Here is a 72,089-nt window from a genome sequence, read left to right as displayed (position 1 = left end):
TCTACACAAGTGTGAAGTCTTTCCAATTATTAAAGAAGCACAGACATTAATACTCCGTGACCACCCTTTTAAAGTAGTGAATACTCAATTTACTTTCTTTTTCGTGAAAATTTTGCTAATCTCCTAAACTCTACAAAACAGAGTTTGTCACAATAGTCACCCTTATCTATTTCTCTGGTAGGTATTGTTTATGTTATTTAAATGTATATCCTTTCTAATTTATTATGCTTATTTCAATCTAGTCCAATGATTTTTTTTTCTAAAAATTTTTGACTCCTGAGATTCTATTATTTTGTCCTATTTATTGAAGAGTAAACGTTCTAGACTTAATAAAACTTACCCCCAAAATTCTAAAAAAAAAGAAGGTGGTATGGCTTTACCTAACTTCTGTTTATTTTATTGGGCAGCTAATGTTCGCTGTCGTACTTTCTGGTCCTTTTTTCATAGCCAGTCTGATTCTTCAAAATGTGTGGCAATGGATTTGATCTCCACTGAGGATCTCTCTGTTTCTGGACTGCTTGGATCTGCAATCCCTAGTCGTTTGCCTTGAGTAATTGTTAATCCTCTTATTAGACATACTCTGAGAATATGGGCTCTAAGAATACTCTTAGAAAATGTAATGGTCTTCATGCTTTCTCCCTTTCTAGTCCTATCTTGCTTAATCATCTTTTCTTTCCTTCTATGCAAGATTTAACATTTCATAATTTGTGTGATTTTGGCATTAGGCATTTTAAAGATCTTTTCATTTATAATTGTTTCGAAACTTTCCAACAACTTTCTACAATGTTCAATCCACCTAATGTCCACTTATTTTGATACCTTCAAATTTGACATTTCCGTAATCCTTTGTTATCCAATTTTCCTGAGATGCCTGAGAAAAACGTTGTGGACATTGCACTTTCTATTAACCCACTGGGTAAAGGCTTAATCATTTTATTCGTGATAATTTAGTGTCCCTGCGGTGTGCCCCTTTTGGTAAATTTAGAATGGATTGGGAGCATGACTTAAATGTTTTTTTTAATCTGATGCAGTTTGGGACTCAATTCTCAAGTCAATTAATTCAATTTCTCTTTGTGCTCTCCAGTGTCTTTTACAGTTTAAGATTGTACATAGGGCTCACTTGTCAAATCTAAATTGTTCCGATTTTACCATAACATTAGTCCTGTTTGTGATAAGTGTACAGGTGGCGAGCCGTCTTTATCCGTATGTACTGGACCTGTTCTAGTCCGGAGAATTTTTCGAGAGAGTGTTTCTTAATCTTATCCCATATTCTTAATTGCCGTTTAGAACCTAATCCTCTGAGTAGACGAAGGGTCTCGGCCCTAAACGTCGACAGTGCGTCTCCTTATAGATGCTGCCTGGCCTGTTGTGTTCCACCAGCATTTTGTGTGTGTTGTTATGTATCCAAGCTCTCAATTCATCACCTTTGTTCCTGATACTTCTTGTATTAAAGTACACGCACTTTAGCCCTGCTACCTTACTCAGTTTACACCCTTTATTCTGCTTCTCTTTACTCAAAGCCTCTTTATGTATTAGATCTGGCTTTATTCCATGTACTATATTTACAGTTCTCGCATGACCTTTATCCGCCTCCACCTCGCTATCTGCTCTAACACCTTTATTCCGCTCCTCCTACAAATCTAGTTTAAACACCCTTATCTGCACTAACAAACCTTCCCGCAGGGGAACTAGTCCCCTTCCAGCTCAGGTGCAACCCGTACCGTCGGAATAGGTCCCAAATTCCCTGAAAGAAGGCCCGTTATCCAGAAACATGAAGCTCTCCATACTGCAGCAACTCCTTAGCCAGGTACTTAGCTGCACTATCTTCCTATTTCTAGTCTTACTAGCACGTGGCACAGGTAGCAATCCTGAGATTCCAACCCTGCCTGTCCTGTCCCTCAGCTTTGCACCTAACCCCCTAAACTCTTTTTGGAGGAGCTCCTCCTTCTTCCTGTCCACGTCATTGGTCGCTACATGGACCGCGACATCTAGTTGCTCACCCTCCCTCTTGAGAATACTGAGAACTTGATCCGAGATATCGCAGATCATCCCACCAGGGAGGCAACAGTCCATCCGAGATTTTTGATCTGTCCCACAGAGCATCATATCTCCCCCTCACTCAATTATTGAATTTGCTATCATTACTGCTTTCAGCATTTCCCTCCTTCCCTTCTGAGAGGGTCAAATCTCGTTGCCAGAGACGTGACCACTGTAACTTGCCCCTGGTAGGTTCAACACAACAACATTATCCTAAACGGTATACTTATTGTTGATGGGACTGGCCACAGGGGTGCTCTGCTCTTCCTGTCTATTCCTCTTCCCTTTCCTGACATTCACCTCGCTAGCTCACTCCTGACTCTTAGGGGTAACTATCTCCCTGAAACTCCTGTCTATTACTGCCTCTGTCTCACGAATGATCCGAAGTTGACCCAGCTCCCTGCACACCGTCCAATCACACTCTCACACGGTCAGACGCAGAATTTGTCTCTTTCTCCACGGACTCATCACACACTCCCGGATTCATTTCTCCACTGTGCAATAACAGATTTCAGTGGGCGGACAATGGTTAAATCTCTCTGGGCACTGTCCCATTACATAATCCAGGGGTCAGACACAGTGTGAAGATCCCTCCACTCCGCACCTCATACTCTCCCTGGGTCAGAGAACCGAATTTAAATCCCTCCACATAGTCCAATCACACACAGGCTTGGTCAGACACAATGTGAATCTCTCTCTCCACGGCCCCATCACACCATCCAGCGGTCTGACACGGAAAGAAACTCCCTCAGCAAACACTACAAATGTCAGTGGGAGAGCGATTGACCCTCTGCAACTTCTGAACACACCACAGAGCAAAGCGTCAGACACAGCGGGAAGCTGCTTTCACACGATCCAGAAACATACTCGCGAGACTAACACAGTGCGAATCTCCCTCCTTTTGTCCCAGCATATACTTCCTGGCGGGTCACAGAGTGAAGTTCTCTCTGCATCGTCCCATCACACCCCGCAGTGTTCACACACAAAGTGAAGTTCCGCCCATAACGTCCGATGGCACATTCATATGGTCAGACTCCGCCCACAACATCCAATCACACAGTCTGGTGTCACATAGATTGAAGGTCCCTCTGCACTGTTCCACACAATCCAGCTGTCAGATACAGAGTGAATCCATCTAAACTACTTCCTATCACACTCTCCTGGATTCAGTGATAGAGTGAAACCTCCACCACGCAGCCCCATCACACACTCCCGATGTCAAGCACAGAGTGACGCTTCCTCTCTCCATGCCTGCCCTGTGATGAGGAGCGGCTGAAAGAGGGAGATGATGCCTCACTTCTTCTGCTGGTCAACAATTCACAGATTTGAGCCTTGGTTTCGCTGACAGATCTGTACTTCGTTCCCATCGCAGTGAACTGGTGACGGAAAATCATTGTGCATTCGTTTAAGATCGGAAAGGTTAGAGTTGAGCGAGGAAAGCTTGGACTGAATGGTTGAGTTTAACTCATGGTAGTTTCGGTCGGGGGTGACATTAGACTGACGAATCTGTGATACTGAGAGAGATGGTGAAGGAAGTTAACACGTGAGTCAGCGTCACGCTACCGAACGGATCACAGAGAGTGTTGTGTCAGTGTCACGGTGAAGTGTGTCACAGTGACGAATGTGCTGGTGGCACAGTGAGAGGCGTTGGCGCCACCTTGAGGGGCGTGTCTGTGTCACGCTGAGGGTTTATCAATGTCCCAGTGAATGTTTTTGTTGTTACCATGGGGGTTTGCGTCAGTGTCATGCGGGGCATGTCCGAGTTGCTGTGAGGGACCTTTCGGTGTCACTGTGATAGGTGTTTCTGTGCCCCGGCGAGAGGTGTACCCGGTCACAATCAAGTGTATCTCGATGTCAGGGCGGAGAAAATTTCAGGGTGAGGGGCCGTGTGGTGTCACCGTGGGTGCAGTATCTGTGTCATGGTGTTCTAGCGTATGACTGTGTCACGGTGAGAGCCATGTCATGGCCACGGTGTGTGTGAGTGTCTTGCCGAGCTGTGTGACGGTGTCACGGAGAGTACTATGTCGGTGTCATTGTGAACTTAGGTGTCGAATATCACGTTAAGAGTATTGCCTGTGTCAGGCTGAGGTGTGGGTATTTGCCTCAGTGAGCAATTACATAATCGATATTTTGCAGGAAAGGGATACTGTCTCGGTATGCAGTGTTACAGTGACTTCTGAATCACTTCTGAATGCTGTGCAGAGCGGATCACGTTGAGGAGGGTGAAGGTGTCACGGTGTACGGTCCCTCAGTGTCACGGTAAGGAGCGTGTCGGTGTCACTGTGAGGTGTGTTTCGGAGTTGCCTTGAGAGGTTTATCAGTGACACGGTCAAGGGCAATGGCGATGTTACAGTGAGGGGTGCGGTATGGTCATTGTTACTGCCATGTGTGTGTGTCTCGGCGAAGGCCGTGTCAGTGTTGCAGTCAGGAGTGTATCTGTGTCTCGTTGAAGGTCGTGACTGTGCTACAGTAACAGCATTGTTGATGTTATGGCGAATGGCGTGTCGGTGTCAGGACGAGTCTTGATTGTGTTACGGTACAGGCCGTATTTTTATCACGGTAGGGGTGTGTCCGTGTTATGGTGAGGGGTGATAATTAGTGTTACGTCAAACAACGCGTCGGTGTCATTGTGTTGTTTTACAGTAACAATTTATTCCACTCTCTTTATTTACGGTCTGACTCCACCCGGAGCCCGTTCCATTCACCATGGATCGAGAGACCGGCCACTATCACGAGGAAGACGCCTATAACTAGGCAGAGTAGGCAGATCTGACGGACCGGTTCAGTTCCGATCTTCACTTTCGACTGTTGTTCATGTGCAACTGTGGAGAGACCAGAAGACCATGAGACCATAAGAAGTAGGTCATTCGGTTATTCAATTCTGCCCCGTCATTGAATCATGGGCTGAACCAATTATTCCGTCATCCCCACTCCAGCTGCAACTGCAAATACCCTTCGATATCCCGACTAATCAAGAAACTATCGATCTCTGCCTTAAATGCACCAAATGATTTGGCCTCCACAGCCGCTTGTAGCAACAAATTCCACAGCTTTACCAGTCTCTGACTAACTCGTAATTTAGCTGCATCTCTGTTCTAAAGGGACCATCTTCAATCCTGAAGTCGTGACCTCTTGTCCTAGTCTTCCCTATCATGGGAAATAACACCATATTTAATATATTCAGACCTTATAACATTCGGAAAGTTTCTAAAAGTTCCTGCCCCTCATTCTCCTGAACTCCAGGGAATACAGCCCAAAAGCTCCAGATTTTACATACAGTAACCCTCTCATTTCTGGAACCATTCTGGTGAATCTTCCCTGAAACCTCTCCAATGTCAGCATTTACATAAGGAGCCCCAGACGGCAGAGAATACTCCAAGTGTGGTCTCCGAGTGCCTCAACATCACATCCCTGTTCTTATATTCTGTACCTCTAGAAATCAATGGCAACATTGCACTCGCCTTCTCCACCCCCGACTCAAACTGGAGACTGACCTTCAGCACTTCTGCATTTTGAATGTTCTGTCTATCTAAACAATAGTCCGTTCGTTTATTTCTCCCACTAATGTGTATACACGTACATTTTTCCAACGTTGTATCTCGTTTATGGTAAGATACCCTGGGGTCTTTTATAGAAACATGGATAGATACGCTGCACACAGAAATAGGGTGTTTTCAGAGACACCAGGGCGGGTACATGGAACTTAGCAAAATAGAGGGCTAACGGGAAGTCTAGTAATTTCTATGGTAGGGGCATGTTCGGCACAATTTGTTGGCAGAAGGGACTGTGTTGTGCTGCAGGTTTTCCATGTTGGCAGACGGTGTCCTGTGGTGTTCCACAGGGTCTTGATGTGACCGATTACTTTTCTATTATGTCAAAGACTTGGATGAATGAATTAATACGCTGGTTGCAGTTTGCAGACGACATGAAGATTGCTGGAAGCTTTGAGCCATGAAGGAGTCTGTAGGAGGACGGGAGTTACAGGTAGACAGGGCGGTGAAGAAGGCGTTTGGCACGTTAGCCTTCATCAGTCAGGACACTGAGTACGGGAGTCGGGAGGTCACATCCCAGTTGTACAAGACGCCGGCGAGGAGGCACTCGGATTTCGGTGCTCAGTCTTGGTTCGCCCTGCTGTGGGAAAGATGCCACTCAGCTGGAAAGAGTGCAGAGGGAGATTAACCATGATGTTGCCCGAGCTCGAAGGATTGAGTTACGAAGTGGTGTCAGGCATTTCAGGACTTGATTCCTTGGATCTTAAGAGTGACCTCACAGAGGGGCTTTGACCTTGGAGTGTACGGGTGACCTCACAGCTGTGTACAAAGCCAAGAGGGTCACATCCAGTACAATCACGGACGAGAGTGTACACGGCGAAGGTGAGAAAGAGAAGAAATTTAATTAGGTACCCTGGTGACGACTTTTTGTATCCAAATGATGGTCGGTATGTGGAATGAGATGCCAGAAAAGTGGCTGAAGGAGAGAAATTTGAAATACTTTAAAATACACACACTTCATCATATCCACAGTGGCGTCATAATTGTGAACTCTGACCTGTTTGGGCATTGGTTAGCAGCTCACGCGGTCTCGCGGCAATGGGAGGATCCTGATCCTTATCGATGACGGGCCCGTCGTTCGGAACGTTCACATCTTCGTAGATGGAGCTCAAACCACCTGGGACGCAGAGCGAGGGAGAATGAAAGAGAAGGTAATAGAAAGAGGAGTGAGGACAGAGAAAGAGAGCAGAGACAGCGAAGAGAGAGCAGGGAGAGTGCGGGTTAAGTATAGGAGGGAAACGATGAGAGCCAGAGAGAAAGAAGGTGCGGGATCGGGGGAAGACAGGGTTGAGAGAGGATGAGAGAGGGATGGAAAAGAGAAGACTGTGGTAAGCGATAGAGGCAATGAGCGGTAATGTAGGAGAGAGAGAATTAGAATAAGAATGGCTGGGGAGACGGAGAGAGTGGCAGAGAAAGAGAGAGTGGAGATAGAGGGTAAGAGTGAGGGTGGAGGGAGACTGACGTGAGAGAGCAAAGAGAGTGGAGGGAGATAGGAGAGTGATGGCAGGAGAAATGTGGGAGACCGAGAGGGTAAGGGACAGTGGATGAGAGAGCGGAGGTAGAGGGTATAAGTGAGTCGAGATACGAGAGAAAGCGAGGAGGGCGGAAGGAGATAGGAGAGTGAGGGTAAGAGAGAAAAGTGGGAGACCGAGAGGGTAAGAAACAGAGGAAGAGAGAGAGATTGGGAGAGAGGGGAAGGTATATGGGAAAGACTGAGCGAGAGGGGAAGGTATAGGGGAAAGACTGAGCGAGAGGGGTAAAAGGGGAAGGGACCGAATGAGAAAAGAGGTTCCGGAGTGGGAGATAATTGGAAAATGGGGCGAGGGGCGAGAACAGGGAGATAAGGGGGAGGGAGATAGCTGGAGGTGAGAGAATGAATAAATAATGAGGGAATGAGTGAGAAGGAGAGAGCGAGAGTGAAGAAGGGAGAAAGGGGTAGTGAGTCGGAGGGGCGAGTTTGGAAAGTGAAGTAAGTGAAAGAAGGGCAGTATGGTTGATATTGGGGAAAGTAGGATAGGTTGGGGAGGAGGGGAGAATGCAAGGGGGTAGAGAGACGGATGGAGAGAGATAGAGGGATATTGATAGACAAGCGAGTTTAGGGCGAGTGGGCAGAAAGGGGGAAGGGAGGGAAGCGGAGTGGGAAAAGGTGGTGAAAAAGTGGAGAGCAGAAAGTGGTGTGGGAGAAGGGTGGTGGAGGGCAGAGGAGAGGAGGGAAGGGAGGGAATGCAGGGAGAGGAGGAGAGTGAGGTTGCGACAGAAAGAAGAGAACAGAGAGAAAGGTGGTTCTAAAGTTGAGATATTCTTTCTACTGTTCGACAGTGTTTCTCATTTTCGCCTCTTCCAATACCCTCCGTTTTCATCAATCCTCCTATGGTGTTCCCGTCTTACCGACCATCACACGGAGGTCCCTCCTCTCCGACCCCTCCCAGGGCGTACCATCCGCTCCGTGCCTTACACAATGCTCCTTTGATCCTTTCTCCTTAGGCACCACACCCACAACAATCCCTACTCACCGAATTCCATGGCACACCCGCCACTGCACGCCTCCCAGACCACCCCCTGCTCAGCGACCCTCCCACAGAGGTCCCTCCTCTCCGAGCCCTCCCACGGCGTTCCGTCCGCTCCGTCCTCCCCACCGTGCTCCCTCTTCAATGTCCTTTTCCCCACAGCGAACACCCCTCACCGAATTACAAGCCACACCCACCACTCTACGCATCTCAGAGTATCCTCCCCTCAGCGCCCCCTCCCACAGCACTGCCTCCTCACCCCATCCCACAGGGCACTGTCCACACATCCCCTCACGAAGGCACCATCCATACGAAACACCTCCCCTCTCCCCCGGTCCCAAGATGCTGAATCCTCACTGTACGTCCCAGGGCCCACCCTCCCACAGAGCTCCCTCATCATGGCAGGAACCATGGGTTCTCTCTGACCTATTCTACAGCAGCGAATCATTGGGGTCAATTGCACGTTTGCCCTGACATTTCTCGATAGGAATGGACACGTCACCGAAACAGGTACAATCAATGAAAGATGAAACTGACCTCCATCTCTCCGGACAGGGCCGTGACATTCAGTTCCGCGTACGATACAACTGGTTCAGCTGGGAACACAACACTGAGGGTGAGAATCAGGGTGAGGCTACCTCGTTATCTTCACATCATACACTCCCGGGGTCAGACACAGAGTGAAGGTCCCTCCACACCGTCCCATCACACACACCCAGGTCAGACGCAGAGTGAAACTCTTTCCAACAAGTCCTATCGCACATTTCCTGGACAGAAATACAGTGAAGGTCTCTCCATACCGTCCCTGCACAGATCTCTGTGTCAGTCACTGAGTGCAGCTCATTTCAATGCGACTCGTCAAATGCTCCTGGGGTCAGACACCGAGTAAAGAGCCCTCAGCACCGATCGAGCAGCCCGCCTCCCAGCGGTCAAGCACAGAAGCAGCTCCGTCAACACTGTCCTATCTCACACTCCCGGGGTAAAAGAGAGCGGTAACCTTTCTCCCTCTCTCTGCACCTCTCACCTCTCGAAGGAGCTTGTGGGTCCGATCCTCTGAGCCGCATGTTCGCGTAGTTCTCGCTCTCGTCCATCCTGTATAGCCTTTGAGTTTCTGAAAGGGATGCGACCGTGGGGAGAGGAAACCCGGAGTGGCAGACCGTCGCCCACGAACACCTAACGGACCGCCGATAAAGGGAGGGACCGACAGATGGGTGAGGAAGTGCGGGGAGGAGAGAGATTGAGTTTTGCGAGAGGGTGGTTGAGAGAGATGAGAGTGGCGGGGCGGGGTGGTGAGAAATAGTGGGAGGACAGAGACTTCGAGACTAACTAGCCAGAGGTCACACTCCCAACATACTCTAGGCTTCCTAGACTTCCTCGTCTATCTTCCCTTCCTTATCGCTCGGGATTCTCTCTCTCTCTCTCTCTCTCTCTCTCTCTCTCTCTCTCTCTCTCTCTCTCTCTCTCTCTCTCTCTCTCTCTCTCTCTCTCTCTCTCTCTCTCTCTCTCTCTCTCTCTCTCTCTCTCTCTCACCCCACCTCTACATTTCTCTCTCTCTCTCCTTCCCCGTCACTCTCCCATTGCCACTCTCTCACCTTCCAGATCTCCCACCACTCTTTCTTCCCTCCGACTTTTCGAGGGTGGGGAAGTGTTTAGGTGTTTTTTGGCTCGCAATATCAGGCCGTCCCTCACATTCTCACATCCCCATTTCCCGCCCTCCCCCTCGTTCTCTCCGTCTCCTTTCTCAATTTTTCTGCCCTTCCCTCCACACCCTCTTTCGCTTCCTCTTCTCATTCCCACACCGTTCATCTTTCCCTCTCCCCTATTTGTCCTAACATGCCCTCTCCCCTCCCCCTCTCCCTCTGTCTGCCTCACCCCAACCCTCACAACTCATCCGCTCTTTCTCTCCCTCTCACACTACTCCTCCCTTCCGCACCAGCTCCCTCCCTCTGGCCGTTCCAGGTCTGAATTGTGTCTGCCTCAGAGACTGCGCGGCTGAGTCTGTGTGTCTGAGAACCGTTGTGGTACAGATGGAAGAGGAAGGATCGAGAGGAGAGGGGTGGGCGTGGACGAGTTGGTGACATTGCACATACGACAGGAAACACATGATAGGCCTATCTGAACAGAACAGTGGACAGCTTCGGAACCTCCTTTAGAACAGATCTTCCTGTTCGGGATGTACATGTCCTATTCATTCCGAAATTCTTACTGAAATTCCAGCCATTGCTGTTCTGCCGTCATCACTGCCAGTGTCCTTTTCCATTCAATTCTGACCAATATTATCATCATACCTCTGTATTATTTTTCTTTTCCTCCACTGTAATACTGATACATCTGATTTAAGTTTCTTCCTCTAAACTGAAGGATGAAACTTTTCATAATGTGATCACTTATCCGCGAGGGTTCTTCTGTCTCAACTCTCCGATCAGATATGGTTGACTGACTAACATCCAATGCAGAATAGTTGATCCCTAGTTGGGACTGCAGAAAAAAAAAAATCAAATTGTAGGCATTCTAGAAATGTCTCCCCTGGAATCCAACAGCAACCTGATTTTCACAATCTACCTGCATATTGTAGTTCTCCATGACAATTGCAAATTTGCCCTTTTGGCATGTATTTTCCATGCCCTGTTGTACTTTGTAGGCCAGACCTTTACCACTGTTTGTGTGTCTGTGTCAAATTCTGATCAGATGTTTTTGCCCGACCATTACAGTATCCCTACACTCAATGACGCAACACCTAACGACCCCAGGTCACTGCTGAAAGGACTCGGCCCGAAACGTCGTCTGTATTCTTTCCCATAGATGTTCCCTGGCCTGCCGAGTTCTTCCAGCATTTTGTCTCTGTTGCTTGGACGGCCTCTCTTTCTTATAATTTAATTTCGCTTTTTCCAACAGAGCCCAGACACGCTCTCTGCATTCCTGGCTGTGCCTTCGACAGAATATGTATCTTTGAGCATTAAGTTTCCAGCTAAAATATTTCAGCCGTTATTGATGCTTGCAACATCATACATGCCAACCTGCAAGATCAGCATTGTGTTTTGGTTACCGAGCACATTCAAAATCCACACATTCAGTCCTGTGTTCATTATTTTCATATTTTTTTTATTTTATCCTTTTCGATTTTCTCCACCGTTTCGAACTGCAGCTCAGCTGACTGACTTTAATTTCGCCCAGACATCCTTTGCCGCTATTTGTAAACAAGTTACTTTATCGTCAGCACTATTATCGGCTTTCCCGACGATCCTTCCACATTGAAATGTGTGACGCTCAGGACACGAGTTGCACTGAACGCAACCATTTGATTCCGAACGTTGTCGTAGGGCTTCCAAACATCTGCCTCCACAAATTCTCCATGAACTGTTCTGGCAATCTGGCTCCCACCCCTCCGCAATAACCTCGAGCCGATAACAAGGGTTTTAGATCGGGTGCTGTTTGTTAGGTGTGTTCAAGAAGGTTTCGTGACACAATATGTAGATAACCCTACAAGAGGAGAGTCTGTACTTGATTCAGTATTGGGAAATGAACCTGGTCAGGTGTCAGATCTCTCAGTGGGAGAGCATTTTCGAGATAGTGATGACAAATCTATCACCTTTACAATCGTTATGGAGAGAGATAGCAACAGACAAGTCGGGAAAACGTTTAACTGGATAAAGTTGAATGATGAGGCTATCGGGCAGGAAATTGGAAGCTTGAAGTGGAAACAGTCTCCTCAGGGAAAAGTATGGAAGAAATGTGGCAAATGTACAAGAGATATTCGTTTGTAGTTTTGCATAGGTGCGTACCAATGAGACAGGCAAATAAGACAGTGAAGTTAGGGTAGGGTACAGGAACTGTGCTGTACGAAGGCAGTAATAACTCTAGTCAAGAAGAAAAGAAAATCTTACAAAAGGTTCAAAGAGCTAACTAATGTTGCAAATCTAGATGATTACAAGTCTAACAGGAAGGAGGTTAAAAAAGGAAATTATGAGAGCTAGAAAGGGGCCATGATAATTCTTTTGGCGGGCAGGATTAAGGAAAACACCAAGGCATTCTACAAGTATATGAAGAGCAAGTTGATAAGACGTGAAAGAATAGCATCAATCAAGTACGACAGTGGGAACGTGTGCTGGAACCGGAGGAAATAGCAGATGTACTTTCTGAATACTTTGCTTCAGTATTCACTATGGAAAAGGATCCTGGTGATTGTAGTGATGAGTTGCATCAGAACTAAAACCTTGAACATGCAAATATTAAGAAAGAGGATGTGCTGGTGCTTTTGAAAATCATCAGTTTAGAAAAGTCTCCGGGACAGAATGGGAAGTACACCAGGCTACTGTGGAAGGCGAGGGTGGGGATTGCTGAGTCTCTGGCGATGATCTTTGAATCATCAGTTCGGACGTGAGAGCTTCCAGAGGATTAGAGAGTTGTGGCTGTTTTTACTTTATTCAGGAAAGGGAGTTGAGATTGCCCAGGAAATTATAAACCAGTAAGCCTTACCTCGTGATTGGTAAGCTGTTGGAGAAGAAGCTGAGAGACAGAAGTTATGAACATTTGGAGAGGTATAATATGATTAGGAATGGTCAGCATGGCCTTGTCAAGGGCGTGTCCTGCCTTACGAGCCTGACTGAATTTCATGAGGATGTGACTAAACACTTTGATAAAGGAAGAGTAGCAGATGTAGTCTATATGGATTTTAGCAAGGCATTTGATAAGATGCCCCATACAAAGCTCATTGAGAAAGGAAGGAGGGATGTGATTGAAGGGAACATTGCTTTGTGGATCCAGAACTGTCTTGCCTACAGAAGGGAAAGACTGGTTGCAGGTGGGTCATATTCTGCATAGAGGATGTTGACTAGTGGTGTACCTCAGGGATCAGTTCTGGGACACTTACTCTTCGTGATTTTTATAAATGACCTGGATGAGGAAGTGTAGGGATGGGTTAGTAAGTTTGCTGATGACACAACTGATGGTGGTGTTGTGGATAATGTAGAGGACTGTCAGAGTTTTCAGCGGGGTATTGAGCTAATGCAAAACTGGGCTGAGAAGTGGCAAATGGAGTCCAGCCCAGATGAGTGTGAAGTGCTATATTTTGGTAGATCAGAAATGATGGCGGAATATGATATTAATCTATAGTATTGTAGTTTATAGTATTATAGATGGTAATAATCTCTATTAATCTAGTATTAATCAGTGTGGACAATCAGATGAATCATGGGGTCCGAGTCAATAGGACGCTCAAAACAGCTGCGCAGTTCGTCTCAGTGGTTAAGAAGACGAATGGTGTATTGGCCTTCATCAATCATGGAATTAAATTTAGGAGCTAAGAGGTAATGGTACAGTTATACAGGACCCAGGTCGGAATCAACTTGGAGTACTGTGCTCAGTTGTGGTCGCCTCATTACAGGATAAACGTGGAAGCCATGAAAGGGTACAATAAAGGTTTACAAAGATGTTGTCTGGATTGGGGAGTATGTCCCATGAGAATAGTTTGAGTGAACTTGGCCTTTTCTCCTTGGATCGACGGAGGACAGAGGTGACCTGACAGATGTGTATAAGATAATGAGAGACATTGATCGTGTGGATAATCAGAGTTTTTTTTTTTCTTTTTCGCCAAGGCTGAAATGGTTGCCACAAGAGGACACAAGAGGTTTAAGCTGCTGCGGAGAAGTTACAAAGGCGAAGTCAGGAATAAGTGTTTTACTCAGAGTGGTGCATGCGTGGAATGGGCTGCCGGCAGCGGTGGTGGAAGCTGATACGAGAGAGTTTTTTTAAGAGATTTTTGGATAGGTTCGTGGAGCTTAGTAAAATAGCTCGCAATGCGTAAACCTAGTCATTCGTAAGGTAGGGACATGTCCGGCACAACTTGGTGGGCCGAAGTGCCTGTTTTCTGCTGTAGGTTTTCTATGTTTCTATATTTCTAAGTCAGATCGTGTTTGGCTTGGATACCGATGGCATGGGTATGACGAATGACGAGGCAGTGGGAGGAGTTAGGTTAAAGGTCAAGATGTCCAGAGCAGTGATCTCAGTTTTGAATTCCGTGCCACGTGCTAGTCAGGCAAGAACCTATCCCTGTCATTAATACTCACAAGGAACAAGATTTTACTTGCTCTGCACTGGGCCTTGGACCATCAAGTCAATAGCAATACTTACGTCAGGCTGTGCTTTATTGAAAAACAGCTCAGCGTTCAACACAGTCATTTCCTCAGTTCTAATCAGCAAGCTCCAAATACTGGGCCGTTGCATCTCCCTCTGCAAAATAATGCTTGACTTCCTCATCGGGAAGCCACAGTCCGTGGAGATCGGCCTTAACATTTCCGATCTGCTGGTAGTGTTGAGTTAGCAGAGAAGCTGCCCATCTTATTCAGATTAGAAAACTGTTCAAAGTATTGGCAGATGGAATGCAGTGACTGGAAATGTATGTTCATACAATTTGCCGGAGAAAAAATAAAAGTGTAGTCTATTTTCTTAAACAAAATCAACAATCTGCGGCGCAATGGTATTTGGAGTCCTGGTGCATTAGTCCTTCCCATGTAATTTACAGGTGTCGGCAGTGGTGAGGAAAACAAATGCAATGTTCGCGTTCATTTCCAGATGTCCAGCATACAAGAGTAAAGATTTATGTTTTAGGCTTTGCAAGGCACTGGAGAGGTCTCATTTGTAGTATTACGAGCCGTGTTGGTTCCCTTAGATAAAAATGTAATCGCTGACATTGGAAATCATGCGACCAGAAGACATATACAAGGAATTTGACCACTCAGCCCATCGAAACTGCTTTGCTATTCCATGGCTGATCCCGCATCGCACTCAACTCCATACACCTGCTTTGTGTAAGGAAACTGTCAAACAGTTCCCATAGATATAATGACTGGCTTGGCTTCCACCATGGTTTGTGGCAGAACATTCCGCTTACTCGCTTCTGTCCAGCTGCAAGCATTGCTCATTGCTTCTGGTCTGAAAGGACACCTCGCAATTTTGGGCGTAAGCCTTCCAGTTCTGGATATCCCCAACAGAGGAAACATCATCTCCACATAAACCCAATCTAGTGTTTTCAACTTTCGGTAGTTTGAACTAGATTATCCCGTGTTATTCTGAATTCCAGTGAGTACAGGCCCAAAGTTGCCGAACGCTCCTTATATGTTAACCTCTTCATTTCTAGAATTTTCCTCGTAATCCTCGTCTGGACTCTCTGCAAAGACGACACATCCTTTCTGAGATATGGAGCCCAAATCTTTGGCCAATACTCCAAGTGCGGTCTTGTTGTTGCTTAAAAGATCTCCCCGTCATCTCTTTTCTTACACATTCGTTTGCCCTTGAAATAAATGCCAACATTGCATTAGCTTTCTTAACCCAGACTCAACCAGTCCCTCTGCACCTATGATGGTTGAAAATTTTCCTCATTTAAATAATTCCCCTAACGTTACTTTTACCAAAAGGCATTATCATATATTCCCGACCACTGAATTCCTTATGCCACATTCCTGCTATTTTTCCCATTTGTCTGTCCTGTTGCAATCGTTTTGTTTTCTCAGCACTACCTGCCCCTCCACCTATCATTGTAAATTCCGCAAAATTTGCTTCAGAACCATTCAAATCATTATTCAAATAATTATCAAACAATGTGAAAAATGTGGGCTGATTATTGCCAACTGGAGAACACCACCAGTCACTGGCAGCCAACCAGAAAAAGGCCCCTGTTATTCCTTCTCGCTGCCTCCTGCCTGCCAGACGTTTCTCTATCCATGACAGTGTCCTTCCCTTAACGCCACGGGATTTTGTCTTGTTAAGGAGCCTCTTTTCTGGCACCTTATCAAATACCTTCTGAAATTCCAAGAGAGTGACATCCACTGTCTCTCCTGTGTCCACTCGGTTTGTTACTCCCTCTGAGAACTCTAACAGGCTTGTCCGGCAAGATTTGCACTCACAGACACTCACAGTGACATCCACTGTCCCCCTGTGTCCACTCGGTTTGTTACTCCCTCTGAGAACTCTAACAGGCTTGTCCGGGAAGATTCACACTCACAGACACTCACAGTGACATCCACTGTCTCTCCTGTGTCCACTCGGTTTGTTACTCCCTCTGAGAACTCTAACAGGCTTGTCCGGCACGATTCACACACAGAGACACTCACAGTGACATCCACTGTCTCTCCTGTGTCCACTCGGCTTGTTACTCCCTCTGAGAACTCTAACAGGCTTGTCCGGCAAGAGTCGCACTCACAGACACTCACAGTGACATCCACTGTCTCTCCTGTGTCCACCCGGTTTGTTACTCCCTCTGAGAACTCTAACAGGCTTGTCCGGCAAGATTTACACTCACAGACACTCACAGTGACATCCACTGCCTCTTCTTTGTCCACCCTGTTCGTTACTTCCTCTACGAACTCAAACAGGCTTGACAGGCAAGATTTCTCTCAGCAGAAACCATGCTGACTTTGACTTACTTCATCATTCCTCTCCAAGAACCTCGAGAATTCATCCTTAATAATAGATTTCAACACTTTCTCAACAACTGCGGTTAGGCTGACTGGCCTATAATTTCAGTTCTTTAGTCTTCCTTACTGCTCAAAGAGTGGAGCGATATCTGCAATTTTCCAGCCCTCCGGGAATTAGGTGAATTTGAAGATTATGACCAATGCATCCGTTTTCCTTTCGCAACCTCTCTCAGGACACTGGGATGTGGGTTGTCTGATCCCGTCGACTTACCCGCGTAAGACCTTTGAGTTTTATTCGCCTCGCACATTACACTTCGTAATCGCAGTGACACTCACGCCTTCTCCCTGACACTGACTTGTGTCTGGTGCACTGCTAGTTCCCAGTACTGTGAAGAACTATGCAAAGTACAGATTGCGCTCATCTGCCATTTCTGTCACTCATTAATCTGATTTGTGTCACCAGCATTATTTTCCAATGGATCAAAATCAACTCTCACCTTCCTATTAAACGTTGCATCACTGAAAAATAAACTTATAGTATCCAGATTAATATTATTGGATCCTGTGCCACAATATTCCACTTTTATTCCAATTTTATAGCCTTTTTCGTTGCCTTTTGTTCGATTTTAAAAGCTTTCAAATCATCCATCTTCCCACTCATATTTGCCACCTTATATAGAACATATAACCCGAGAACATTCCAGGGTTTAACTGCCATCCTTAAACTTATTCGTCAGCCACGGTTGCCTACCGTTGCCATTTGAGAATAACCTATTCTGTGGGACATATCTAAACTGCTCATTATGTATAATTACCAGAAACTTCAGACAGCTCTTCTCTGCAGGCATCCCAGCCATTATCTCCAGCTGTTTGTGATACGGATGCATGTGAATTATGCTTCTCCCTCAGAAAATTCAGAAGGAAATTAATCACACCTCTTCAGTAAACAGACTTCTATCTTCCGGCCATATCACTTACGAATGCTGAGGACTCGGTGTGAGATAACCCGGACCCTGGCGCGCGGGAATCAACACACCATCCAGGAGCCGCTTTCTGGCACAGTGACCCTCCTGTCTGTTCCACTAACTAACGAATCCCCGATGACCACATCTTGTCCCTTCTTCCCGACACCTTCTGAGTCAAGCGGCAGACGTACCGCCAAACAGCCAACCACTGGGACATCGCTCTCTCAGGCCGTCCGCCACCACGATCTCTCCAGTCACTGTTCTGCCACTCTGGCTCCAATCAATCTGCAACTGGTTGGCACCCATGAGTGTGAACTGTATAAACCTTCTGGTTATTGACCGACAAGCACGTGACTTGTGTTTCATCACTACCTTGAAGGTCCTGCCCTTTAATCTAACTCCCTGTACCCCCTCGTCTCTTGTCCCACCCATGCCATGGGTAGTCAAATGGATCACGATCGGACAGGCTCCCTACTGGGCGCTGGACCATCTGGACAATTGCAATACCGACGTCAGGATGTGGTTTAATGACAACAGCTCAGAGTTCAGCGCAAACATTTCCTCAGTTCTTATCAACGAGCTCCAGATCCGGGACAGTGCATCTCCCTCTGCAACAGGATGTTTGACTTCCTCATGGGGAACCACAGTCAGTGTAGCTCGATCATAACATTTCCGATCAATAAACAGTGTTGCAGTCACAGAGAAGCTGCATCGGAGTTTTTATAACCAAACAAAAAGAAAGGAGGAGATTTAATAACCAAATAACCATGCAACAATTACAGCACGGAAACAGGCCATCGCGGACCTTCTAGTCCATTCCGAACACTGACTCAACACATAGTCCCACCTACCTGCACTCAGCCCATAACCCCATCCCTTTCCTGTCCATATACCCATCTATTTGTTTAATGACTAAATCTATCCTGCCTCTACCACTCTTACTGGAAGCTTGTTCCACACAGCTTCCACTCTCTGCGTAAAGCCCCTCTCGTTTCCCCTAAACTTTTGCCCCCATCTTTCATCTCATGTCCTCTTGTTTGAATCTCCCCTACTCTCAATAGAAAAAGCCTATCCACGTCAACTCTATCTATACCCGTCATAACGCTAAATACCTCTATCGTCCCCTCTTTCAAACTTCTATCCTCCAAAGAATAAAGACCTAACTTGTTCAATATTTCTCTGTAACTTAGATGCTGAAACGGAGATAACATTCTAGTGACCAGAACAGTACACAATACTACCAATTTGGCCTCATCAAAGGCTTGTACAATTTTAACATTACATCCAAACTCCTACACTCAACACTCTGATATATAAAGGCCAACACACCAAAAGATTTCTTCACCATCTTCTCCACATGCGATTCCACCTTCAGGGAACTGTGCACCATAATTCCTAGAGAACTCTGTTCTACTGCATTCCCCAATGCCCTATCATTTACCATGTATGACTTGTTTTGATGAGTCCTACCAAAAAGTAGCACCTCACACTTATGAACATTAAACTCCATTTGCCATCTTGCAGCTCACTCTTCTAACTACCCTAAATCTCTCTGCAAGCTTTGAAAACCGACTTCATTATATACAAGGCTCCTATCTTAATATCATCTACATATTTACTAATCCAATTTACCATCCCATCATCCAGATCATTAATGTATATGACAAACAACATTGGACCAAGTATAGATCCCTGAGACACACCACTAGACACCGGCCTCCAAACTGACAAACAGTTATCCACCATTACACTCTGGCATCTCCCATCCAGCCATTATTGAATCCATTTACTACTTCCATATGAATACCTAACGATTGTACCTTCCTAAATTAGCTTCCGTGTGGAACCGTGTCAGAGGCCTTACTGAAATCCATAGAGACAACATCCACTACATAACCCTCGTCAAATTTCCTTGTAAGCTCTTCAAAATATTCAATAGGTTTTGTCAAACATGACGTTCCACGCACAAATCCATTTTGACTGTTCCTAATCAGACCTTGTGCATTCGGATAATTATATATGCCATCTCTAAGGATACCTTCCACTAATTTACCCATCACTGACGTCAGACTTACAGGCCGATCATTGCTAGGTTGACTCTGAGAACCCTTATCAAACAATGGAACCGGATGAGCAATTCGCCAATCCTCCGACACCATCCCCGTTTCTAATGACATTTGAAATATTCCTGTCAGAGCCCCTGCAGAGTGACCGGCAGTAAACCTCAATAAGTCTCCGTTCATTCCCACACTTTGTCTCCTGCCACGGAAACACCACTTTATCCATTATAATCCGCACGTTAATGCCTTCAGTCCTGTATTCATCCCTTTCGATGGTGTCCACAATTTACCAGGAATCTCAGACGATTGACTGCAATGTCTCCCCCTCAACAGCCTCTCCTCAGTACAAATTGCCTCGGTTTGTAAAACCAGTTACCTCATCCTCAGCACTGTTTTCAGTCAATGTCGATCTTTCTGCATTGAAATGTGTGCAGCCCGGGACAATATTTGCACTGATCTCAACCATCTGATTTCCATCTTTTTGTGATTTCTTATCAACATCCGTCTCCACATCCTCTCCAATAACTGTTCTGGCACTTTGGGCCCATCCCTTTGGAACTAGTTGACACCCATGATTGTAAACTGTATAATCTCTGGCTCTGGCCCGGCGTGAACGGTGCTCGGTTTTCAAGACTGAGATCACTACCCTGGAGATCCTGCCCTTTAACCCTTATCCCTCTACTCCCTCGTCACTCCTCCTAGCCATGCCACTGGTAGCCAAGTGGGACACGATCTGACTTGCTTTCCATTGGGCCTTGGGCATTCTGGACATTTGCAATACCCACACCGGGCTGCTGTTTCTTGACAACAGCTTAAAGTTCAGCAGAATAATTTCCTCAGTTTTTATCAACAATCTGAGCATCCGGGGCAGTGCATCTCCATCGGCAACAGAATGTTTGACTTCCCCATTGGGAACCCACAGTCAGTGCAGCTCGGTCACAACATTTCCGAACAACAAGCTGCACAATAGAGGCCTATCGGCCCAGAAAGCATTGCCGAAAATGCACTTATCTTGGAACCTACCAAGGGTAAACCATAGCACCATATTTTCGAGGCTCCATGTCCCTGTCCAGGAGTCTCTTAAAAGATCCTATCGTAACCGCCACAGCCACTAGCGCCGGCAGGCAATTCCACGAACACTACGTAAACAAAAATAAACCCTGACATCTCCTCTGTAACTGCTTTGAAGCAGATTAAAACAGTGCCCCCTCGTGCGATCTATAGTTTCTTGTGCCCTGCACCGTGCGTGTAACTACCTCTCTGTACGTTCAATCTATCACCCGGAAAGGCTCTCGAATTATTTGAAAATTTCCCGGATATTAGCATCTTTGCTGAGCCCAGCACGTTGACCCCGTTGACCTTGTCTCTCTCCACAAGAGGTCTGCAGTGGCTTGACTGTCCTGGTTCCCAGTGGCCTCGGTCCGTCTGGAGAATTGGAATATCTCCATCAGACTGCGGTTCATTGACAACAGCTCAGCGTTCAGCACAATCACTTCCTCAATTATAATCAACAAGCCCCAAATCCTGGGTCAGAGTATCTCCCTGTGCAACCGAATGTTTGACTTCCTCATCGGGAAACCACAGTCAGTGCAGGCAGGCCATAACATTACCCATCCACAGGTAGGGCTCAAATAACAGAAGGGCTACAAAAGGGCTGAGACCGATTGCGGAAATGGGCAAAGCGATGGCTGACGGAATAGACTGCCGGGAAGTGTATGGTCTTGCAATTCGGTAGAATAAATAAAAATGCGGACTATTTTCGAAATTGAGAGAAAACTCAACAATCTACGGCCGAAAGGGATTTGGGAGTCCTTCTGCAGGATTTCCTTAAGGTTAATTTATTGTTGGAGTCGGTGGTGAGGAAGGCAAATACAGCGGTCTCATTGCTTTCCAGAGGACTAACAAATAAAGACGATCATTTAATTTTAAGGTGATTTTCGGAGGCCTAATCTTGGGTAATATGGACCTATTTTTGGACCTTATGCAGGGAAGGATGTGTTGACGTTCTGAAGGGTGAAATGGAGTTTCGCGAAAATGATTCCGGGATTGAGGAGCGTTTGAGGAATCTGGGCCTGTACTCACTGGAATTCAGATGAATGAGTGGTGACGTCATTGTCGCTCATCAAATGTTGAAAGTCCTCGATCGAGTGAATGGGGAGAGAGATGGTGAGGTCGGGACAAAGGCCTGCGGGGAAAGCATCAGCATGCAGGGATGGGAATTTAGAGCGTAGGTTCGGAGGGATTTCTTCTGCCATGAGGGGTGATTGGAGGAATACCTTGCGGCTGGCGGCGGTGGAAACCAAGTCAATATTTCAAATGCAACATATCGGTAGATCGATGTAAACGCTTCTGCTGAGGGAATTAAGCAACTACGGACTTAAAAACTAAAGCTAAAACAAAAAAGGATGCAATCTCCTGGCTACAGCCTCAGCCATGTGAAATTTGCCTAATGTAAAGAAGATTAGAGTTAAATGCGTGGCTCAAGGATTGGTGTGGGAGAAGTGGGTTTGAATTCACGGGAAATTGGCACCAGTACTGGGGAAGGAGGGAACTGTTCCAATGGGACGGGCTAGACCTGAACCGGGATGGGACCTGGATCCCAGATAGCCACATAATGCGGGTATGTATGCAATAGATTGGCGGAGTATGGATAAGGTATAAGAGAAAAGTGTGGATAAAGTTAAAGTAAAATCAAAAGATAAAAAAGAGAAAGGTAAGAGTGGAGTAAAGCGACGCGAAGAAACTTCAAGTGTAAAGAGAGAAAGATGACATGATTTTAAAAGCACAATGAGTGTAAAATCACTTTATCTGAATGTCCGTAGTTTTCCAAATAAGGTCAGTGGCCCAAATCAGTACAAAGGGGAGTGATTTAGTGGTCGTTATGGAGACGTGGTTGCAAAGAGGAGAGGACTGGAAATTCAATACCCAAGGATATCAGGGAATACGAAAGGATGAGCAGGAATGTCAAGGAGGTGGGGTAGCGCTCTTGATTGAGGCTGAGGTCAGGGCGATAGTGGGGGACGATATGGGATCTATGGAGCAGAATGTGGAATCCATCAGCGTGGAAATTACACATTCACTCAAACACGAAGAAGGTGTCACGTTCCCGACTGAACAGCGGCAGGCGTCCCATTTCAGCATTCCCATTCACCGGAGTGTGGTTAGCTGTCACCTTCCCTTTGAGGCTCAGAGTGCCAATTATTGCCCGTCAACAACCCTCCCCTCCATCGCGGACATGGTCAAAAGTGAATACGTCGGGAAGACCGTATCCACCAGCAAGGACGCCCTCCCGCCGGGAAATGCCCTCTGCTCATAGGTGCCATCGGGGAGAGGGTACAGGAGCCTGAAAACACAACAATTTACAAGCAGTTGCCTCCACTCCTCCATCAGATTGCGAACGCTCCCTGAACACTTAAACACTCCCTCGGTATTTACCTTCATTGCAGTATTTATTAATTCTCCCAATTTACGTTAATTTTACATCTTTGCATCGTCCCGGGGTCACGTTGAAGTTGTTCAATGCTTCGGTGAGGCGGCGCTTGGAGGGCGGTGTACAGTTCTGGTCCCCCTCCTGTAGGAAAGATGCCACTGAGCTGGAGAGAGTGCGGGGGGAGATTTACGAGGATGTTGCCGGGTCTCGAGAGTCGAAGATACGGAGAGAAGGCAAGAAGGACGGATGAGTCTATATTCCCTGGATTGTGGTTATGAATCCAGGAGGGGTACAGATAGGGTGAATGTGCACAGTCTTTTCCACCTGGGTTGGGGAATTGAGAGACTGAGTGCACAGAATTGAGGTGAGAGTGTGTGGAGAGAACGGAGAGCGGAGAGGCAGAGAGTGGGGTCCGAGGGAGACAGAGCCAGAGCAGAAGCGGAATGAGTTGAGGAGAAGGACAAAGAGAGGAGTAGAAAGGGGGAGTAAATGGGGGGAGCGGAGAGCGGGGCGGGAAGGGTGAAGAGTGGTCTAGATGGGGAGAGGGTGAGTAGTGGGGAAGAATGGGGATGCGATTAGAGGAGGAGACTGGGGTAGGAAGGAGGGGAAGAGAGGGTGGTAAGGAGTAAAAGGATGGGGGTTTGAGAGTGGGTTAGATTGAATGGGGAGAGGTGGGGTGCATTCATTTGATTTAAGTCTTCTCCACGGGGTGTTGACAGAGACCTCTGATCTCTGCAGGAATATCCGACTTCTCGCAGATGAATCTGTAATTACTTTTGCAATTATTGTAGCCCCGGTACGCGTTGCATTTACTGCAGCTGGACCATCCAAAGGACTTGTCGAGAACATTAGAGTCCACATTCCTATGAAAAAGGGTTAGACAATTTCAACAGAGATAAAACAGGTACAGCAGGCAACCGGAAATAGTCGAAAAAAATAGTCCACTAATCTGCGCTCGCCTCCCAGCCCCGGAAAAATTCCACTACACCTCTCTCCCTTACAAACACGAGTCAGTTCCCAAATCAATTCCACTGCGCCACTCTCTCCCGAAAACCGTGGGTCAGTCAACAAACTAATCCCACTCTCCCATTCTGTCCAAACGGCCTCGTGTCAGACTCCAAACTAATCCCACTGTCCCATTCTCTCCACACGGCCTCGAGTCACTCGCACACCACCGACCTGTAACAGTCCAAACCTCACCCGTCTCTGCATTTTCCAATCCAGTAAGTTCTGTATACATAGCCGATGGATGTGGAAACAAAATCCTGTGAAATTAAATTCCTTTGATTAATGTGCATGCAACTCACTGGGAAATGTTTCACTGCTAATGTAATGGTTTCTCTGTAGCAGCAGTGGGTTTGTGCTATGACGAGAGTTAACGGGGGCTTTGGAATGGGTGGCGTCCCCTGATGGGAGGGGTTTTCTTTCCTGAGAGCCCGAGAGCGAGGGACTCGCGTGTTTTTGTTCTGCTGAAGATGGGGAGAGAAGATGCCAGAGCGGGGTAATCGTAGACTGCAGTCCTGAGCGGACTTGGAATGGGGTCGGGAGTGGATCACGCCCGGGGGAAATCGATGGAGAACGGACGGACGGGAAAACAGTGAGCTCCAAGGAGCGCATTAGACTGTTTCCTTAAAATGGGCCCTTTTTCTCTTTATTTCTGTACTAACCCGCTAGTCAAATGAAGAATCATAAAGCCCAGTCGTTTAATTGCAAATGGTGAACTGTTGGTTGTTTCGTGGGATTCATTTGTAACTGGGCAACACATCACACAAGCGAGATTTCTCAGTAACGACCCCACCCCCCACCACCGACCCCCAGACTAACGCATGCTGGTCGAACCTGAGAGTCACATTTATCCTCCCTCCATACCTGACCACGGGAAAATGTGACGAGATGGCACAGAGGTGGCATCACCAAGTGTCTGATCGATGGAATGTGTGACGGGACGGCGTGGTGGGACTTCATTCGGTTACACGAAAAAAAAATACTTCTATAGTTGTACCGTTGAGAGCATCCTCACAGGCTGCATCACTCTCCGGTATGGAGGAGCTACATTCAGTGATTCAGGAACAGCTTCTTCCCCTCTGCCATCCGATTCCTGAATGGACTCTGAAGCTTTGGACACTACTTCACTTTTTATAATGTACGCCATTTCTGTTTTATTTTACACTTTAAATAATCAATTCAATATCTGTGTTTGATTTACTTGTTTACTTTTATTATGCTTTATTTTATTTATTATTATTTTCTGTCTCTCTGTTATGTATTGCATTGAATTGCTGATGCTCAAGTTAAGAAATTTCACATCACATTCCAGTGATAATAAACCGGGTTCAGATTGTGCTTCTAGTGGGAGTTTCATTCTGTGTCAATCCCCGGGAGTGTGTGATGGGACGGTGTCGAATATTTCGATCTATCGTAGACCTCGGGAATCACTTACCTCTTCCTTTTTTGAATTTATTTCGAGGAGCCTTGCATTAAAGTTTGAACAATGTTCCCTCGCTCCATCATAAGCTTTCTCCATGGAGGATATGAAATAACACCGACTTCCGTTATTGATCCAGTTCTGAGGACACGGATGCACTACAAATAATGAACAAAAAACAGTGAATCTCCCTCCATAACTTCCATTGCACCGACTGGGATCAGAAAATGTCAAACACACTCAACAACGACCAATCCCGGATTCAGACAGCAGGTGTCGCTGCTTTCACACCGTCCGATCACGCACACCTCCGGCCAGACATAGACTGAACCTCCCTACCTCCCTCCGCACCGTCAGACACAGAGAGTGAAGCTCTCACTCTCTCTCTCTCTCTCTCTCTCTCTCTCTCTCTCTCTCTCTCTCTCTCTCTCTCTCTCTCTCTCTCTCTCTCTCTCTCTCTCTCTCTCTCTCTCTCTCTCTCTCTCTCTCTCTCTCTCTCTCTCCGCACAGTCACTTTACACACACATAGGTTCAGACTGCACGCTGTCCACTGTCAAACTACGCGCTCCTGCGGGTAGACACAGAGTGAAGCTCCCTCCACACCGTTCCATCACACATTCCCAGAGTGAGACACAGAGTTAAGCCAATGTCACAGTGTCCAATCGCACAATCCAGGGGTCAGACACAGTTTAGCAGTTTAGCTCTTTCAGCACCGTCCGATTACTGGCACCCGGAGAAAGCAATGGAGTGAAGCTCTTTCTCACTCTCCTATGACACACGCGGAGGGTCAAAAACATTGTGCACCGTCCGCACCGTCTCATCACACTCTCGCGGGATCAGACACAGAGTGAGTCTCCCGCCACACATTCCCGAGAGCAGACATGAAATGAAACTACCTCGGGATCGACCCATTAGTTGTCGAGTGAAAGTCCCTGCAGACAATTCAATCACACACTTCCTGACCAGTCAGAGAGAAGTTTGGGTTCCGCACACAATGTCCCGTCACACACTCTTGGGGACAGGCGAAGAAGGAAGCTCTTGTCTCACGTTCCCAACATACGCTTCCGTTGTCAGACATAGAGTGAGGTTCCTTCCCCAGTGTCCCAGCACACACGACCCTAACGCTAATCAGCACTATCGCACACTCCTTGTGTCCCATCATTCGGTCATTTCTTCCTCCACACTACCCTAATACTACCTCCCGTGGTCAGATAGGAAATGAAACACTCTCTACTTCATCCCGCCGTACACTCCCGTGGCCAACCATAGTATGATGCTCCTTCCACCCGGTGACATCACAGGGGTCAGTAAACGAGAGAAGTTCACTCCGCACCGTCCTATCATAGAGATATCTGACACAGAGAGGAACACCATCCAGACTCACCGTTACCGGTGTCAGGCAAACACATAACACCCCCCGCCTCCCCCCGCACGAAAGGCATTTACCCACCCCACATCCCGTAGTAGCTTCTCATCACACACAAATGGATCGAACACAGAGTTCCATCAAACACACACGGGGTGAGTTCAGAGCTTTACGTTCCCTGCACATCTTCCGATCACACACTCCCGGAGTGAGACACATCGTTTTTCTACCTCTGCAAAGCCTCGTCACGCACTGTCTGGATCAGACACAGAGTGAATCTCCTTCGCCATGGCCTCATCACACATTCCAGCGTTCAGACGTGTAGTGAAATTTCCTGCACGACGTCCAGTCACACTCCTCCGGGGTCAGTTTATCTGTGTTACTCCATAGAACCATAGAACCATAGAACATTACAGCGCAGTAGTGGCCCTTCAGCCCTCCACGTTGTGCTGACCCATATAGTCCTTAAAAAATTACTAAACCCGCACTACTCCATAACCCTATATTTTTCATTCATCCATGTGCCTCTCCAAGAGGGTCTTAAATACCTCTAATGTTTTAGCCTCCACCACCATTCCTGGCAAGTCATTGCAGGCACTCACAACATTCTGTGTAAAAGACTTACCCCTGATGTCTCCCCTAAACTTCCCTCCCTTAATATTGTACATATGTCCTCTGGTATTTGCTGTTGGTGTGCTGGGAAACAGGTATTGACTATTCAATCTATCTATGCCTCTCAGAATCTTGTAGACCTCTATCAAGTCCCCTCTTATTCTTCTACGCTCCAAAGAGAAAAGTCCCAGCTCTGTTAAACTAGCTTCATATGACTGTTTCTCCAATCCAGGCAACATCCTGGTAAATCTCCTTTGCACCCTCTCCATAGCGTCCACATCATTCCTATAATGAGGTGACGAGAAGTGAACACAATACTCTAAGTGCGGTCTCACCAGAGATTTGTAGAGTAGCAACATGAACTCTCTACTCTTGAACTCAATCCTTTGTTAATGAAGCCTAGCATCCCATAGGTCTTCTTAACTACTCTATCAACCTGTGCAGCGACCTTGATGGATGTATGGATTTAAACCCCAGGTCCCTTTGTTCATCCGCACTTTTAAGTAACTGACCATTATTCCTGCACTCAGTCTTCTGGTTTGTCCTTCCAAAATGCATCACCTCACACTTGTCTGGGTTGAACTCCATCTGCCATTTTTCTGCCCAACTCTGCAGCCTGTATATATACTCTTGTATCCTTCGACCACATATAGCTCCATCCACAAATTTTCCAACCTTTGTGTCGTGCATAAACTTACTCACCCATCCTTCCACCTCTACATCCAAGTCAGTTATAAAAATCACAAATAGCCGGGGTCCAGGACTCCACGAGTCACTGACCTCCAGGCAGAATACTTTCCTTCCACAACTACACTCTGTTATCTTCCTTTAAGCCATTTTTTTTATCCAACTCCTTCCACACCGTCTTATCACACACTCACCGGGTCAAACACAGAGTGAATCACCCTCCATACCATCTCTTCACACAGTCCAGATGTCAAGCACAGAGAGACGCTTCCTCTCTCCATGCCTGCCCTGTGATGAGGAACTGGAGAAAGAGTGTGATTATGCCTCACCTCTTGTGCCGGTCAACAATTGACAAATTTGAGCCTTGGTTTCGTTGGCAGATCTGTACTTCTTTTTCACCTGAATAACCTGGTTACGAAGTTCAGTGTTTCTTCGTTTAAGAACGGACAGATTAGAGTTGAGCGCAGAAAGATAGTTGAGACAGGTTCCCTGGGTCAGATTCAGGAGGGAATTCTCGGATATTGTGGATTCAAGGGTTGAGTTTAACTCAAGGACTTGTAGTCGACATTGGCGCTGGGTCCTGTTCATCTCGCGATATTCTTCCCGAAGGAGCTGTAAGTTTCGGCTGGATGTGATCTGAGACTGACGAATCTGTGACACTGAGAGAGATGGTGAAGGATGATTAGCATTTACAGTGACACGCGAGTCAGCGTCACGCTACCGAACGGGTCACAGAGAGTGTTGTGTCAGTGTCACGGTGAAGGGTGTCACAGTGAAGAATGTGCTGGTGACACAGTGAGTGGCTTCAGCGCCACATTGAGAGGGGTGTCTGTGTCACGCTGAGTGGTATATCAATGTCCCGCTGAAGGGTTTGTTGATGGTACAAGGGGGGTCTGCGTTAGTATCGTGCGGGGCATGTTCGAGTTGCTCTGAGGAAGGAGTCGGTGTCACTGTGATAGGAGTTTAGGTGCACTGTCGAGAGTTGAGGCGGTTCATAATGAAGTGATTCTCGATGTCACTGCGAGGGAAATCTCAGAGTGAGGGGCGTGTGGGTGTCCCGGTGTGTAGAGTAACTGTGTCATGGTTTGTGATGCGCTGGTCTCACAGAGAGAGGTGTGTCTGAGTCACGGTGAGAGACATGTCATGGCTACGGTGGGTGTGACAGTTTCACGCTGAGGCGTGGATCAATGTCACGGGGTGTACAACGTAAGTTGTGCATCGGTGTTATGTTGAGGGGTGATACTGTCTCGTTGAAGGGTGTTACAGTGATATGTGAGTCTTTGTCACGGTGCGGAGCTGGACGGGTCGGGTTGAGGAGCGTGTTGGTGTCACAGTGAGTGATGCCTCAGTGTCACGGTGAAGGGCGTCTCGGTGTCTCTGTCGTGTTTTACAATAACAAATTATTTACATTTGGATCCCGTTCGGCTCACCATTGGTCGAGAGACCGGAAACAATCACGATAAGGGCGGACGTAAAGAGGCGGAGTAGTCAGATCCCATGGTTCGAACTATTTTCCATGTTCTCTTTCACTGTGTGGGTGAATTCAGCTGTGTCCCCCACTGGGACTCCCTTCCACCCACCAGCCGCGGCCTCTCCTTCCACGACGATCATCCCTCCCTCTCTCATTCCCAGTTACATTGAGCCTCATTGCTGAGAGTCCAAATCCTTTCTCTTGCCAGGGCTGATAAGCGTCTCTCTGATTCCAGAGATTTTGTCACCTCTCCCGAATGTGATCGATTAAGTTGGAGCCGGGGGCTTTTGACTGGGTCCCTCAGGGGAGGGTTATCCAGGTATGCACGGGGAATTGGCCGTCCGGATTCAGACTTGCTTTTCTCGGTGTCACGGTGTGGACGTAACTGTGTCATGGTGGGAGTTATGTCCCTGTACAGGAAAGCTAGTGTCAGTTCTACGGTGAGGGGTGTGACAGTGTCATGGAGGCCCGGAACGGTATGTGTCAGTGTCATGGTGAAGTACACGTTCAGCGGCGAGTCCGGGTCACTGTGAGGTTTTACACTCATGTTTTATTCCACTTTGTTATTTTACGGTCTGACTCCAACCGGAGTCCGTTCGACTCACCATAGATCGACAGCCCGACCACGGCCACGAAGAGGACGGACGTCACTAGGCTGTGCAGGCAGATCTTACGATCCGGTCTATTTCCAATGTTCTCATTCGGCTCCTGTTTATGCGGACCTGTGGAGACGCCATTCAGAGAAACAGAAGGAGAATTCAGGGGATGGTGAGAGGACGGCGATGGGCGGGAAAATGTGAGAGAATGGGGGAGAGAAAACGAGAAGAGAAAGGGGAGAGGAAGTGGCCGCGTGAGAAGAGGAAGTGATGTTCTGTGTGAATGGGGAGTGGGATGTCTGAGAGAGACAGGGAAAGATTGGGAAAGAGAGAGAGAGTGAGGGGAGAAAAATGTGGGAAAGAGGGGGAACGGACAATGAAGCGAGAGAGAGGTGCGTGAAAGAGTGGAAAGAGAGAGTGTCACATGTTTATTATTTACCGTAGCTGTATTATTGTTCGCCCGCCTTTTTCCTTTTTCACACATAAGATCAATGACCGTCTTGTGGGGATTAACATGTTGTGGGGATTTTCGGGGACTCCATTGCGTTTTGTATGTTTAGTGATTGCTGTCAAGGAGAAGGGCGGCACGGGCATGTGATGGTTAGCGCAGCGCTTTACAGAACCAGCGACCCGGGTTCTATTCCCGTCGCTTCCAGCAAGGAGTTTCCAATTTCTCCCCACGAGCGTGTGGATTTCCTCCGGGCGCTCTGGTTTCCCCCCACTGTACAAAGACATACCGGTTGGTCGGTTTATTGGTTATTGTAATTTTAAAAGTCATTAGGAAAGGAATAAATCGGAGAATTGTTGTGCAGCGCGGCCTGAATGTTCGGAAGACCCTACTCCGAACTGTTTTTCAATGAAAAACTAAATAAAATATATTTAAAAAATATAAGAAAAGAAGAAAAACGATGGTGCAAAATGGTATTCATATACAACCGGACCATCCGGTGTTTTTGATCTGGATGAAAATAGAGATGGATGGTTGTAAAATCTCAGACGACACAAAGACTGGTGGTGTTGTGGACAGTGAGGAAGATCCCCAATAGTTTCGGTGGGGTATGGATCAGTAGTAGATCTGGGTGGAAAATGGCAAACAGAGTTTAGGTCAGGTAACTGTGAGGTATTTTCCTTTGGGGAGTTAAATATCACTGGACAGGAGGCAGTTAACGACCGAACCTTTAACTGTCGAAACGGAAAGGGATCTCGGGTTGATCACGCGGTTCAATGGAGTGATAAAGATTTGACTGCAGACGGGTCTTTGACAAAGTCTCTCTCATGGGAGATCCATTCACAAGATTGCGATGACAGGGATTCACAACTGAGTTTCCCTACTGGCTTGTCCACAGAACACAGAGGCCGGTGGACGTCATGACTGGTGGTGTTACCCACGTATCCACACAGGGAACTCTGCTGTCTGCGGCAAAGACTTGTGAGAACCTGGACATTTGACAATGTTTTGTGTGTTTCGAACATCCTGCATCGTAGACCAGCCAGTACAGCAGAGGAACAGGCCCTTCGGCCGGCAATGCTGTCCGGGATGCTTTCCCTCCGGTGTTAGACGTTTCACATTTGGGAATGATACCGTCTAGAACTCTTATGATCTTCTGCTATCTCTGAGCATTTCGCCTACCAGGGTCAAAATTTTACGTTTCGCCGGGTTAAACACCATCTGCCATTCCTCCATCCCATATCGGAAACTGATCCGTGACCTATGGAATTGAATGCAGATCCGCTAAGCGATCCTCAACACCCATCAGCCTGTCATCTGCAAACATACCAAACCATTCACCTCCATTCACATTCAGATCGTTCATATATATAACCATATAACAATCACAGCAGTGAAAGAGGCCATCTCGGCCCTTCTGGTCCTTGCAGAGCGCTTACTGTCACCTAGTCCACCGACCCGCATTCACCCAATTGGCTCGGAGATCGCAGACACGGTTTAGTGTTGCAGTCCGTTTCTCAGACCGGAAGCTCGTCACTAGCGCTGTTCACGGGTGGTCGGTGGTGGGACGATCGATCTTTGTCAAATATATCGACCATTTATAGCAGATTACACAGTATGCAGAAGGTGAGCTTGCAGACGGCATTAACGCTGATGTCGTTTTAAACAGTGAAGACAGATTTCTCCTACAGTGGGATCTCAATTCGCCGGGGAAGTCGACCGGGCAGAACCAGATGCAATTTAGTTTGAGCTATAGTATTTCAGGAAGACAAACAACAGGGTAGGGCTTGCACGGTCAACGGGAGGAAACTTGGGAAAGATTATCGAATGTAGGGCGAGAGGTACCCTGATACCTGAAACTGAAGTCACAGGTAGACAGGACCCTGGAGAGTATTGTCGAACAGAGGGACCCAAGGGTATAAGGGTACACGGTTCCCTGAAAGTGGAGTCACGGGTAGACGGGGACCGTGGAGACTGTTGTAGAACAGAGGGATCCAGGGGTACAGGGACACGGTTCTCTGAAGCTGGAGTCATAGGTAGACAGGGACCCTGGGGAGTGTTGTAGGACAGAAGGACAGAGGTATAGATACACGGTTCTCTTAAAGTGGAGTCACAAGTAGGCAGGGAGCGTGGAGAGTTTTGTAGAACAGAGGGATCCAGGGGTGTAGGTGCACGGTTCTCTGACGCTGGAGTCACAGGTAGACAGGGCGGTGAAGAAACCGTCTTTCGAACCGCCCTTCAACAGTCAGGGCAATAAGTACAGGAGTAGGGAGGTCATGTTGGAATTGAAGAGAGAGAGAGAGGGGTAGGGACTGCGAGGGAGGAGAGAGAAGGCTGTAGGGACAGAGAGGAAGGATGGAGTGAGGGATAGGGACCGAGCGGGATGAGAGAGAGAGAGAGAGAGAGAGAGAGAGAGAGAGAGAGAGAGAGAGAGAGAGAGAGAGAGAGAGAGAGAGAGATTGACAGAGAGAGAGGTCTGAAAGTTCAGACCGTCTGAGAGATGAGAGAGAGAGAGAGAGAGAGAGAGAGAGAGAGAGAGAGATTGACAGAGAGAGAGGTCTGAAAGTTCAGACCGTCTGAGAGATGAGAGAGAGAGAGAGAGAGAGAGAGAAATAAAAGTAGAGACCGGTAGAGAATGTACGTTGCCTATCGGCGGCGTCAACGGACGTTTACGAAGTGGGATTTCTCGAGGGTCTGCGGGCGGTTATTTAAAAATGTGGCATGGAGAGCGTTAGTCCACTGTACGTGGCCTGTCAGTCGCTGTAACTGGGACAATAATCGTCAGCTGGACAACAGGGCAGGTTCAGTCATAAAAAGGAGACACTGCCGAGCGGAGCGTTCATCAGAGGAGCGGTTATCAAAGGAGTAATCTGAGACAGAGTGGTAGGCCTTTGGTTCATTCAGGCCTCGGCGATAACGGGTCGAGGAGAGGTGAGCTGCCCGTGAGGAACAGAACAGGAAGTCTGTCTGTGAGTCCGGTGTTCTCTGCTGGGTGTTAGATGCGGGATGTCCGGGAGAATCCCAGCCTTCCAGTCGGCCACATCCGCGCCAGCTACTTCGAGCTACAGCTCCTTAGCGACCACGTTAGGGAAGTAGAGAGGCAGCTCGATGACCTTCGTCTAGTCAGGGAGAGTGCGGAGATGATAGACGGGATTTACAGGCAAGCAGTCACAGCGGGTCCTCGGGAGACAGAGAAGTGTGTAACAGTCAGGAGAGGGAAACGTCTGGTCAGGGAGAGTGAGGAGATGATAGAGGGGATTTACAGGCAAGCAGTCACACCGGGTCCTCGGGAGACAGATAAATGGGTAACAGTCAGGAGAGGGAAACGTCTGGTCAGGGAGAGTGAGGAGATGATAGAGGGGATTTACAGGCATGCAGTCACACCGGGTCCTCGGGAGACCGATAAATGGGTAACAGTCAGGAGAGGGAAACGTCTGGTCAGGGAGAGTGAGGAGATGATAGACGGGATTTACAGGCAAGCAATCACACCGGGTCCCCGGGAGACAGATAAATGGGTAACAGTCAGGAGAGGGAAACGTCTGGTCAGGGAGAGTGAGGAGATGATAGACGGGATTTACAGGCAAGCAATCACACCAGGTCCCCGGGAGACAGATAAATGGGTAACAGTCAGGAGAGGGAAACGTCTGGTCAGGGAGAGTGAGGAGATGATAGAAGGGATTTACAGGCAAGCAATCACACCGGGTCCCCGGGAGACAGATAAATGGGTAACAGTCAGGAGAGGGAAACGTCTGGTCAGGGAGAGTGAGGAGATGATAGAGGGGATTTACAGGCATACGGTCACACCGGGTCCTGGGGAGACAGATAAATGGGTAACAGTCAGGAGATGGAAACGTCTGGTCAGGGAGAGTGAGGAGATGATAGACGGGATTTATAGACAAGCAGTCACACCGGGTCCCCGGGAGACAGATAAATGGGTAACAGTCAGGAGAGGGAAGCGTCGATCAGGGAGAGTGAGGAGATGATAGAGGGGATTTACAGGCATTCGGTCACACCGGGTCCTGGGGAGACAGATAAATGGGTAACAGTCAGGAGAGGGAAACGTCTGGTCAGGGAGAGTTAGGAGATGATAGAGGGGATTTACAGGCAAGCAGTCACAGCGGGTCCCCGGGAGACAGATAAATGGGTAACAGTCAGGAGAGGGAAACGTCTGGTCAGGAAGACTGAGGAGATGATAGAGGGGATTTACAGGCATACGGTCACAACGGGTCCTGGGGAAACAGATAATTGGGTAACAGTCTGGAGAGGGAAACGACTGGTCAGGGAGAGTTAGGAGATGATAGAGGGGATTTACAGGCAAGCAGTCACAACGAGTCCTGGGGAGACAGATAAATGGGTGACAGTCAGGAGAGGGAAACGTCTGGTCAGGGAGAGTGAGGAGATGATAAAGGGGATTTACAGGCAAGCAGTCACTCCGGGTCCTCGGGAGACAGATAAATGGGTAACAGTCAGGAGAGGGAAACGTCTGGTCAGGGTGAGTGAGGAGATGATAGAGGGGATTTACAGGCATACGGTCACACCGGGTCCTGGGGAGACAGATAAATGGGTAACAGTCAGGAGACGGAAACGTCTGGTCAGGGAGAGTGAGGAGATGATAGACGGGATTTATAGGCAAGCAGTCACACCGGGACCTGGGGAGACAGATAAATGGGTAACAGTCAGGAGAGGGAAACGTCTGGTCAGGGAGAGTGAGGAGATGATAGAGAGGATTTACAGGCATGCAGTCACACCGGGTCCTGGGGAGACAGATAAATGGGTAACAGTCAGGAGAGGGAAACGTCTGGTCAGGGAGAGTGAGGAGATGATAGAGGAGATTTACAGGCAAGCAGTCACTCCGGGTCCCCGGGAGACAGATAAATGGGTAACAGTCAGGAGAGGGAAATGTCTGGTCAGGGAGAGTGAGCAGATGATAGACGGGATTTACAGGCAAGCAGTCACACCGGGTCCCCGGGAGACAGATAAATGGGTAACAGTCAGGAGAGGGAAACGTCTGGTCAGGGAGAGTGAGGAGATGATAGAGAGGATTTACAGGCATGCAGTCACACCGGGTCCTGGGGAGACAGATAAATGGGTAACAGTCAGGAGAGGGAAACGTCTGTTCAGGGAGAGTGAGGAGATGATAGAGGAGATTTACAGGCAAGCAGTCACTCCGGGTCCCCGGGAGACAGATAAATGGGTAACAGTCAGGAGAGGGAAATGTCTTGTCAGGGAGAGTGAGGAGATGATAGACGGGATTTACAGGCAAGCAGTCACTCCGGGTCCCCGGGAGACAGATAAATGGGTAACAGTCAGGAGAGGGAAACGTCTGGTCAGGGAGAGTGAGGAGATGATAGACGGGATTTACAGGCAAGCAATCACACCGTGTCCCCGGGAGACAGATAAATGGGTAACAGTCAGGAGAGGGAAACGTCTGGTCTGGGAGAGTGAGGAGATGATAGACGGGATTTACAGGCAAGCAGTCACTCCGGGTCCTCGGGAGAGAAATAAATGTGTAACAGTCAGGAGAGGGAAACGTCTGGTCAGGGAGAGTGCGGAGCTGATAGACGGGATTTACAGGCAAGCAATCACACCGGGTCCTCGGGAGACAGATAAATGGGTAACAGTCAGGAGAGGGAAACGTCTGGTCAGGGAGAGTGAGGAGATGATAGAGGGGATTTACAGGCAAGCAGTCACTCCGGGTCCTCGGGAGACAGATAAATGGGTAACAGTCAGGAGAGGGAAACGTCTGGTCAGGTTGAGTGAGGAGATGATAGAGGGGATTTACAGGCATACGGTCACACCGGGACCTGGGGAGACAGATAAATGGGTAACAGTCAGGAGAGGGAAACGTCTGGTCAGGGAGAGTGAGGAGATGATAGAGAGGATTTACAGGCATGCAGTCACACCGGGTCCTGGGGAGACAGATAAATGGGTAACAGTCAGGAGAGGGAAACGTCTGGTCAGGAAGAGTGAGGAGATGATAGAGGAGATTTACAGGCAAGCAGTCACTCCGGGTCCCCGGGAAACAGATAAATGGGTAACAGTCAGGAGAGGGAAATGTCTGGTCATGGAGAGTGAGGAGATGATAGACGGGATTTACAGGCAAGCAGTCACACCGGGTCCCCGGGAGACAGATAAATGGGTAACAGTCAGGAGAGGGAAGCGTCGATCAGGGAGAGTGAGGAGATGATAGAGGGGATTTACTGGCATACGGTCACACCGGGTCCTGGGGAGACAGATAAATGGGTAACAGTCAGGAGAGGGAAACGTCTGGTCAGGGAGAGTTAGGAGATGATAGACGGGATTTACAGGCAAGCAGTCACAGCGGGTCCCCGGGAGACAGATAAATGGGTAACAGTCAGGAGAGGGAAACGTCTGGTCAGGGAGACTGAGGAGATGATAGAGGGGATTTACAGGCATACGGTCACACCGGGTCCTGGGGAAACAGATAGTTGGGTAACAGTCAGGAGAGGGAAACGACTGGTCAGGGAGAGTTAGGAGATGATAGAGGGGATTTACAGGCAAGCAGTCACACCGGGTCCTGGGGAGACAGATAAATGGGTGACAGTCAGGAGAGGGAAACGTCTGGTCAGGGAGAGTGAGGAGATGATAAAGGGGATTTACAGGCAAGCAGTCACTCCGGGTCCTCGGGAGACAGATAAATGGGTAACAGTCAGGAGAGGGAAACGTCTGGTCAGGGTGAGTGAGGAGATGATAGAGGGGATTTACAGGCATACGGTCACACCGGGTCCTGGGGAGACAGATAAATGGGTAACAGTCAGGAGAGGGAAACGTCTGGTCAGGGAGAGTGAGGAGATGATAGACGGGATTTATAGGCAAGCAGTCACACCGGGTCCTGGGGAGACAGATAAATGGGTAACAGTCAGGAGAGGGAAACGTCTGGTCAGGGAGAGTGAGGAGATGATTGAGAGGATTTACAGGCATGCAGTCACACCGGGTCCTGGGGAGACAGGTAAATGGGTAACAGTCAGGAGAGGGAAACGTCTAGTCAGGGAGAGTGAGGAGATGATAGAGGAGATTTACAGGCAAGCAGTCACTCCGGGTCCCCGGGAGAAAGATAAATGGGTAACAGTCAGGAGAGGGAAATGTCTGGTCAGGGAGAGTGAGGAGATGATAAACGGGATTTACAGGCAAGCAGTCACACCGGGTCCCCGGGAGACAGATAAATGGGTAACAGTCAGGAGAGGGAAACGTCTGGTCAGGGAGAGTGAGGAGATGATAGAGAGGATTTACAGGCATGCTGTCACACCGGGTCCTGGGGAGACAGATAAATGGGTAACAGTCAGGAGAGGGAAACGTCTGGTCAGGGAGAGTGAGGAGATGATAGAGGAGATTTACTGGCAAGCAGTCACTCCGGGTCCCCGGGAGACAGATAAATGGGTAACAGTCAGGAGAGGGAAATGTCTGGTCAGGGAGAGTGAGGAGATGATAGACGGGATTTACAGGCAAGCAGTCACTCCGCGTCCCCGGGAGACAGATAAATGGGTAACAGTCAGGAGAGGGAAATGTCTGGTCAGGGAGAGTGAGGAGATGATAGACGGGATTTACAGGCAAGCAATCACACCGGGCCCCCGGGAGACAGATAAATGGGTAACAGTCAGGAGAGGGAAACGTCTGGTCAGGGAGAGTGAGGAGATGATAGACGGGATTTACAGGCATACGGTCACACCGGGTCCTGGGGAGACAGATAAATGGGTAACAGTCAGGAGAGGGAAACGTCTGGTCAGGGAGAGTGAGGAGATGACAGACGGGATTTACAGGCAAGCAGTCACTCCGGGTCCTCGGGAGAGAAATAAATGTGTAACAGTCAGGAGAGGGAAACGTCTGGTCAGGGAGAGTGCGGAGATGATAGACGGGATTTACAGGCAAGCAATCACACCGGGTCCTCGGGAGACAGATAAATGGGTAACAGTCAGGAGAGGGAAACGTCTGGTCAGGGAGAGTGAGGAGATCATAGAGGGGATTTACAGGCATGCAGTCACACCGGGTCCTGGGGAGACAGATAAATGGGTAACAGTCAGGAGAGGGAAACGTCTGGTCAGGGAGAGTGAGGAGATGATAGAGGAGATTTACTGGCAAGCAGTCACTCCGGGTCCCCGGGAGACAGATAAATGGGTAACAGTCAGGAGAGGGAAATGTCTGGTCAGGGAGAGTGAGGAGATGATAGACGGGATTTACAGGCAAGCAGTCACTCCGGGTCCCCGGGAGACAGATAAATGGGTAACAGTCAGGAGAGGGAAATGTCTGGTCAGGGAGAGTGAGGAGATGATAGACGGGATTTACAGGCAACAATCACACCGGGTCCCCGGGAGACAGATAAATGGGTAACAGTCAGGAGAGGGAAACGTCTGGTCAGGGAGAGTGAGGAGATGATAGACGGGATTTACAGGCAAGCAATCACACCGGGTCCCCGGGAGACAGATAAATGGGTAACAGTCAGGAGAGGGAAACGTCTGGTCTGGGAGAGTGAGGAGATGATAGACGGGATTTACAGGCAAGCAGTCACTCCGGGTCCTCGGGAGAGAAATAAATGTGTAACAATCAGGAGAGGGAAACGTCTGGTCAGGGAGAGTGCGGAGATGATAGACGGGATTTACAGGCAAGCAATCACACCGGGTCCTCGGGAGACAGATAAATGGGTAACAGTCAGGAGAGGGAAATGTCTGGTCAGGGAGAGTGAGGAGATGATAGACGGGATTTACAGGCAACAATCACACCGGGTCCCCGGGAGACAGATAAATGGGTAACAGTCAGGAGAGGGAAACGTCTGGTCAGGGAGAGTGAGGAGATGATAGACGGGATTTACAGGCAAGCAATCACACCGGGTCCCCGGGAGACAGATAAATGGGTAACAGTCAGGAGAGGGAAACGTCTGGTCTGGGAGAGTGAGGAGATGATAGACGGGATTTACAGGCAAGCAGTCACTCCGGGTCCTCGGGAGAGAAATAAATGTGTAACAATCAGGAGAGGGAAACGTCTGGTCAGGGAGAGTGCGGAGATGATAGACGGGATTTACAGGCAAGCAATCACACCGGTTCCTCGGGAGACAGATAAATGGGTAACAGTCAGGAGAGGGAAACGTCTGGTCAGGGAGAGTGAGGAGATGATAGAGAGGATTTACAGGCATGCTGTCACACCGGGTCCTGGGGAGACAGATAAATGGGTAACAGTCAGGAGAGGGAAACGTCTGGTCAGGGAGAGTGAGGAGATGATAGAGGAGATTTACTGGCAAGCAGTCACTCCGGGTCCCCGGGAGACAGATAAATGGGTAACAGTCAGGAGAGGGAAATGTCTGGTCAGGGAGAGTGAGGAGATGATAGACGGGATTTACAGGCAAGCAGTCACTCCGGGTCCCCGGGAGACAGATAAATGGGTAACAGTCAGGAGAGGGAAATGTCTGGTCAGGGAGAGTGAGGAGATGATAGACGGGATTTACAGGCAAGCAATCACACCGGGCCCCCGGGAGACAGATAAATGGGTAACAGTCAGGAGAGGGAAACGTCTGGTCAGGGAGAGTGAGGAGATGATAGACGGGATTTACAGGCAAGCAATCAAACCGGGTCCCCGGGAGACAGATAAATGGGTAACAGTCAGGAGAGGGAAACGTCTGGTCAGGGAGAGTGAGGAGATGACAGACGGGATTTACAGGCAAGCAGTCACTCCGGGTCCTCGGGAGAGAAATAAATGTGTAACAGTCAGGAGAGGGAAACGTCTGGTCAGGGAGAGTGCGGAGATGATAGACGGGATTTACAGGCAAGCAATCACACCGGGTCCTCGGGAGACAGATAAATGGGTAACAGTCAGGAGAGGGAAACGTCTGGTCAGGGAGAGTGAGGAGATCATAGAGGGGATTTACAGGCATGCAGTCACACCGGGTCCTGGGGAGACAGATAAATGGGTAACAGTCAGGAGAGGGAAACGTCTGGTCAGGGAGAGTGAGGAGATGATAGAGGAGATTTACTGGCAAGCAGTCACTCCGGGTCCCCGGGAGACAGATAAATGGGTAACAGTCAGGAGAGGGAAATGTCTGGTCAGGGAGAGTGAGGAGATGATAGACGGGATTTACAGGCAAGCAGTCACTCCGGGTCCCCGGGAGACAGATAAATGGGTAACAGTCAGGAGAGGGAAATGTCTGGTCAGGGAGAGTGAGGAGATGATAGACGGGATTTACAGGCAACAATCACACCGGGTCCCCGGGAGACAGATAAATGGGTAACAGTCAGGAGAGGGAAACGTCTGGTCAGGGAGAGTGAGGAGATGATAGACGGGATTTACAGGCAAGCAATCACACCGTGTCCCCGGGAGACAGATAAATGGGTAACAGTCAGGAGAGGGAAACGTCTGGTCTGGGAGAGTGAGGAGATGATAGACGGGATTTACAGGCAAGCAGTCACTCCGGGTCCTCGGGAGAGAAATAAATGTGTAACAATCAGGAGAGGGAAACGTCTGGTCAGGGAGAGTGCGGAGATGATAGACGGGATTTACAGGCAAGCAATCACACCGGGTCCTCGGGAGACAGATAAATGGGTAACAGTCAGGAGAGGGAAACGTCTGGTCAGGGAGAGTGAGGAGATCATAGAGGGGATTTACAGGCAAGCAGTCACTCCGGGTCCTCGGGAGACAGATAAATGGGTAACAGTCAGGAGAGGGAAACGTCTGGTCAGGTTGAATGAGGAGATGATAGAGGGGATTTACAGGCATACGGTCACACCGGGTCCTGGGGAGACAGATAAATGGGTAACAGTCAGGAGATGGAAACGTCTGGTCAGGGAGAGTGAGGAGATGATAGACGGGATTTATAGGCAAGCAGTCACACCGGGTCCTGGGGAGACAGATAAATGGGTAACAGACAGGAGAGGGAAACGTCTGGTCAGGGAGAGTGAGGAGATGATAGAGAGGATTTACAGGCATGCAGTCACACCGGGTCCTGGGGAGACAGATAAATGGGTAACAGTCAGGAGAGAGAAACGTCTGGTCAGGAAGAGTGAAGAGATGATAGAGGAGATTTACAGGCAAGCAGTCACTCCGGGTCCCCGGGAGACAGATAAATGGGTAACAGTCAGGAGAGGGAAATGTCTGGTCAGGGAGAGTGAGGAGATGATAGACGGGATTTACAGGCAAGCAGTCACACCGGGTCCCCGGGAGACAGATAAATGGGTAACAGTCAGGAGAGGGAAGCGTCGATCAGGGAGAGTGAGGAGATGATAGAGGGGATTTACAGGCATACGGTCACACCGGGTCCTGGGGAGACAGATAAATGGGTAACAGTCAGGAGAGGGAAACGTCTGGTCAGGGAGAGTTAGGAGATGATAGAGGGGATTTACAGGCAAGCAGTCACAGCGGGTCCCCGGGAGACAGATAAATGGGTAACAGTCAGGAGAGGGAAACGTCTGGTCAGGGAGACTGAGGAGATGATAGAGGGGATTTACAGGCATACGGTCACACCGGGTCCTGGGGAAAAAGATAATTGGTTAACAGTCAGGAGAGGGAAACGACTGGTCAGGGAGAGTTAGGAGATGATAGAGGGGATTTACAGGCAAGCAGTCACACCGTGTCCTGGGGAGACAGATAAATGGGTGACAGTCAGGAGAGGGAAACGTCTGGTCAGGGAGAGTGAGGAGATGATAAAGGGGATTTACAGGCAAGCAGTCACTCCGGGTCCTCGGGAGACAGGTAAATGGGTAACAGTCAGGAGAGGGAAACGTCTGGTCAGGGTGAGTGAGGAGATGATAGAGAGGATTTACAGGCATGCAGTCACACCGGGTCCTGGGGAGACAGATAAATGGGTAACAGTCAGGAGAGGGAAACGTCTGGTCAGGTAGAGTGAGAAGATGATAGAGAGGATTTACAGGCATGCAGTCACACCGGGTCCTGGGGAGACAGATAAATGGGTAACAGTCAGGAGAGGGAAACGTCTGGTCAGGGAGAGTGAGGAGATGATAGAGGAGATTTACTGGCAAGCAGTCACTCCGGGTCCCCGGGAGACAGATAAATGGGTAACAGTCAGGAGAGGGAAACGTCTGGTCAGGGAGAGTGAGGAGATGATAGAGAGGATTTACAGGCATGCAGTCACACCGGGTCCTGGGGAGACAGATAAATGGGTAACAGTCAGGAGAGGGAAACGTCTTGGTCAGGGAGAGTGAGGAGATGATAGAGGAGATTTACAGGCAAGCAGTCACTCCGGGTCCCCGGGAGACAGTTAAATGGGTAACAGTCAGGAGAGGGAATTGTCTGGTCAGGGAGAGTGAGGAGATGATAGACGGGATTTACAGGCAAGCAGTCACACCGGGTCCCCGGGAGACAGATAAATGGGTAACAGTCAGGAGAGGGAAACGTCTGGTCAGGGAGAGTGAGGAGATGATAGAGAGGATTTACAGGCATGCAGTCACACCGGGTCCTGGGGAGACAGATAAATGGGTAACAGTCAGGAGAGGGAAACGTCTGGTCAGGGAGAGTGAGGAGATGATTGAGGAGATTTACTGGCAAGCAGTCACTCCGGGTCCCCGGGAGACAGATAAATGGGTAACAGTCAGGAGAGGGAAATGTCTGGTCAGGGAGTGTGAGGAGATGATAGACGTGATTTACAGGCAAGCAGTCACACCGGGACCCCGGAAGACAGATAAATGGGTAACAGTCAGGAGAGGGAAACGTCTGGTCAGGGAGAGTGAGGAGATGATAGACGGGATTTATAGGCAAGCAGTCACACCGGGTCCTGGGGAGACAGATAAATGGGTAACAGTCAGGAGAGGGAAACGTCTAGTCAGGGAGAGTGAGGAGATGATAGAGAGGATTTACAGGCATGCAGTCACACCGGGTCCTGGGGAGACAGATAAATGGGTAATAGTCAGGAGAGAGAAACGTCTGGTCAGGAAGAGTGAAGAGATGATAGAGGAGATTTACAGGCAAGCAGTCACTCCGGGTCCCCGGGAGACAGATAAATGGGTAACAGTCAGGAGAGGGAAATGTCTGGTCAGGGAGAGTTAGGAGATGATAGAGGGGATTTACAGGCAAGCAGTCACAGCGGGTCCCCGGGAGACAGATAAATGGGTAACAGTCAGGAGAGGGAAACGTCTGGTCAGGGAGACTGAGGAGATGATAGAGGGGATTTACAGGCATACGGTCACACCGGGTCCTGGGGAAAAAGATAATTGGTTAACAGTCAGGAGAGGGAAACGACTGGTCAGGGAGAGTTAGGAGATGATAGAGGGGATTTACAGGCAAGCAGTCACACCGGGTCCTGGGGAGACAGATAAATGGGTGACAGTCAGGAGAGGGAAACGTCTGGTCAGGGAGAGTGAGGAGATGATAAAGGGGATTTACAGGCAAGCAGTCACTCCGGGTCCTCGGGAGATAGGTAAATGGGTAACAGTCAGGAGAGGGAAACGTCTGGTCAGGGTGAGTGAGGAGATGATAGAGAGGATTTACAGTCATGCAGTCACACCGGGTCCTGGGGAGACAGATAAATGGGTAACAGTCAGGAGAGGGAAACGTCTGGTCAGGTAGAGTGAGAAGATGATAGAGAGGATTTACAGGCATGCAGTCACACCGGGTCCTGGGGAGACAGATAAATGGGTAACAGTCAGGAGAGGGAAACGTCTGGTCAGGGAGAGTGAGGAGATGATAGAGGAGATTTACTGGCAAGCAGTCACTCCGGGTCCCCGGGAGACAGATAAATGGGTAACAGTCAGGAGAGGGAAACGTCTGGTCAGGGAGAGTGAGGAGATGATAGAGGGGATTTACAGGCATACGGTCACACCGGGTCCTGGGGAGACAGATAAATGGGTAACAGTCAGGAGAGGGCAACGTCTGGTCAGGGAGAGTTAGGAGATGATAGAGGGGATTTACAGGCAGGCAGTCACACAGGGTCTGGGGAGACAGATAAATGGGTGACAGTCAGGAGAGGGAATCGTCTGGTCAGGGAGAGTGAGGAGATGATAGAGGGGATTTACAGGCAAGCAGTCACTCCGGGTCCTCGGGAGACAGATAAATGGGTAACAGTCAGGAGAGGGAAACGTCTGGTCAGGGAGAGTGAGGAGATGATAGAGGGGATTTACAGGCAAGCAGTCACACCGGGTCCTGGGGAGACAGATAAATGGGTAACAGTCAGGAGAGGGAAGCGTCGATCAGGGAGAGTGAGGAGATGATAGAGGGGATTTACAGGCATACGGTCACACCGGGTCCTGGGCAGACAGATAAATGGGTGACAGTCAGGAGAGGGAAACGTCTGGTCAGGGAGAGTGAGGAGATGATAAAGGGGATTTACAGGCAAGCAGTCACTCCGGGTCCTGGGGAGACAGATAAATGGGTAACAGTCAGGAGAGGGAAACGTCTGGTCAGGGAGAGTGAGGAGATGATAGAGAGGATTTACAGGCATGCAGTCACACCGGGTCCTGGGGAGACAGATAAATGGGTAACAGTCAGGAGAGGGAAACGTCTGGTCAGGGAGAGTGAGGAGATGATAGAGGAGATTTACAGGCAAGCAGTCACTCCGGGTCCTCGGGAGATAGGTAAATGGGTAACAGTCAGGAGAGGGAAACGTCTGGTCAGGGTGAGTGAGGAGATGATAGAGAGGATTTACAGGCATGCAGTCACACCGGGTCCTGGGGAGACAGATAAATGGGTAACAGTCAGGAGAGGGAAACGTCTGGTCAGGTAGAGTGAGAAGATGATAGAGAGGATTTACAGGCATGCAGTCACACCGGGTCCTGGGGAGACAGATAAATGGGTAACAGTCAGGAGAGGGAAACGTCTGGTCAGGGAGAGTGAGGAGATGATAGAGGAGATTTACTGGCAAGCAGTCACTCCGGGTCCCCGGGAGACAGATAAATGGGTAACAGTCAGGAGAGGGAAACGTCTGGTCAGGGAGAGTGAGGAGATGATAGAGGGGATTTACAGGCATACGGTCACACCGGGTCCTGGGGAGACAGATAAATGGGTAACAGTCAGGAGAGGGCAACGTCTGGTCAGGGAGAGTTAGGAGATGATAGAGGGGATTTACAGGCAGGCAGTCACACAGGGTCTGGGGAGACAGATAAATGGGTGACAGTCAGGAGAGGGAATCGTCTGGTCAGGGAGAGTGAGGAGATGATAGAGGGGATTTACAGGCAAGCAGTCACTCCGGGTCCTCGGGAGACAGATAAATGGGTAACAGTCAGGAGAGGGAAACGTCTGGTCAGGGAGAGTGAGGAGATGATAGAGGGGATTTACAGGCAAGCAGTCACACCGGGTCCTGGGGAGACAGATAAATGGGTAACAGTCAGGAGAGGGAAGCGTCGATCAGGGAGAGTGAGGAGATGATAGAGGGGATTTACAGGCATACGGTCACACCGGGTCCTGGGCAGACAGATAAATGGGTGACAGTCAGGAGAGGGAAACGTCTGGTCAGGGAGAGTGAGGAGATGATAAAGGGGATTTACAGGCAAGCAGTCACTCCGGGTCCTGGGGAGACAGATAAATGGGTAACAGTCAGGAGAGGGAAACGTCTGGTCAGGGAGAGTGAGGAGATGATAGAGAGGATTTACAGGCATGCAGTCACACCGGGTCCTGGGGAGACAGATAAATGGGTAACAGTCAGGAGAGGGAAACGTCTGGTCAGGGAGAGTGAGGAGATGATAGAGGAGATTTACAGGCAAGCAGTCACTCCGGGTCCCCGGGAGACAGTTAAATGGGTAACAGTCAGGAGAGGGAATTGTCTGGTCAGGGAGAGTGAGGAGATGATAGACGGGATTTACAGGCAAGCAGTCACACCGGGTCCCCGGGAGACAGATAAATGGGTAACAGTCAGGAGAGGGAAACGTCTGGTCAGGGAGAGTGAGGAGATGATAGAGAGGATTTACAGGCATGCAGTCACACCGGGTCCTGGGGAGACAGATAAATGGGTAACAGTCAGGAGAGGGAAACGTCTGGTCAGGGAGAGTGAGGAGATGATAGAGGAGATTTACTGGCAAGCAGTCACTCCGGGTCCCCGGGAGACAGATAAATGGGTAACAGTCAGGAGAGGGAAATGTCTGGTCAGGGAGTGTGAGGAGATGATAGACGGGATTTACAGGCAAGCAGTCACACCGGGTCCCCGGAAGACAGATAAATGGGTAACAGTCAGGAGAGGGAAGCGTCTGGTCAGGGAGAGTGAGGAGATGATAGAGGGGATTTACAGGCAAGCAGTCATAGCGGGTCCCCGGGAGACAGATAAATGGGTAACAGTCAGGAGAGGGAAACGTCTGGTCAGGGAGAGTTAGGAGATGATAGAGGGGATTTACAGGCAAGCAGTCACACCGGGTCCTGGGGAGACAGATAAGTGGGTAACAGTCAGGAGAGGGAAAGGCAGGTGTCAGATAATTGAGAGTACCCGTGTGGCTGTCCCTTTTAACAATAGGTGCTCCTGTTTGAGTATTGTTGGGGAGATGTGAGGCCTGCAGACCAATGGGATGCAACAATTGACGTTCTCCTGGCGCAGGGTCTGGCCCTGTTGCTCAGTAGGGTAGAGAAAGCAAGAAGACAGCAGTAAATCGTGACTCTATAGTTAGGGGGTCAGACAGTCGATCCTGAGGACGCGGATAAGATACACTGGTGGTTACTTCCCTCTCTGTTGCCTGGGAGCGGGATGTTTCTGATCGCGTGCATGATATCCTGTAGTGGGATTGATAACAGCCTGAGGTCGTGATACCTATTGGTACCAACGATATAGGAAGGAAAAGGGAAGAGGTCCTGAATATAGGGAGTTAGGAAGGAAGATGAGAAACAGGACCTCAAAGATAAGAATATCGGGATTACTATCTGTGCCTGGGGACAAGTGAGTTTAGGAACAGAGTGATGTGGAGGATAAATGAGTAGCGGAGGATTGGAGCAAGGGCCAGGAACTCAGAGTTCTGGATCATTCGTTCCTCTTTTGGGCCAGGTGTGACCTGTACAATAAGGACGGGTGGCACCTGAATCCAAGGGGGACCAATAGTCTGGCGGAGAGGCCTGCTAAGGCTACTGAGGAGAGTTTGAACACGAATTGATGGCGGGTGGGAACCGGACTGAAGAGACTGGGGAAGAGGAGGTTGGCTCACAGGTTGGCTTGGAGACAGCGCGAGAGGCTGGACAGACAGGTGATAGACAAGGGACGCGCTCAGACCGATGGTTTCAGATGTGTCTATTTTAAGGCAAGATGCATCATGATCAGAAACATCCCGCTCCCAGGCAACAGGGAGGGAAGCAACCACCAGTGTATCATTCCTGCGTCCTCAGGATCGCCTGTCTGACCCTGGGGCTGTCCCTCTTTACAAAAAGTGCTCCTGTGTGAGTATTGTTTGGGGTGACATCCTGCCTGGGGGAAACACCAATGGCCGAGCCTCAGGCACAGTCTGGCGCCGTAGCTCAGAAGTGTAGGGAAAGGAAGGGGATGGCAGCAGTGACAGGGAACTCTCTAGTTAGGGGGTCGGATAGGCGATTCTGAGGACGCAGGAAATATACACAGATGGTAGTTTGCCTCCCTGTTGCCAGGGACCGGGATGTTTCTGCTGGCGTCCACGATATCCTGTAGTAGGAAGGTGAACAGCCGGAGGTTGTGATAACTATTGGTACCAACGACATAGGAAGGAAAAAGGAAGAGGTGCTGATGGAAACAGGACCTCAAAGGTAAGAATGCCGGGATTACAATCTGTGCCCCGGGACAAGTGAATTTAGGAACAACGTGATGTGAAGGATAAATGCGTAGCTGACGGATTGGAACAAAGGCCAGGAACTCAGATTTCTGGATCATTCGGTCCTCTTTTGGGCCAGGTGTGACCTGTAAAAAAGGACGGGTTGCACCTGAATCCGAGGGGGACCAATAGTCTGGCGGAGAGGCCTGCTAAGGCTACTGAGGAGAGTTTAAACACGAATTGTTGATGGGAACCGGACTGAAGAGACTGGGGAAGAGGAGGTTGGCTCACAGGAAGAGAACGCTTGGAGACAGCGCGAGAGGGAGGACAGACAGGTGATAGACAAGGGACGCGCTCACACCGATGGTTTCAAATGTGCCTATTTTAAGGCAAGAAGCATCATGAACAAATCGGATGAGCTGAGAACATGGAACAGAGCTTGGAGCGATGATGTTGTGGCCGTTACAGAGACTTGGATGGCTCAGGGACGGGAATGGCTCCTTACAGTGCCGGTCTTTAGATGTTTCAGAAAGCAGAGACGTAGGCTACAGAGGTGGGGGCGTGGCACTGCTGATCAGAGATAGTGTCACGGCTGCAGAAAAGGAGGAAGGCATGGCGGGATTGTCCACTGAGTCTCTGTGGCTGATGTTCGAAGCAGGAACGGGTTAATAACTCCATTGAATGTTTTTAATGGACCACCCAATAGCAACACGGGCATCAAGATATAGATAGGGATATAGATTCTGGAAAGATTTTATTATAAGAGAGTGGTCGTCGAAGGAGATTTTAATTTCGCAAATATTCGTTGTCATATCCCTAGACCAAGGGGTTTAGATAGGATGCAGTTTGTTAGGTCTGTTAGGAAGGTCTCCTGATACAATGTGTAGATAATCCTACAAGAAGACAGGCTGTACTTGATCTGGTATTTGGAAAAGAACATGGTGAAATATCATGCAGGTCAGTGGGAGAGCGTTTTCGAGATAGTGATCGCAATTCTATCTCCTTTACTTTTGTATTGGAGAGCAAGAGGAACAAACAAGTTGAGAAAGCGTTTAATTGGAGTAAGGGGAAATACGAAGTTATAAACCAGGAACTTGGGAGCATAAACTTGGAACACATGTTTTGAGGGAAATAGACGGCAGAAATGTGCCAAATCCCCAGGGTGCGTTCCAATGAGACAAGGGCAAGATGGTAGGGCGCAGGAAACGTGGTGTATAAAGGCTGTTGAAATTCTGTTCAGAAAGTAAAGAAAAACGTTCAAAAGTTCAAACGCCTAGGTAATGATAGCGATCTAGAAGATTATAAGGCGAGGAGGGACAAACTTGAAAAAGAAACTAGGAGAGCCAGAAAGATCCATGAGAAGTCCTTGGCGGACAACATTGAGAAAAACCCTTGTACAAGGCTAGTAAGCAGCTCCCTCCCACAAGCTGTCAGACTGCTAAATAGCTGCTCTACCTGATTCTGCATTGGACACTTGCACTGGACACCTATAACTTCTTTTTAACCGACATGTGGCTGTTGTGTTTTACTATTTATGGTTGTGTTTACTATTTATTGTTGCGTTTGTTGTTATGATTGCACTGCTCCTGGGAACCGCTGTCTCATTCTGCCCTGCGGAGCTGATATACGGTTAGAATGACAATAAAGTTTTTGAATATTGAATCTGGAATCTTACAATGCTTCCCCTCCCTTCCTATAGTAAGGCGAACAGAACTGGACACAGTACCTCGTCTGGCCTAAAAGTTTTATAGAGCTGCATCATTACCTCGCGACTCTTAAACTCTAGCCCTCGATTCATGAAAACTAACACTGTCATATGTTTTCATAACTACCCTATCTAACTGTGAGGTAACCTTTCAGGGATCTGTGGACATGTATGCCCCGATCCCTCTGCTTCTTCACACTATCCACTATCCTGCCATTTACTTTGTACTCTGCCTTGGAGTTTGTCCTTCTGAAGTGTACCTTCTCACACTTCTCCGGGTAGAACTCCATCTGCCACTGCTCAGCCCACTTCTGCATCCTATCAATGTCTCTACAATCTTCGACAATCCTCGACACTATCCACAACAGCACCATTTTATTTGTCGTCGGCAAACTTGCCAACCCAACCTTCCACCACAATATCCAGGTCGTTTAAAAAAATCACGAAAAGCAGCAGTCCGAGAGCCGATCCTTGGGGGACACCACTGGTCCTAACCCTCCAATCTGAATGTTCTCTCTTCACCACAACGCTCTGCGTTCTGCACGGAAGCCAATTCTGAATCTACCTGGCAAAACACCCCTGTATTGCCTTCTGGCATTCTAAATATGCCTACCGAGCGGAACCTTATCAAATGCCTTACGAAAACCCATGTAGACCACTTACACTACACTACCCTCATCGAAATGCCTGATGACCTCATAAATGACCATGATTTTCTGAATGCCCAGAGATCATATATCTAAGAATCTTTTCCAAATATTACGTCTGCCCCATGAGAGACGTAAGGCTCACTGGTCTATAATTACCCGGACTAGCCCTACTACATTTTTTTTATAAGGGGACAACTTTCGTCTCCCTCTAATCCCCGTCGACAACGAGGACTTAAAGATCCTAGCTACAGGATCAGTTAATCTCTTCCATCGCCTCGTCCTGCAGCCTGGGGAATATTCCGACAGGCCCCGGGGACTTATCCGTCCTACTGTATTTTAACAACTCCAACACCTCCTCTCCCTTAACATTAACGTGTTCCAGAACATCAACCTCACTCATACTGTCCTCAAATTCAGAACTTTCCCTCTCATTGGTGAATATCGAAGACAAGTATTTATTGAGGACCTCGCTCACTTCCACATACACCAGACACATCTACCCACTTTTATCTCTAATCGGTCCGACCTTTACTCCTGTCAGCCTTTTGTTCTTCACATAATTGAGGAATGCCTTGTTGTTTTCCTTTACCCTACTAGCCAAGGCTTTCTCATGCCCCCATCTTGCTCTCCTCAGCCCCTTCTTAATCTGCTTTCTTTCTAGTTTATATTCCTCAATAGCCCCATCTGATCCTTGCTTCCTAAACTTGATGTATGCTGCCTTCTTCAACCTGAATAGATTTTCCAACTCACTTGTCAACCATGGATCATTCACCCTAACATTCATTACCTTCTTCACCGGGACAAATGTATTCCTAACATCATGCAAGAGATCCCTAAACATTCATCACTTTTCCATAGTACATTTCCCTCAAAAAAAAAACATCATCCCAATTCACACCCCTAAGTTCTAGCCTCATAGCCTCATAATTTGCGCTTTCCCAATTAAAAACAAAATCCTGTTTTCTCTGGTTTTATCATTTTCCATGATAATGTTAAAGGCCAGGGAGAGATGTTCACTGTCACCCAGATGCTGCACAAACTGAGAGACCTGTGACCTAACTCGGTTCGTTACCTAATACTAGATCTAGTATGGCATCTCTCTCTACTCGGCCTACCAACATATTGTGACAGGAATCCGTCCTGGACGCACTTAACAAATTCTGTCCCATCTGGAGCATTAGAACTAATCAGGTGCCCATCGATATTAAGAAAGTTAAAGTCACCCATGATAACAACCCTGTTATTTTTGCATCTTTTCAAAATCTGCCTCTAACTCTGCTCCTCCGTATCTCTGCTGCTACCAGTGGACCAATAGAATACTCCGAAAAGAGTAACTGCTCCCTCGCCGTTCCTGACTTCCGCCCAAACTGCCCCAAAAGAGGATCCTGCTACATTACCTACCCTTTCTGTAGTTGTAATACTATCCCCGACCAGTAATGCCACCTCTCCTTCCGTTCTCCCCACCCCCACCCCTCATCTATATTCCTTCTAAATCATTGAAATCCAGGAATATTGAGAATCCTTTCCTTCCCTGGTACCAGCCATGTCTCTGTAATGGCCAGAACATCATAATTCCATATATGTATCCAAGGTCTCAATTCATCTCCTTTGCTCCTGCAGTTTCTTGCACTGAGGTGGACGCAGTTTAGCTCTTCTACCTTAGTACCTCTGCACCCTTAACTGCTTATCTTTCCTCAAATCCTCTTTATATGTTAAATATGGCTATACTCCATGCACTGTGCCTGCAGTTCTGGAATGACCGTTATCCTCCTCGACCTGACTATCGGCTCTATCGGCTCAGGGGTGGTTCCCCTCCCCCTGCAAATCTAGTTTAATCCCCCCTCCCCTCGGAGCAGCTTTGCAGGCCTTCTGCACGATCCACAACACCACCTATCTCTGTATCATCTGCAACCGTACCAACACACCCTTCTGCATTGCCATCCGGATTAATTATATCGATCACAGACACGGGAGAGTTCCCAGACACATACATAGATACAGATCACATCATTGGAGTAAAACGGAGTGAAATAAAAAACGATTGCAGAATAAAAGGAAAATGCACGCAGGCAGACAATCATACGCAAGGGCCACGAAGGGGTATAATCTGAGGTCAGGTTTATATCTTACTGCAGTAAGGGACCCTTCAATAGTCTGGTAACAGTGGTGTGGAAGATGTCCCTGAGCCGAGTGAGACATGCTTTTTATCTTCTCACGGATAGGAGTGTGCAGAGGAGAGATTATTTAGGGTGGGTCGAGGTAGTTCTTTGAGGATGCTGGCTGCTTTCCCGAGGGAGGAGGATGTGCAGAAACAGTTCATGGAGGGTGGGCTGGTTTTGGAGCTGGGCTCAGCTCTTTCCACAACGCGATCATGGGTTTCTTGCGATCATGGGTGGAGCAGTGTTTATATTTGTAGTGAGGAACCAGGAAGTTTCATGAGAACAGGGTGGTAGACAAGGTGACCAGGGAAGTCAATAAGACATTTAACTATTTTCCCTAGGTAGACTAACTGTACAGAATGGTGTGGACCAAGAGGGGTTTGAAGGATTAACATGCATCGATTGATAGACAGAATGGAAGCTTGACAAGTCCGGTACCAAGATCCCAGATGGTGGATCAGTCTGGAAGATGGGAGAGAGGACCGAGAAGGAATGGAGCCGTGGGACTGGGCGGGAGAGGGGAAAATAGGTAGAGTAGAAGAGAGAAGGACGAATGAGATGACACGTGGCGTGAGACGCAGGGAGATTTGTCAGGCTGATTTGAATGGTGGGGGAACAGAAGAGGAATTGGTAGCAGATGTACAATACAGATGTTTGAACAGGCTATTAACAAGGGCTCAGATGGTAGACTGTTCTGGAGATGGAGATTTGAGTCACCAATTTGATTGTGGAGGACAGATCGGGTGCTGGATGTAATGTACATAGATTTTCATAAGTGCCCACTAACAATAGGTATTCCTGCCTGATTCCTGTTGGGTGGTGACAGCCTACCTGGAGGAAGCAACAATGGTCGTGCCTCTGTAAGAGAGTCTGGTCCCGTGGCTCGGATGTACAGGGAAAGGAAGAGGAATGCAGTAGCGATAGGGGACTGTAGTTCGGAGTTCAGATAGGCGATTCTGTGGACGAACGAAAAAACGCGGATGGTCGTTTGCCTCCCAGGTACCAGTGTCCGAGATGTTTCTGATCTGGTCCACGATATCTTGTAGTGTAAAGGAGAACAGCCTCAGATCTTATTGTACCCCTTGACAATAAGTACTCATGTTTGAGTACTGTTGTGGGGGACAGCCTACCTGGTGGAAGTGACAGTGGCCGGGCCTCCGGCACAGAGGACGGCCCTGTAGCTCAGAAGGGTAGGGATAGAAGAAAGAGGACCATAGTAATAGGGGACTCGATAGTCAGGGGTTCAGACAGGGGGTTCTGTGGAGGTTATCGGGAGTCCCGGATGGTAATTTGCCTCCATGGTGCCAGGGTTCGGGACGTTTCTGATCGCGTCCAAGTTATCCTGGAATGGGAGAGTGAGGAGCCAGAGGTCGTGGTACATGTAGGTACCAATGACATAGGTAGGAAAGGGGAAGAGGTCCTGAAACGAGAGTATAGGGAGTTAGGAAGGCAGTTAAGAAGAAGGACCGCAAAGGTAGGAATCATTGGGAACTCTTCTGGGGCAGGCGTGACCTGTTCAAGAAGGACGGGTTACACTTGAATCCTGGGGGGACCAATATCCTAGCAGGGAGGTTTGCTAGGGCTACAGGGCAGAATTTGAACTAGTAAGACGGGGGGGGGTGGCGTTAATCAATTTAAGGAAACTATGGGAGAGGAGGTTAGTTCACCAGTAGAACAAGTAAACAGACAGTGTGAGGGAGGAAAGGCAGGTGATGGAGAAGGGATGCGCTCAGCCTGAAGATGTAGTCGAGAAGAAAGAAAAGGATAATAAATTTGAATGCATTGATAGGGATGAAAAGAGATGAGGAGGTAGAGAGTATCTTAAATATATCGATTTTAATGCTAGGAGCATTGTAAGAAAGGTGGATGAGCTTAAAGCGTGGATTGATACCTGGAAATATGATGTTGTAGCTATTAGTGAAACATGGTTGCAGGAAGCGTGTGATTGCCAACTAAATATTCCTGGATTTAGTTGCTTCAGGTGTGATAGAGTAGGAGGGGCCAGAGGAGGAGGTGTTGCATTGCTTGTCCGAGAAAATCTTATGGCGGTGCTTTGGAAGGATAGATTAGAGAGCTCCTCTAGGGAGGCTATTTGGATGGAATTGAGGAATGGGAAAGGTGTAGTAACACTGATAGGAGTGTATTACAGGCCACCTAATGGAGAGCGTGAGTTGGAAGAGCTACTGTGCAAGGAGATAGCAGATATTTGTAGTAAACACAAGGTGGTGATTGTGGGAGTTTTAATTTTCCACACGTAGACTGGAAAGCTCATTCTGTTAAAGGGCTGGACGGTTTAGAGTTTGTGAAATGTGTGCAGGATAGTTTTTTGATACAATACATAGAAGTACCGACTAGAGATGGGGCCCTGTTGGATCTTCCGTTAGGGAATACGATAGTACAGCTGACAAATGTATGCGTTGGGGAGCACTTCGGGTTCAGTGATCACAATAGCATTAGCTTCAATATAATTATGGAGAAGGACAGGGCAGGACCGAGAGTCGCGATTTTTGATTGGAGAAAGGCAAACTTTGAGGAGATGCGAAGGGATTTAGAGAGAGTGGATTGGGTCAAGTTGTTTTATGGGAAGGATGTAATAGAGAAACGGAGGTCATTTAAGGGTGAAATTACGAGGTTACAGAATCTTTATGTTCCTGTCAGGTTGAAAGGAAAGGTTAAAGGTTTGAAAGCACCATGGCTTTCAAGGGATATTAGAAATTTGTTTCGGAAAATGAGGGATGTCTACAATAGATATAGCCAGCATGGAGTAAAGGAATTGCTCGAGGAATATGAAGAATGTAAACGGAATCTTAAGAAAGAGATTAGAAAAGCTAAAAGAAGATACAAGATTGGTTTGACAAATAAGGAGAAAGTAAATCCGAAAGGTTTCTATTGTTATATTAAAAGCAAGAGGATAGTGAGGGATAAAATTGGCCCCTTAGATAATCAGATTGGTCAGCTATGTGTGGAGCCGAGTGAGATGGGAGGGATTTTGAACGATTTCTTCTCTTCGGTATTCACTAAGGAGAAGGATATTGAATTGTGTAAGGTGTGGGAAACAAGAAAGGAAGGTATGGAACCTATGACAATTAAAGAGGTGGAAGTACTGGCGCTTTTAAGAAATTTAAAAGTGGAAAAATGTCCGGGTCCTGACAGGATATTCCCCAGGACCTTGAGGGAGGTTTGTGTAGAAATAGCAGGAGCTCTGACGGAGATCTTTAAGATGTCATTAGAAACGGGGATTGTGCAGGAGGATTGGCATTTTGCTCATGTGGTTCCATTGTTTAAAAGGGTTCTAGAAGTAAGCCTAGCAATTATAGACCTGTCAGTTTGACATCAGTGGTGGGTAAAATAATGGAAGGTATTCTTAGAGATAGTATTAAAAATTATCTGGATAGACAGGATCTGATTAGGAGTAGCTAGCATGGATTTGTGGGTGGAAGGTCATGTTTGACAAACCTTATTGAATGTTTTGAAGAAGTTACGAGGAATGTTGAAGAGGGTAAGGCAGGGGATGTAGTCTATATGGACTTCAGCAAAGCCTTTGACAATGTTCCACATGGGAGTTTAGTTAAGAATGTTCAGTCGTTAGGTATTAATGCTGGAGTAATAAAATGTATTCAACAGTGGATAGATGGGAGATACGAGTGAGCAGTGGTGGATAATTGTTTATCGGGATGGAGGCCGGTGACTAGCGGGGTGCATCAGGGATCTGTTTTGGGCCCTATGTTGTTTGTAATATACATAAATGATCTGGATGATGGGGTGGTAAATTGGATTAGTAAGTATGCCGATGATACTAAGGTAGGAGGTGTTGTGGATAATGAGGTGGGTTTTCATTGCTTGCAGGGAGATTTATGCCGTTTAGAAGAATGGGCTGAACGTTGGCAGAAGGAGTTTAATGCTGAGAAGTGTGAGGTTCTACATTTTGGCAGGAATAATCCAAATAGAACACACAGGGTAAATGGTAGGGCATTGAGGAATGCAGTGGAACAGAGAGATCTAGGAATAACAGTGCATAGTTCCCTGAAGGTAGAGTCTCATGTAGATAGGGTGGTGAAGAAGGCTTTTGGAATGCTGGCCTTTATAAATCAGAGCACTGAGTACAGCAGTCAGGATATAACGTTAAAAATTGTACAAGGCATTGGTAAGGCCAAATTTGGAATATTGTGTACAGTTCTGGTCACCGAATTAGAGGAAAGATATCAATAAATTAGAGAGAGTGCAGAGGCGATTTACTGGGCTGTTACCTGGGTTTCAGCACTCAAGTTACAGAGAAAGGTTGAACAAGTTAGGTCTCTATTCATTGGAGCGTAGAAGGTTGAGGGGAAATTTGATCGAGGTATTTAAAAGTTTGAGAGGGATAGATGGGGTTGACGTAAATAGGCTGCTTCCACTGAGAGTAGGGGAGATTCAAACGAGAGGACATGATTTAAGAGTTAAGGGGCAGAAGTTTAAGGGAAACACGAGGGGGTATTTCATTACTCCAAGAGTGATAGCTGTGTGGAATGAGCTTCCTGTAGAAGTAGTAGAGGCCAGTTCAGTTGCGTGATTTTAGGTAAAATTGGATAGGTATATGGACAGGAAAGGAGTGGAGGGTTATGGGCTGAGTGCGGGTAGGTGGGACTAGGTGAGATTAAGAGTTCGGCACGGACTAGGAGGGCCGAGATGGCCTGTTTCCGTGCTGTGATTGTTATATGGTTATATGGTTAATCTTGGTACATATTGGTAGCAACGACAAAAGCAGGAAAAGGGAGGAGGTCCTGAAGAAATACTGCAAGATTTAGGAAAAAAAAATTAAGTAGAACCTCAAAGGTAGTAATCGCGGAGTTCCTGCCTGAGCCACGTGAAAGTGAGAATAGGAATAGAATGAGGTGGAAGATAAATGCGTGGCTGTGGGATTGGAGCAGTGGACAGGAATTCATATTTCTGGATCATTTGGAGCTCTGTTGGGGCCAGGGTGACATCTACAAAAAGGATGGGGACTAATTCGAAGGGGACTAATATCCTGGCGGGGACGTTTGCTAAGGCTTCTGGGGAGGGTTTAACCGAGAATTGCTAGGGGTTTGGAACCGAACCGAATTGACAGAGGAAAGAGAGGTTGGCTCACAAATAGAGAAAGCTTGGAGACAGTGCGAGAGGGAGTATAGTCAGATGGTACAGAAGGGACGCGTTCAGACCGATAGTTGGCTCACAAATAGAGAAATTTTGGAGACAATGCAGAAAGGAAGGATAGGCAGCTGAAGGAGAAGAGACGCGCTCAGTATAATGTTTGAGACGAGTCTATTTTAATTCGAAGATCGGATGAGCTTAGAGCGTGGATCAGCACTTGGAGCTATGATGTTGCGGTCATTACAGAAGCTTAGATGTCTCAAGTTCAGGAATGGCAAATTCAAGTGCCGGGTTAAGATGTTTCAGAAAAAGTAGGGAGGAAGGAAAAAAAGTGAATGCATGGCAATGTTGATCAGGGATATTGTCACCGCTGTGGAAAAAGAGGACGCCATGGAGGAGTTGTCTGCGCAGTCTCTGTGCGTGTACGTTAGGAATAGGGAGGGGTCAAAAACTCTAATAGGCGTTTTGCATAGACTATCCAATAGTAACAGGGACGTCGAGGAGCAGAGAGGGAGATAGATTCTGGAAAGTTGTAATAACAACTGGATTGCTTTGGTGGGAGTTTTTAATTTCCCAACTATTGATTGGCATCCTCCTAGAGTGAGGGTGTTTAGATGGGGTGGAGTTTGTTAGGTGTGTTCAGGAAGGATTATTGACACAATATGTAAATAGTCCTACAGGAGGAGAGGCTGCACCTGATCCGGTTTTGGGAAGCGAACCTGGTCAGGTGTCAGCTCTCTCAGTGGGAGAGCATTTTGGCGATACTGATCACAATTCTATCTCCTTTACAATAGCATTGGAGAGGGATAGACACAGACAAGTTAGGGAAACTTTTATATGGATTAAAGGGCACTAGGCACGAAGTTGGAAGGTGGATTTGGAAACAGATGTTCGCAGAGAAACGTACGGAAGAAATGTGGCAAAGTTCAGGGTGTTCTTGTGGGGTGTTCCACTGAGATGGTCAGGTATAGGAACCCCGGTGTAGAAAGGCTGCTGTATATCACATCAGATGAAAAGAAGACCGTACGAACGTTTCAAAACAAGGTACTGATATGAATCTAGAAGATTTTATGGCGAGCACGAAGGAGCTTGAGAAAGAGATTAGGAGAGCCAGAGGGAGACATGAGAAGGTTTTGGCCGTCAGAATTAAGGAAAACCCCAATGCATTCTATAGGAACGTTGAGATCAAGAGGATGAGACGTGAGAAAACAGGACAAATCAAGTGAGACAATGGAAATATGTGTATGGAACCGGATGAAGTGGCGGAGGTTCTGATTGAATATTTACTTCTGTATTCACTACGGAAAATGATCTTGGAGATTGAAGGGATGACTTGCAGTGGATTAAAAAGCTTAAGAATGTAGAAATTAAGAAAGAGGATGAGCTGGAGATTTTGGAAAGCATTAAGTTGGACAGGTCACCGGGACCGGACGAGATGTACCCCAGGCTACTATGGGAAGTGAGGTAGGAGATTGCTGAGCATCTGGCAATGACCGTTACATCATCAATGACGACGAGAGGGTTTCCGGAGTATTGGAGGGTTGCGAATGTTGTTCCCTTGTTCAAGAAATGGAGGAGGGATAGTCCACGGAATTATTGGCCAGTGAGTCTTACTTTAGTGGTTGCTTAGTTGACGGAGAAGATCTTGAGAGGCAGGATTTATGAATATTTTGACAGGTTTAATATAAATATGAATAGTTATCTTGGCTTTATCAAAGGCAGGTCGTGCCTCACGAGTCTTTTAAAGTTTTTTGAGGACGTGACTAAACACATTGATGAAGGTAGAGCCGGAGATGTAGTGTTTTTGGATTTTAGCAGGGTATTTGATAGGATACCCCAAGCAAGGATTATTGAGAAAGTAAGAGGTCATGGGATTCAAGGGGATATTGCTTTGTGGATCAGTAACTGGCTTGCCCACAAAAGGCAAATTATTCTTGTGGTAGGTTCATATTCTGCATGGACACCTGTGACAAGCGGTGTGCCTCAGAGATGTGTTCTGGGCCACCTACCCTTTGTGATTTTTATAAATCACCTGGATGAGGAAGTGGAGGGATGGGTTAATAATTTCGCTGTTGTCAAAATGGTTGGAGGTGTTGTGGATAGTGTTGAGGGTTGTCAGATGTTACAGCGGGACATTGATAGGATGCAAAACTGGGCTGAGAAGTGTCCGATGGAGTTCCACACAGATAAGTGTGATGTGGTTTAATTTGGTAGGTCAAATATGATGTGCAATATAGTATTAATGATAAAACTCTTGGCAGTGCGGAGGATCAGAAGGATCTTCGGGACTGAGTCCATAGGACACTCAAAGCTGCTACGTAGGTTGAATCGGTGGTTAAAAAAGAAATACGGTAAATTGTCCTTCATCAATCGTGGAATTGAATTTAGGAGCTACGAGGAAATGTTTCAGTTATGTAGGACACTGTTCAGACCCCAGATGGAGTACTGTGCTCAGTTCTGGTTGACTCACTAAAGGAAGGATTTGGAAGCAAGAGAATGGATCCAAATGAGATTTTCTAGGATGCTTCCTGGATTGGGGAGCATGCCTTATGAGAACAGGTTGAGTGAACTCGGCGTTTTCTGTTTGGAGCGACGGAGGATGATACGGGTCAGGGCTGAAATTGTTGCCACAAGAGGACACACGTTTAACGTGCTGGGGAGTAGATGCAGAGGACATGTCAGGGGTACGTTTTTTTAAGCAGACAGTGGTGAGTGCGTGGAATGGGCTGCCGGCAACGGTGGTGGATGCGGACCCGATAGGGTCTTTTCAGAGGCTCCTGGATAGGTACATGGACCGTAGAAAAATAGAGGGCTATCGGTAAGCCTAGTAATTGCTAAGGTAGGGACATGTTCGGCACAGACTTGTGAGCTGAAACGCCTGTATCGTGCTGTAGGTTTTCAATGTTTCTAACTACATTAAGGACTTGGAAACCGTAAGAGATTTACAAGGGTGTTTCCTGGATTGGGGAGCATGCCTTATAAGAATAGGGTGAGTGAACTCGTCCTTTTCTCCTTGGAGCGATGGAGGATGAAAGATGAATTGATAGTGTTGTACAAGATAAGGAGAGACACATCGTATAGATCATGTAGTCTTATTCTCAGGGCTGAAATGGTTAGCACGAGAGGGAATACTTTGAAGGTGCTTGGAAGTAGGTGTAGAGTAGATGACAGAGGTAAGTTTTTTACACAGGGAGTGGTGAATGCGTAGAATGGGTTTCCGGCGCCTGTGATGAAGATGGAAATGATACGTTCTTTATCGGACTCCTGGATAGCAAAATCCAGCTGAGAATAACAGAGGATATGGGCAAAGTCTTGGTAGTTCTTAGGTAGGGACATGTTCGGCACAGCTTTGTGGGTCGAACGGCCTGTATTGAGCTGTATGTTTTCTATGTTTTTATGTGTCTAAAGCACCCCTCTACAATTTAATCCAGATCATTTATATACATCACGGACAGGCGAGGGCCCAGTTACATCCAGAGATACAAATCCTTTCATAATTGTAGAGCAGCGTAAAACAATCACAGACTGCAGAGTAAAGCGGTACAGTTACAGAGAGAGCGCAGTGCAGGCAGACGATAAGGTGCGAGGGGCAACGACGAGGTCGATCGTGAGGTCAGGAGTCCATCTGAACGTTCCAGGGGGCCTTTCGATAATCTGATATCTCAACCCCACCACACCCCCACCCCGATGGGAGGGAGTCCGTGCTGGGTAGGGGTCTATGATTAATCTGGCTGCTGCACCTTAGCAGCAGGAAGTGTAGACAAGTGTCCACGGAGGGAACATGGCAGTTTTCCATCTTTGGAGAGAGGCACCAAGACGGCTGATGAGACAGTGTAGTTGACATGATGTGCAGGGACTTCAATAAGGCATTTGTTGGGCTGCTTTACATAATGGCGTGAGGTCTCGGGCGATTAGATTGACCGATTTTATTGCGGATGACCCGCTTCTCCTGACTGATTGATAAAATGCGCACTGACATTAACAAGTGCAGTCATAAGATCGCAGACGGCAGATCACTCTGGGAGTTGGAAGAGAGGAAGGGACGGAGAGACGGGGAATGGATTGACCGATGAGAGAGGGACGGAGTGGAGAAATAGGGAGGGTGGAAGATGGAGGAGGGAGAGTGGTACTGGATGCCGTGAGACCCAAGGAGAGCTGTCGGGCTACTTTGATCTGGAAGGACGGACCAAGCACGGGAAGTAGACGTAATCTACCTAGACTTTAATAAGGTCTCAGATGGTACACTACTCCGGGGAGCTGGGAGCCAGAGGGCACAGGATTAAGTGAAAGTGGATGACGAGGAGGAGAGAGAGCTGCGGGTGGGAGGGTGTGTTAGTTAGAAAGGAAGAAGACAGGGACGAGAGAAGCGAAAGGAGACAAGGAGGGGAAATAATATGGGCGGTGGGGGAAGAGTGGGGAGATAGAAGGGGAAAGACTGGGATTTTTTTTTGAAGAGAGTGGTTGGGGAGAATCGGGGAGATAGAGGAGGAGATTGGTGGAGGAGGAGGCTGTGTGTACGGGAGGGGCAGAGAGTGTGGGGTGGGTAATGTGAAAGAGGTGGAGAGCGAAGGAGAACGAGGATGTTGTGTAGTCTCGAGGGACTGATTTGTGCAGAGAGGTCGGGCAGTTTGGGACTGTAATTCTTGGAACGTAGTGGTGACCTCACAGAGACGTATAAAACCACGAGCGCTGAATGGGGAGGCTTTAAACTCGATTTGCAGGGGTTGGCAACTGGAGGGCCATAGCAGATCATGGAGCGGGAGACGAAATAAATTGTGTTAAAAGTTCATGCAACTTCAGAAATAGAAGTGTTGTGTATAGGTGTTACAATCTTCTGAGGTGTGTCTATTTCAATGCGAGGAGTATTGTCCGGAAGGCAGACACGCTGAGGGCGTGGATTGACACGTTGAACTATCACATCATAGTCATTAGTGAAACTTGGCTACAGGAGGGGCAGGACGGCAGCTTAATGTTGCAGGGTTCCGTTGTTTCAGACGTGACAGAGGCAGAGGGATGAACAGTGGGGGTGGGGGTGGTGACATTGACAGTCAGGGAAAATGTTACAACAGTGCTCAGGCAGGACAGATTAGTGGGCTTGGCTACCGAGGCCATATGGGTGGAGCTGAGAACCAGGAAAGACATGATGACCACATTAATGGGGTTGGATTATAGAACACACAATAGTCAATGAGAACTGGAGGAACAAATCTGCAGAGAGACAGCAGACAACTGCAGTAAACATATAGTTGTAATAGTATGGTATTTTAATTTTCCACATATTGATTGGGATTCCCATACTGTTAAACATCCAGATGGTTTAGTGTTTGTATAACGTCTTCAGCAAAGTTTTCTATATCAATATGTGGAGGTACCAACTAGCGAGGATGCAATTTTAGATCCCCTATTAGGAAACAAGTTAGGACAGGTAACGGAAATCTGTATGGGTAAACACCGAGGGACAGTGATCATACCGCCATTAGTTTTAACTTGATCATGGATAAAGATAAATCTTGTCCTGGGTTTGAAGTTCTAAAATGGAAAAGGGCCAAATTTGAAGAAATGAAAAAAAAAATCTAAAAAGCGAGGATTATTTCTCTGAGTGGAGGCCTGTGACTAGTGGTATGTCACAGGGATCACTGCTGTGTCCATTGTAATTTGTCATCTATATCAATGATCTGGATGATAATGTGGTAAATTCGATCAGCAAATTTGCTGATGATACAACGTTTGGAGGTGTACTGGACAGTGAAACAGATTTTCAAACCTTGCAGAGGGAATTGGAAAAGCTGGAAAAATGGGCTGAAAAATGGCAGATGGAGTTTAATACGGACAAGTGTGAGGTATTGCACTTTGGAAGGACAAACCAAGGTCGAATATACAAGGTAAATGGTCGGTCATTGAGGAGTGCAGTAGAACAGACTAATCTGGGAATACAGTTACAATAATTCCCTAAAAGCGTAGTCACAGGTAGATCGGGTCGTAAAAAGAGCTTTTGGCACATTGGCATTTATAAATGAAAGTATTGAGTATAAGAGTTGGAATGTTATGGGGAGGTTGTAAGAGACATTGGTGAGGACGCATTTAGAGTGTTGTGTGCTGTTTTGGTCACCTAATTACAGGAAGGAATTAATAAGGTTGAAAGATTGCAGAGAAGGATTACAAGGATGTTGATGGGACTTGAGAAACTGAGTTACAGAGAGAGGTTGAATGAGTTAGGACTTTATTCTCTGGAGCGCAGAAGAATGAGGGGAGACTTGATAAAGTTATATCTACTTGGATAGAGAGTTGTTCATTTGGCAGGAAAAAGAGAGTGGAAAGAAAGAGATCCCATTCTGGTTGGCTGCCGGTTACCAGTGGTGTTCCACAGGGCTCTGAGTTGTGGCCGCTTCTTTTTACGTTGTATATCAACGATTTGGATTATGGAATAGATGGCTTTGTGGCTAAGTTTGCTGATGATACAAAGATTGGTGGAGGACACGGTAGTGCTGAGTAAACAGAGAGTCTGCAGGGAGCCTTGGATAGATTGGGGGAATGGGCAACGAAGTGGCAAATGAATTACAAAGTCGGAAAGAGTACGATCATGCACCTTAGTAGAAACAAATAAACGGGCAGGCTATTATTTCAATGGGGAGAGAATTCAAAGTACTGAGTTGCAACGGGACTTGGGAGCGCTCATGCAGGATACCCTTAAATTCCAGATTAACCTCCAGGTGGAGTCGGTGGTGAAGAAAACGAATGCAATGTTGGCATTTATTTCGAGAGGAATATAGTATCGGAGCAGGGATGTGATGTTGAGGCTCTATAAGGCACTGGTAAGACCTCACTTGGAGTACTGCGTGCAGTTTTGGGCTCATTATTTAAGAAAGGATGTGCTGACCTTTGAAAGGATTCAGAGAAGATTCTGTAGAATGATTCCGGGAATGAGAGGGTTAACATAGGAGAAACATTTGACCGCTCCTGGACTGTGCTCCTTGGAGTTTAGAAGAATGGGGGGGGGGAAACCTCATAGAAACATTTCGAATGCTGAAAGGCATGGACAGAGTGGATGCGGCAAAATTGTTTCCCATGGTGGGGGAGTCTAGTACGAGAGGGCATGAATTGAGGATCGCAGGGCGCCCCTTCAGAACAGAGATGCGAAAAAAAAAATAAAATTAGCCCGAGGCTGGTGAATCTAAGGAATTTGTTGCCACGGGCGGCAGTGGAGCCCAAGTTATTGGGTGTATTTAAGGCAGAGATTGATAGGTATCTGAGTAGTCAGTGCATCGATGGTTATGGTGAGAAGGCGGGAAATAGGACGAAAGGGGAGATTGGATCAGCTCACGATGAAATGGCGGAGATGACTAGAAGGGCCGAATGGCCGACTTCTACTCCTTTGTCTTATGGACTTATGGGCAGTTAACAACGCCCTTTTCATTTGAGATTCGTTCACAAGTTTGCGTGACTGGATTCATAATGAACTGGGAATTTGGGCCCTGAGATGACTCTGCACAGACCTCAGACGGCGGACGCTGTGTGGAAGTCCGTGACTCCCAGTGTAGTGCACAGATCCGCCCTACTAATTCTGCTTTTTGTGGCAAAGACTTGGATGGAAATCTGGATATTCAACTAGGCTTTGTGTGTTTAATGTCCTGTCTCATAGAGTTAGTGAATTATTTTATTATTTCCAGATCTAGAACAGAGACCACCCAGCGGAGTACAGAAGCTGGCCTACAATGTTGACCACAATGCATTCCCTCTGGTATTAGACATTTCAGCTTTGGTGAAAGGAGCTGTTGGTCTACTCAGTCTATGCCTCTTGTGATCTTAGAAACCTCTGTCGGATCTCCCGTTCAGCATCTTAGGAGGATGTCGAAGGCCTTCTAATCCTCCCAATAATGTGGTGACCAGAACTGTATGCAATACGCCGGATGCAGCCTAAGCAGAAATTTTGATAAAGCTGCATCATAACGCACTGACCTTTGAACCCCCAAGTTTGAAGTCAAACGTGTTATAAGTACCAAACCACTCAACTAAATTGCCTTCCGGGTCATTTACATACGTCACAGACAGGAGTGGAGCCATTTGCATCCAGGGATACCGATCACTTCATGGTAGTAGAGTAATGTTTCTATATTTTGAGTGATGAACCAAGGCGGTTCATGAGAATAGGCAATTCAATAAGGCATTTAACTTTTCCAATTAGTGGGTTTCTCTGTAGAATGGTAGGGGCACAGCGAAATTTGACTGACTGGCGTGCGCATTGGCAGAGATAATATACGCTGATTAACAAGTTCCCGGATTGTATATCGCACTGGATGTTGGGAGAAAGGTACACCGGGAGAGACGGAGAAGCAACGAAGCAATGAGGGATGGATGACTGGACATACTATTGGCTAGGCGGTCGGAGCAAAGGTTAAGTGTCGAAGTTCGTTTCTCAGACTGCAGGCCGCTCCCTAGCGGTGTTTATCAGAAGGTCGTTGGTGGGACTCGGGATCTTTGTCAACTATATCGACTATTTGTAACTTATTATACAAGCCGTGGACGATAAGCTTGCAGATGACGTTGTAAGCAGTGAAGACGGTTATCTTTTACAGTTGGATCTCGATTTGCTGGGAAACTGGGCCGAGCAGCAGCAAATACAATTTATTTCGGATAACTGCGTGCTGCAGTATTTGAGGAAGACATGCCACAGTGGGACATTCACAGTGAAGAGTTAGAGTGCTATAGAATAGATGGACCCCGGGCTACAGGAAACTGTTCCCAGAAACTGAGGTCAAGGATAGATAGGGCAGTAAAGATTGCATCTTTATCAATCAAGGCACTGAGTACAGGAGTCGAGAGGTCATTTAGTAGTTGTACAGGATGTAGGGTAGGCCGATCTTGGAGTATAGTGTTCAGGCTTTGTCCAACTGCTCCAGGTGAAATGCCACTGAGCAGCAACAATTGCAGTGGGTGCTTTACGGGGATACTGCCGAGACTCGAGGGACTGAGCTATGGAGATAAGTCAGCCAGGTTAGGATTTTATACCTTGGAGTTCATGGGTGACTGACAGAGGTTTATATAACCACGTAGGGCAAGACAAGGTGAATGCGCAGAGTCATTTTCTATGGACATGCAGATTCGAGTGTCGGAGCGCACTGTTCTGAGGTGATCGCAGAAATGATTTAACTGCGGACCACAGTGACATTTATTTTTTTAATCAGTCGGTACTCTGTCTGTGGAAGGAGCTGCCAGAGAAATGGACGATGCAGATGTATTAGTATTTGTACAGTTGTGCGTATAGCACGTGACCCCTTCAGAATAGCGTCATCAATGTGAACTCTGACCTGCCTGAGCAGTCACTGGCTTTTCCCCTGCACTCGACGTGACCGGAGGATCTTCATCCTTAGCGATGAGAAGTTCATTGTTGCGAAGGTTCAACTGAGAGTAGGTGGGGTCCAGACCATCTGGAAGAGAATGGAAGAGAATGTGAGAGAGAAACAAATAGAAGGGCTATAAACAGGTAGAGAATGGGGTGGGGCGGAGTGAGAGACTGGGAGAAAATATGAGGGAGATGAGGAAGTGAGTGTAGAAAGACGTGGAGAATGAGCAGCAGCGAGAGTGACGGATGGAGAGCGGAAACACGGTGAGAGATGAAGGCGCCGGACGGGAAAATGGGAGAGAATGGGGAGGCAGAAGGAAGACAGAAATTCGACAGGCAGTGGGAATGGAAAAGAGGGACTGAGGTTATGAGTGAAGTGGCAATGAGAAGTGTGAGAGCGTTATCGAAAGAGTCAGAGAGAGAGAGAGAGAGAGAGGTAGAGTGAGGGGAGAAAAATGTGGCAGAGGGACAGAGAGGGCCAGAAGGGGCGAGGGTCAATTGGTGAGAGAGAGAGAGGGATACGGTTTTATTATTTTAGTCGTCGTTTTATTATTGTTTGCAACCTCTGATCTTTTTTTATACATTGGAAATATGACGGGCTTGTGAGGCTTAACATGTTGTGGGGATTTTCGCGCTCGATTGTGTTCCTTTCTTCCCTGGCTTCTTGCAAGAGGAAGAGCGGTAGGTAACCTAGTGGTTTACAGTACCAGAGTCTCAAGTTAAACAAATCTCAACATATTTTTACAAAGACGACTCTCAAGTTTGATTGGTGTTCGTTTTTATTTTGTGTGTGACGTGAATGATTGACCTGAATGAAAATGGCTGCTAAATTTATAAGACCATAAGACAGAAGTAAGCCATTTTGTCCGTCGAATATTCTCCGCCATTCAATCATGAGCTGATCCAATTTTTCCAGCAATCCTCAACTCCCTTCCTTCTCCCCATACCCTTTGATATCTTGGCTAAGCTCTATCTCTATCTCTCTAAGAGAGTCACCCAGAGACGTGGCATCCGCAGCCGTTTATGGCAACAAATACGGCAGATTTTCCACCCTCTGACTAAAGTAATTTCTCTGCATTTCAGTTCTAAATGACGTCCTTCAATCCTGACTTTGCCCTCTTGTTCCAGACTCCGCTAACATGGCAAATAATTTTGCCATATTTCATCTGTTCTGGCCTTTTAAATTTCGGAATGTTTTTTATGAATTCGCCGCTCATTCTCATGAACTCCAGGGAGTACAGCCCAAGAGTTGCCAGACGTTCAGCGGACGGTAACTTTTAATTCGTGGGATCATTCTCGTGAATCTTCTCTGCACCATCCCCAATTCCAGTACACCTTTTATAAAATAAAGAGCCCAAATCTGCAAACAATACTCCAAGTGTAATCTCACGAGTGCCTTATAGGGCCTCAAAATCACATCTCTGCTCTAATATTCGACACCTCTAGAAATGAATGCCAACATAGAATTCGCCTTCTTGACCATCGACTCAACCTGGAGGTTAAGCTTTAGGGTATCCACAAAGACTCCCAAGTTCCTTGGTATCTCTGTATTCTGAACTCCCCTCCCCTTCTAAATCATAGTCTGCCCGTTAATTTCTTCCACCAAAATGCATGAACGTACACTTTCCAACATTGTCTTTTATTTGCCACTTCGTTGCCCATTCCCTTATACTATTTAAGTCTTTTTACAGGCTCTCTGCTTCCTCAACACTACTCGCTCCCCCACCCATATTTGTGTCATCGGGAAATCATTGACATCCCTTTATTCCCATTCTGTCTTTCCTGCCGATCCGTCAATGCTCCACACACGCTAGTATGTGCCCTGTACGTTTATGGGTTCATTTCTTCCTAAGCAGCCTCATGAGCGGCACTTTGCCAAAGGCCTTCAGACAATCGAAGCTCACGATGTTTACTGCATTTCCTTGGACTACCCTGCTTGTAGTTTCTTCAAAAAATTGCAGTAGGATATTCAGGCAGGATTTTCCGATCAGGAAACCATGCTGGCTTTTACCTGTAGCCATATAACCATATAATATTTATAGCACGGAAACAGGCCATCTGGGCCCTTCTAGTCCGTGCCGAAAGCTTACTCTCACCTCTTCCCACCGACTTGCACTCAGCCCATAATCCTCCATTCCTTTCCTGTCAATATACCTATCCATTTTTAATGACAATATCGAACCTGCCTCTACCAGTTCTACTGGAAGCACGATCCACACAGCAACCACTCTCTGATTAAATAACTTCCCCCTCCTGTTACCCCTACGCTTTTGCCCCTTGACTCTCAAATCATGTCCTCTTGTTTGAATCTTCCCTACTCTCAATAAAAAGCCTATCCACGTCAACTCTATCGTATCATTTGCCTCCAGGTATTCTGTAATATCATCTATAACAATGTCAGTCTAAAAGGCCTATGGTTTCCTTTTCTGCAGCGTCACCGTCGCTAAATAGCAGATTCACTTTTCCAGTCATTCGGGACAATTCCAGCATCTATAAAATTTTGAAAGATCATTGTCAATGCCTCTGTAAACTGTCCAGCTACTTCACTTCCGAACCCGAGGGTGCATTCCATCTGGTATAGAGATTTCTCCACCTCAGACCTTCCAGATCTTCCTGAACACCTTCTCATTCCTAATTTTCACTTCAGACATCACTTCCCTGACACTCTTCCATGTTCCAGGAAAGAAGCTATCGAACTGGAAATGAGTGCACGGGGAGATTTTCGAAGTCGTTGCCAGGAATTCAGGGACTGAGTTAGGGAAAAAGGATGGGTTGATTGCGACTTTATTCCTTGTAGCGCAGGGATGATCTTTAAGGGGTATATAAAGCTACGAGGGGCACAGACAGAGTGAATGGACGCAATTATTTCACCTGGACTTGGGCAAAACAGGACCTGAGCGCACAGCTGTAAGGAGACAGGGGAAAAAGATTCAACTGGTGAGCCGATTGACAACCGTTTGTTACCCAGATGGTGGTCAGTCTGTGGAACGAGCTGCCAGGGAATTGGTGGAGAAGAATGCCTCACACAATAGGGCCTTTGGGAGTAGGACATGAGAACCATCTGGACTGATGTCGTTGTTGCATTACTGACCTGCGTGTGTATTGGTGAGGCGTTCGCCTTTCCGAATGTTCAGCTCGGTGTAGGTGGAGGTCTGATGTTCTGCGAGAATGTTCAGCTCGGTGTAGGTGGAGGTCTGATGGTCTGCGACAGAGAGATAGACAAGGATGAGAGAGCGCGGTAGAAAATCGCAGACAGTGAGGTGCAGAGGGAAAGGAAGAGAGTACAGAAAAGGGGGAGAGAGGGTTGGCGGAATACGAGAGGGATGAAGGGAGAGAGGCAAGAGAGGGAAGCGAGACAGGCAGTTCAACGACAGAGAGGGTGAAATGGTATGGTTGAGAGAGGGGTGATCGAAGAGAGTCGATGGGATGGAAAATGCAAGAGAATGGGGAAACGAGAACAAGGAGAGATGGGGAGAGTGAGCCGATAAAGTGGGAGAAAAGAAGGATAAAGAAGCGAGTGAGGTAGTCAGCGGGGAGAATGGATTGAGAGGCAAGATAGAAGGGTGAGTGAGTAGAAAGTGTAGGGAGGATAAATGTGGGAGAGGGAGGGTGGAAGAGACAAACGGAATGAGAAAGTGAGGGGAAGAGTGCAGAAGGGAGAGCGAGAGTGAGAGACCGGGGGAGGGTGACAGAGGGGAGCGGATTGAGAAAGTGAGCAGTGAGAGAGGTAATAGATAATGAGGGAGAAGGAATAGAGAGATGCTGGGAGATAGTTAGAGAGCAGACGCCCTCTCACCCTCTCACACTGCTCCCTCCTAGTCATCACTCCTGCGAGTACCCTCGGACATATTCTCAAACAGCGAATCGTTAGTGTCAACTGTTAGTTTGCCCTGTGGTTTTATCGACAGGAATGGACAAATTACATGACCACAGTCAAGGCAACAACGATGAAACTGACCTCCATCTCTACGGACCTGGGGCACAGAGAGGGTCTAGGATTTAGGCTCCGCGTACGATACATCAGGTTCAGCTGGGAGCAAAACAGTCAGGTTCAAATTGGCTGAGGCTTTCTCATCATCGACCCTGCGCGCACACCGGGGATCACAAGACTGTTCCATCACACACTCCCGGCGTCAAGCACAGAGTGAATCTCCCGCTGCAGCGACTCACAGTCCTGGGCTCAAGCAGAGATTGATGTTCCCTCCCCACTGTGCCATCACAAACCACCGGGGTCAAATGCAGATGCAGTTTCCATCCACAGTGTCCATCACACGGTCTGGGAGGCAATCTCAGATTGAAACTCCCTCTCTCCGTCTTACTGCCCCACTCACCTCGGGAAGGAGCCCGTGAGCCAGTTATTCTGGGCTTCTTATTCATGTGGGTCTCGCTGTCGTCCATCCTGTCGAGGATTCTCTGCATCTCTGAGCTCAGGAAGGAGAAGCAACCATTGTTAGAGGAAGCCGGTTTTGACAAGGGAGTCAGACCGACGCCAACAAACACGAGCTGAACAGCTGATAAAGAGAGGATCGAGAGCAGGGGAGGGAGAGGTGAGGTGCCGCGGAGAGGGATTCAGAAAGAATGGACTTCAGTAAGGCCTTTGACAAGGACCCGCATGGGTGGTTAGCTAGGAAAATTCATTTGTTTGGATTAGACATTGGCTCAATCAAATAAAGTGGTAGTGGAGGATTGCTTCTCCGAGTGGAGGCCATTGGCTAGTGGTGTGCCATAGGTATCAGTGCTGGTTCCATTGTTATTGTTCGCCTATATCAGTGGTCTGGATGATAATGAGGTAAAATGGATCAGCATATTTGTTGATGATCCGACGATTGGAGGAGTAGAGAACAGAGAGGAAGTTTTTCTAAGCTTGCAGAGCAATTTGGATCAGCTGGGAAATTGGGCTGAAATATGACAGATGGAG

At 47.8% G+C, this 72,089-nt stretch overlaps 1 protein-coding gene across 1 annotated transcript; it reads right to left on the bottom strand.

Annotated features, from left to right (window-relative positions):
* Positions 1–22,978: 22,978 nt before the first annotated feature.
* On the bottom strand, positions 22,979–71,580 carry LOC132389695 (C-type lectin domain family 12 member B-like). The gene is made up of 8 exons (XM_059962256.1): positions 71,503–71,580; positions 70,263–70,373; positions 67,137–67,256; positions 30,128–30,244; positions 28,381–28,710; positions 25,402–25,544; positions 24,162–24,226; positions 22,979–23,824 (listed from the first exon to the last, which is right to left on the bottom strand). Exons 1-8 carry the CDS (start codon positions 71,567–71,569, stop codon positions 23,653–23,655), a joined length of 1,125 nt encoding a protein of 374 aa, XP_059818239.1. The 5' UTR covers positions 71,570–71,580; the 3' UTR covers positions 22,979–23,652.
* Between the last annotated feature and the right edge of the window lie 509 nt (positions 71,581–72,089).

Source organism: Hypanus sabinus, unplaced genomic scaffold, assembly GCF_030144855.1.
Source record: "Hypanus sabinus isolate sHypSab1 unplaced genomic scaffold, sHypSab1.hap1 scaffold_630, whole genome shotgun sequence".
Taxonomy (NCBI): Eukaryota; Metazoa; Chordata; class Chondrichthyes; order Myliobatiformes; family Dasyatidae; genus Hypanus; species Hypanus sabinus.
This window is presented reverse-complemented; position numbering and strand designations above follow the sequence as displayed.

Bases quoted from the DNA above. Each gene is read 5' to 3' on its own strand.
- LOC132389695 (XM_059962256.1), bottom strand. From the start codon at position 71,569: ATGGACGACAGCGAGACCCACATGAATAAGAAGCCCAGAATAACTGGC. The intron at 24,227-25,401 runs GTAAGTGATTCC...TTAATTTCACAG, and splicing joins TAAATTCAAAAAAGGAAGAG to GATTTTGTTTCCACATCCAT. The intron at 23,825-24,161 runs GTGAGGTTTGGA...CCTTTTTCATAG, and splicing joins ATTGGAAAATGCAGAGACGG to GAATGTGGACTCTAATGTTC.